The sequence below is a fragment of the Pistacia vera genome, unplaced genomic scaffold, assembly GCF_008641045.1.
Source record: "Pistacia vera cultivar Batoury unplaced genomic scaffold, PisVer_v2 Contig1395, whole genome shotgun sequence".
Taxonomy (NCBI): domain Eukaryota; kingdom Viridiplantae; phylum Streptophyta; class Magnoliopsida; order Sapindales; family Anacardiaceae; genus Pistacia; species Pistacia vera.
Window position 1 is genome coordinate 252552 of NW_022195461.1, and position 57031 is coordinate 309582.

The 57031-nt window shown below is 35.0% G+C and overlaps 2 protein-coding genes across 2 annotated transcripts; both read left to right on the forward strand.

Moving 5' to 3' along the window:
* Positions 1-17867: 17867 nt before the first annotated feature.
* On the forward strand, positions 17868-23487 carry LOC116122998 (receptor-like serine/threonine-protein kinase SD1-8). The gene is made up of 7 exons (XM_031408798.1): positions 17868-19289; positions 21674-21808; positions 21907-22094; positions 22178-22388; positions 22497-22734; positions 22825-22975; positions 23062-23487. The coding sequence occupies exons 1-7, from the start codon at positions 18017-18019 to the stop codon at positions 23371-23373; spliced, it is 2508 nt and encodes an 835-aa protein (XP_031264658.1). The 5' UTR covers positions 17868-18016; the 3' UTR covers positions 23374-23487.
* Positions 23488-25426: 1939 nt separating this feature from the next.
* On the forward strand, positions 25427-31619 carry LOC116123000 (G-type lectin S-receptor-like serine/threonine-protein kinase At4g27290). The gene is made up of 7 exons (XM_031408801.1): positions 25427-26866; positions 26986-27114; positions 27213-27370; positions 28563-28773; positions 30565-30802; positions 30898-31048; positions 31127-31619. The coding sequence occupies exons 1-7, from the start codon at positions 25591-25593 to the stop codon at positions 31427-31429; spliced, it is 2466 nt and encodes an 821-aa protein (XP_031264661.1). The 5' UTR covers positions 25427-25590; the 3' UTR covers positions 31430-31619.
* Positions 31620-57031: the final 25412 nt, after the last annotated feature.

Consider the following 57031-nt stretch of genomic DNA (forward strand, 5'->3'; position numbering starts at 1 on the left):
GGATCAAACAAATAGAATAACAATAAAACATAAGCCTTCAATTAGATTACACCAAATCCCTAGAAAACAAAATTCAACATAAAGGAAAAGAAACAGCAACACCTAGAACCATAATCATGAAGAACAAAAGGAGAAGGAGAGGAAGAGAACCTCATCCCCTCTCCAAGCTCCACCTTTCCAAGAAGCCCCAAACGTATTCTCTCAAAAATGTGTATATCAAACCTAAAACTCTGTACAAAAGGACTAAAGCTGCCTTTATATAATTTTTAGACAAAATGGCAAACTTGTAAATATTGGTAGCTGAAATTAGGGTTAGAAATATTTTTACATTCTGCAAGATTTGCGTCGTGACTCAGTTTAGTTGAGCTACGACTCTGTTTAATTGAGCCCTAGCACAGTTGAATTGCGCCATAGCACAATTCTAATGATTTCTTCTTTGAAAAAACCCTATCACGCCGTAGCTCAAATGAATTGAGTCGCGACTCAATTTGGATTTCATCGACTTTACGCCGCGGTGCAGAAAAGTGTGCTACGACTCAAAATCAATTTCGTCATCTTCACGTCGTAGCTTGGAAAAGTGTGTTGTGGCTCGAATGCAGAATTTCACTATTTTTCTGCTCGCCTTGATTTATCCGCATTCGATTGGTCCAGGATGTCCGAACACCAATACAAGTGTGAATAATCCATCTTTTTGCACCTAAACACCTAAAAACACACACAACACCCATGATTCCGAAAGATAACAAAACATGTAAGAAAACTCATCCTAAAAATGCGTTAAAACTTGAATTTCTTACAATTTCACCCCTAAATCACAAAATAAATTTGCATTTCCAACACTCAACACTTATTATCAGTAAAGTCCAGGTTCTTTTTTTATTTTCATTCTTTTTGATCTCATATACTTGTAATTTTTATCAATAAAATGATTACTCTTCAAGAATTACTAATGTTATTACATTAACTCTTTGTAATCTTGTTATTTAATCTTTACAATATTGTACAAATTATGCGATAAAAGGAATTGTATTCATTAGTGACGTGCTTAAATAAAAAAGTGCGATCACAAATGAGAAAAAAAATGTATATGTTCATTCAAAAAAATATGTACAACATGGGGAAACCCAAAGCACTACAAAAATGAAAGAAATAAAGCTTCTTCAAGGCAAGCAGATGGGACGATGATCATTTTTCCTTGTCTTCAGGATCCTTAGCTTCGGGTGCTCCGACCTCCAGATCGGTATCTCTTATTTCAAGATTCTCTTGCTCCTCATGATCACCCTCCTCGCGAGCATCCCTCTCATTTTCTTCATCTTCAAGAGGGATGAATGAAAACAGTTCTTCCTTGACTTCTATCTCCTCATTTATTAGTGCTTCAATGTCATCTCGGTAGTCTTCGAGAAGGCAAGTGAGGTGCATGTCAAGGTTATCTTCTCATATCTTTCTGATAACCCACAGTGACCACTCCCCAACTTTCTTCTCTACCTCGAGCTTAGAAAGCTGCAACTGCTCGTTCAAAGATGAGATTTGCTCATGAGCAATCTCGAGCTCTCAGTCCTTCTCTTTGGTAGTTTTCTCCGTAACATCCCATAGCCTAGCCCAAGATGTTTCGGTCTCCTTATCATGATTTATGCTCTCTTGAAGCTCTTTTTCCCTCACGCCTAGTTCTCTAGTAAGCTTTGCCACCTTCAGTTGAAGCTCCTTATTTAGATCATCTTTCTTCTGTAGCTCCTTCTTAAGAAAATTGATCATTTTCTACAGGGCTTCTTTCTCCTCCAAGCGTTTGTCCGCCAAAACTTGAACTTCCCTCGCAAACTTATTGGTCATTGTGAGGGCCTATCTCAGTTTGATGACCTTGTCCATCAACTCCTAACTTTTTTCATTGGAAGTTTAGTCTTGTTGTGGAAGATGTTCAAGGCACATGTAGCTTACAAAAGCGAACGAACACAAGTTAGTCATAGAAAAGATGATTTTCAACCAAATCTCGATAAAGATCGTAGGAAAAAGGTTCCGTATATGATTCTAAAGTTAGAGTATCATCACCAGCATATTAGAAGGCTTGGCCTTCTGATACCTCTCAAAGGTCATTTCCAACTGAAACTTGAGCATGGTAAAGAATTGAGGCTGCAGATGCTCGGGGAGCTTCCCAATAAGGTATAGAACGGAGTTGTCAAGACCCTTCACCTCAAAAGTCTCCCTACTTTTAGTGTGGCCTCAATAACCTCTTCTTGAGCAACTGTTGGCTTGTCTTTCGATTGAGGCTTCGATGGAGGGGTAGCTTTGGTAGCTACCACGGATCCACTCTTGGGATCCCTCGATGGTCGCTATTCGAGTTCCTTAGGAAAAGATTGAGATTCTTCTGCTTCTATCTTCTTCCTCTTCTTCGAAGCCATAGACTTCTTCTTGGGGGGCTCAACCCCATGTTGAGAAGCTCCAGTAGGTTGTTTCTCTTCTAGGACCTTCTCAATACCAGTTTGAGTCCTCACTATAGGGACATTGCCTAGAGTCTCCTTAACCTTGGACTCCCTAAACAATCTGGGGAATGTAATCCCTGATGTTCTTTTGATTCTTCTTGGTTGCATCGCTACATCAGAAAAAGAGCAATGCAATCAATGAACAACATAAAAGGATAAAACAAAAAAATTAAGTATTCGGTAAAGAGGAAAACTTATGAGCTGAAGGGTCAAGATATGCCTCCGCAGCAAAGAACTCATGCTTCCTAAGATTCTCATCGTTACGAGTAGCTTCACATTGCGGAATTCCTCTGGGAAGCAACCAAAAGCTTGAATACATATGTGTTCCTCTAACAGCCTCAACTTAGTCGCTTTGTTTCTTGTACAACAAAGAAGGTCGTTAGTTAGCGATCAAACAAAGAGAAAGGAAAAAGGAAGGACCTAAACAAAAAGGGAAACCTACTCGGGTTCCGAAAAGTGCAAAACCCATTGTACTCAAAGAAAAAGTATTTGGTTTCGTAATGTCCCACATTACTCAGATAACCAAATAATCCTCCTTCAATCGATGATCACTTGGAGAGATAGTACGAGTCCTTATCCTTGCACTTCTTTAGCATGTAGGCGCATGCGAGCTCCAGCACCATAGGCTCTCCCAGATTGTGCTCGCAGAATGATATGTACATTGCCATGTGATGATGTACCTATTTGGCATCATTTGGAAATGTGCGATCCCGAAGTGATCGAGTATTGACCTAATGAAAGGGTGGAGAGGAACTACGACCTTGCTCTTGAAAATCGCTTTAGAGATCGCAATTATTCCTTTGGGAGGCTCATAGGCTATAAAACCTCTTTTTCTGTATAATTTCACTGTGATTGCATACTGATTTGCAATCTTCTGAAGCCCTTCTCTAATGATCGTGGACTTATCATGCTTCGGGTTTCTAGGTCCTATAGTCGAGCTACCAGATTTGAAGGTGTCCTCTTCACCAAGCTTCCCCATTTTGGCTCTTGGTGTCCACTCACTCTGGTAACCACCTGGGTATTCTACTGGCTGTACCGTTTGTAAATGGATGATAACTAAAGGAGATTCAAACCCTGAATAATCTACCTCGAAGAACGACTCAGAAGAAGACTCAAAGGGTCCACCCATGACTGGTATGCTATCACTAACCCTAGAAACTCCTAAAAAGATCCACCAAGACTCTTTACCCTAAGTTTTCAAAGCTTTCCGGTGAATCACTCGAGCACAACCCAAAAAACACTTCTTATCTACCCTACCAGATACCCATGAACCACAGTGACTATAAAAATACTAAAAAGGTATAAAAAGTGAGTAAAAGAGAAGAAAACTTTTACCTTACAATCATCGGAGGGAGGTATTTTGAAGTAGCATTGAGTTCGCATCAATGGAATGAGAAGGCAGAGTTTTTTGGAGAAGAAAAAACGAGAGTTTTTAGAGAAAAAATTCTTAAGTTTTATGAACTTAGGGCAAATTTAGGGTTTTTGGGTGGAAAGACGACGTTTCAATTGCCTTAAATAAGAAAAATTTGGGTGAGAACAAATCTCTTACTGTTGATCCCGACCACGTGTCATCGACCCATGGAAAGAGTGACCCCCATGATTTGCTAGAAATCAATTGATGACAACTCCCATCGAGAATTGAAATCATCGACGTAATCATCTCAACCGCATTAAATGCACACCAAGGATGTTGTTTCAGCATGGCTAGCATTTAATGTTCATGGCTAACAGTTAATGTGCATAGTATCACTTTTGTCAGAGAAAGAATACTTTATTGCTATACCAACTGTCAATGCGACAAAAAAATCAGAGAAGGTCATTCAAAAGAGGTATTTGTTCAAATTGCCAAAGCGAACACCAACTCATATCATTCAAAAGCTTAGCCATGGAAAAAATCCGAGTTTTCCAGATTGTGGACAGTGACCAGAACTGAGAACACTTTCAGAGATCTTAGAATGCGATCAAGCTCGGGTCGTTTGGTCTCAATAAACGATCAGCTTCATATTGTTCCCTAGCTCTCAAGTCGCAAGCCATGATCAGCCATCAGCTCGTGGACCAAGACAAGTCTATCAGATCGTATAAAGCGACCAACTTTCAATTCTCAATGACCAACCTCTGGTCGTCTCCAACAACGTGGTTGCCCCAACTCTTAGATCGGGTGCATATCTCAAAGACTAGCCAAATCAGGTCGCAGCATAATCATGAAGTTCTCGAAATCCAATACTTTGAATCTCAAGAATTTGGGGAGCTTTTGTTATGCCTAAAATAAGGGTTGACATATGCTGAAGTCATCAATCACCAATCAGGATCTAGGGAAGCATTCCATCGTCTAGAATATGACATGTCTCCAAAGGCAAAAGGAATATAGTTGTCACAGACTCAAGAATTTGTGCTTGAGTGAATTTAGTTCACACACTTGTCCAAGCCCCAATTAATTTAAGGATATTATTTGAGTTCTCAACGAATGGGAAGGCATGAGAGATCTACACAACACCGGGCCACTTGCAAAAGTGTAATCATTACCATGAGCTAAACAGGTATAAATATGCAGCTCCCCCTTCATAAAATAGAGGTTAGACATGCACACATTCAACAAGGAAAATGGCAAAGACACACTATTAGAAAGAGATTGGCTTAACATTCTCTAAGAATACTTAGAACACCAAACACTTGTAATCTCAAATCGCAGCTCGCGACCACTTATAAGCTTTTCTAGCGATTAGAAAGTAATTTTTATATAAACGAACACAATGGATGTAGGATTCGTTTTAAGCATCTGAACCACTATAAAAATCATCTTGTCAAATTTACATTTACATCTTTGCATACTATTGTACTCACAGTACCTTATCCACTCACTACAATCAGCTCACGTGTGATTTCTTAGCACTTTACACATGTGAAGTCTTTGGTGTCAAAATCAAGCATCAATAATTCTCAATAATTTTTTTATCAATGATTATTGCCTAAAAAATAAACTAAAATGCGCTTTTTATCAATTTCCATACACTTTTTTTTTTTTTTTAAAATCATTGCAAATATACACTCAAGTTCTAAAACATAGTGAAAAAGGAAAAAAAAAAATTCATTACCTATTGTTAGATACCACAAGGGTTACTAGACCTTAGGGATGTTGTCAGAAAATCATGGAGTTTATGCATGTGGGAAACTATGATAGCCGACCTAAGCGGAACCAATCAACACAACGATCGGTCTAAAAATGGTCAAGGCCCTCCTTTTATCCCACACACACGTACACCCACACAGATTCTAACACCATCTAAAAGGGCTAGTGAATATTAAACAACNTCTTTTGTGTGACAAGAATTAAGGTTCCCTAATACTAAACCTGGAAACCTAATTCTTATTTCATATCAAATGGAGGTTTCCCTTACCTTGTGTGAAGAACCACACTTTTTTGCAAATTTCCTTCTCCTTATCTCCAATTGACTATTTATTCTAACATAATTCATAAGAAAACTTTAATAACTTGAAGTATATAGTAGTCATATAAGATAAGGAGTTGAAATTTACCTCCTAATATCCTTAATAAAGGAAGAAATATAAGACACTTGAAAGATTACAACTAAGAAGCTTGAAATTTCAATGGAGGAAATAGAATTAATGGAGAAGTATTGAAGAAGATGATGGAATAATGTAGAAATATTGAAGAAGATGATGGAAAGTGGAAGACTATATGTGTTGGCCGATTCTTTAACCAAGTAAATCAAAGATTTTATTTTTTTAAACAAAAAGCTCAATATTTATCACTTGCATGCATTTAATGACTTAAAACATCATTTCCCTTTTTACCCTTAACAATTTTCTTTTAATTACTCCTCAATCTTTCATCATCTCTATCTTGTCAAGCCAACAAAATATCATCATTCTTTTACCACTTTACCCCTAAGGCATGTGCATGGTAGTTAACTTAGTACATAAAAATGAAAAGACTATTTTACCCTTGGATGTATTGGTGGGGCTTTACAGATTGCCTTATATAAGCAAAATTTGGGCGAGAACAAATCTCTGATTGTTGATCTCAACCACGCATCATCAATCCATAGAAAGACTAACCTCCATCATAATCATCTCATCCACATTAAATGCGGCCCAAGGAATGTCATTTCAGCATGGCTAACGTAACAGTTGTCAATGCAACAAAAAACACCTGGGAAGGTCGTTCAAAAGAGGCATCTGTTTAGATTGCCAAAAGCGAACACCAACTCAGGTTGTTCAAAAGCTTAGCCATGGAAAAATCCAAGTTTTTCAGATCGTGGATAACGACCAGAATTTAGAACACTTTAAGAGATCTCAGAATACAACAAGCTTAGATCATCGGGTCTCAATGGACGATCAACCTTATATTGTTCCCTAGCTCTCAGGTCACATTTCACGGTCTACCATCGGCTTATGAATCAGGACAAGTCTCTCAGATCGCATGAAGCGACCAGTCTCAGGTCGTCTCCACCAATGTGGTCGCCCCATCTCTCAAATCGGTTGCATATCTCCAAGAACAACCAAATCAGGCCGTGACATAATCATTAAGTTCTCGAAATCCAAGACTTTGAATCTCAAGAATTGTGGACTTCTTTTATGCCTAAAATAAGGGCTGACCTATGCTGACGTCATCTTGCATCAATCAGAACCTAGGAAATCATTCCACCATCCAGAACATGACACGTCGTAACAAGCAAAAGGAATACAACTGTCACAGACCTAAATCGACTCAAGATTTTGTGCTTGAGTGAATTTGGTTCGCACACCTGTCCAAGCCCCATTTAATTTAAGGATATTCATTGAGTTCTCAATGAATGAGAAGGCATGAGGGATCTTCACTACATCAGGCCACTTGCAAAAGTGTAATCATTACCTTGAGCTAAACATGTATAAATAGGCAGCTCCCTCTCACATAATCGAGATAACATATTCAGGCATTCAAGAAAGAAAATAGCAAAGACACACTACTAGAAAGAGTCTGGCTTGACATTCTCTAAGAACACTCAGAACACCAAGCACTTGTAATGCTAGATCGCTGCTCGTGTCCTCTTGTAAGCCTATCTAGCAATCATAAAGCAATTTATAAAAATGAACATAATGGAGGTAAGATTCACTTTAAGCATCTGAACTATTATAAAAACTATCTTGTCAACTTTACATTTACGTCATTGCATGCTATTGTGTTCACAGTACCTCATCGACTCACTATAATCAGCTCACGTGTGATTTCTTAGCACTTTATATATGCGAAGTTGGTGTCAAAATCAAACATCAACATAATAAAATATTAAGTAATATTTACATGAAAAGAGTCGGTCAAACTTTTATGGCTTGTTGCAGCGTTACACTGTTGGATTTCACCAAATCGTTGGCATCATTGCATAGATTGTTACCTAATAACAATCACAATTGTATTGGCGGTGTCAATTCACTCATCCCTGACAGATTCTTTGAAGGTGGTTGTCAAGCGATCGTTGGCCGGTGACTCCTTGATTCTTGTTTTTAATATTTTTTTTAAAGTTTATTTTAAGATTTTTTGTAATTAACTCCCCCAAAAATAATTTTTGAAATTTAAAAAGGTAGAAAAATACTACTTTTGAAATCCTTCAATAAAATAGATTATGTAACAATCTACTTCTTCTATAATCACTTTTCAAATGTGTATACCAAACACATTTGGAGTAACAGCATGTAGAACAACTGATTATAGGAAAAGCTATAACAACCTCCAACTCACTCTGAATCTATTTGTAAATACTTCACACTCCTNGGGTTTAGGGTTTAGGGTGTAGAATTTTTTTGGGTTTATAGTTTAGGGTTTATGGTTTAGCATTTAGGGTTTAGAGTTTAGGGCTTTTTAGCATTTAAAGTTTAGGGTTTAGGGTTTTCTAAGGTTTAAGCTTTAGGGTTTAGGGGTTTTAGTGTGTAGGGTTTAATGGTTTTTAGGGTTTAGGGTTTAAGATTTTTTAGCAGTGTTGTTTAGGGTTTAGGGTTTTAGGGTTTTTTTTTTTTTTTTTCATTTAGGATTTAGCATTTTATAGGGTTTAGGGTTTTTTGGGTTTATGATTTTTAGGTTTTAGTGTTTATAGTTTAAGGTTTTGGGTTTAGTGTTTAGGGCTCTGTGCGATATGGCATCTTCCTGTTTAGCTTTGCAAGAAGCCTGCGTGCTCTTTTATGCCGGTTTGTGGCTTTGTGATTTATGGCATCTTCTTGTTTTTGTTTTTTGGGGAGCCTGCGTGCTCTTTTTACCCCGTTTGTGGCTTTGTGGGTTTTCCCATGTGTTTTTTTGACTGAGAATGATCAGTCATCCTCTTGGGGTATGCCCCTTGCTTTTGTACACTTTTTGTCTCTTCTATGAAATACTTACCTTTTCCAAAAACGGTTTTTTTAGGCTTTAGAGTTTAGGGTTTCATGTTTTTAGGGTTTAGAGTTTAAGGTTTTTTAGCGTTTGGTGTTTAGGGTGTAGGACTTTTTAGGGTTTATGGTTTCTTAGGGTTCAGTCTTTAGGGTTTAGCATTTAACATTTAGCGTTTAAGGTTAAGGGTTTAAGGTTTAGATTTTAGAGTTTTTTAGTGTTTAGGGTTTAGGGCTTTTAGGGTTTAAGGTTTTGGGTCTTGGGTTTTTTAGTGTTTAGGGTTTAGTGCTTTTAGGGTTTAAGGTTTTGGGTCTTGGGTTTTTTAGGGTTTAGGGTTTAAGATTTTTTAGGGTTTAGGGTTTAGCGCTTAGTGTTTAGGGTTTAAGGTTTTTTATGGTCTAAGATTTAGGGTTTAGGGTTTAGGTTTTTATATGGTGTAGGTTTTTGGGATTTTGGTTTAGGGTTTAGGGTTTGGAGTTTTTTAGAGTTAAGGGTTTGTGGTTTAGGATTTTTTAGGGTTTAAGTTTTTTTAGGGTTTAAGGCCAAGGGTGTTGGATTTTTTAGGGTTTTGGGGGTTTTAGAGTTTAGGGGTTTTTATGATCTAGGTTCAAGGTTTTTTACAATTTAGGGTTTAGAGTTTCTTCAGGTTTAGGCTTTTGCTTTTTGCATTTAGGGTTTAGAGTATAGGGTTTTTTAGGGTTTACGGTTTACCATCTTAAACACTAAAACCTAAACCTCAACCCTAAAACACCCTAAACCTTAAACACTAAAAAGCCCTAAACTCTAAACCCTAACCCTAAACACTGAACCCTAAAAAAACATAAACCTTAAAAAATCCTACACCCCAAACCTGTTAGAGTAGATGCCCTAGAGCCAATCAATTATTGTAAAATTGACTCTTTGTAATAATGTTCATTAATCAANCTCTTCCTTTTCGCTCTAATTTATACCTCTCTCACTTAAGGATGAAGCCCTAGCAAGCCAAAACGCGCCGTTTTATTTTTACATCTGATGCAGGTTTTGCCGCGGCAAAGCTTTTTCCTCGCCGCGGCGAATACCTTCAGGCAAAATTTGAGCCTGATAGAGTCTGAATCTGGAAAATTTTTAAACATATGAATTGTATCCCTTTCAATTATATTTCTGGTAGTTCAAGGATCAGCACAATCCGAGTTCTATAGCTCAAGTTATGGCAGAAATACTAAAGCACGTCCAAAAATGTTTTTTCTTTAGTTCCCAGCATACTTTTCACGACTTCAAGCCAATTTTTCACCCTTGTCCAGTCAGAATTAGGAAAAACCCAAAACATGAAAGTTATATCTCTTCTTCTTAGCTTCCCAAAGCTTCTAAATTCAGGTCATTCCAAGTTTTCAGGCTCAAGTTACACAATTTACGCTCAAAACTGTCATTTATGCTAAAAATCATCGTTTAGGCCTTTCAAGACAAATTAATAGAATTAGGTAGCAATTACGGCCCAAATTGTATGAAAATTATCCTAAATCCTATCAAAATTCAATGCAAAATCATAGTGTAAAATATGATTATATGGCATATGAGAGCTAGGCATAGATTTGAGTTTCATTATTTCACTCTGTAAGCAAAGTATTTCATCTTTGTATGCCTTATGGGCAATATCATAGAAATACTCAAAGAATAATAAAAAATAGTGGATGTAGGATTTGCTTGAAGCATCCGAACCAGCCTCTCTTATCAGTCTATTATTTATGTTTCTGCAAACATATATAATCTCAGCACTATATTCAAATCTCATGGATCCATCACGTGTAATTTCTAAGACTCTCTTAGCACTTTGCACGTGCGAGTCGTTGGTGTCCAAAATCAAGCATCAACAGTTTGGTGGCACATACAGGTCTCAAACCTGCGTCTAATTTCCCCGATGGCGTGGTCAAATCACTGATCACATGCTCAGATCGTCTTGACCTTCAACTTCAGATTGCTGATCTTTAGCTTCAAATCGTGTGGCTAGATCGCTGATCGCATGCTCAGATCGTTGATATTCAGCTTCAGATCGCTGATCTTTAGCTCTCCGATCGCATGGTCAGATCACTGATCGCACGCTCAAATCGTTTTATCTTCAGCTTCAAATCACTGATCTTAAGCTTCCTATCGCGTGGTCAAATCGCTGATCTTATGCTCGGATCACTGATCTTCAGCTTTAGATAGCTGATCTTTAGCTTCCGATCGTGTGGTCAGATCGCTGATTGCACGCTCAGGTCATTGTGATCTTCAGCGTCAGATCGTTAATCTTTAGCTTCCGATCGCGTGGTCAGATTGCTGATTGCACGCTCAGATCATCTTGATCTTCAGCTTCAGATCGCGTGGCTAGATTGTTGATCCCACGCGCAGATCGCTGATCTTTAGCTCTCCGATCGCGTGGTCAAATCGTTGATCATACGCTCAGATCGTTTTGATCTTCAACTTTAGATCGCTGATCTTTAGCTTCCTATCGCATGGTCAGATCGTTGATCGCACGCTCAGATTGTTTTGATCTTCAGATTCCAATCGCGTGGTCAGATCGCTGATCGCACACTCAGATCATTTTTATCTTTAGCTTTAGATCGTTGATCTTTAGCTTCCGATCGCGTGGTCAGATTGCTGATCGCACGCTCAGATCATTTTGATCTTCAACTTCAGCTTCAGATCGTTGATCTTTAGCTTCCAATCGCGTGGTCAGATCGCTAATCGCACACTCAGATCGCTGATCTTTAGCTTTCAATCGCGTGGTCAGATCACTAATCGCATGCTCAGATCGTCTTAATCTTCAGCTTCAGGTCGTTGATCTTTAGCTCTCCGATCGTGTGGCCAGATTATTGATCACACACTTAGATCGCTAATCTCGAGCTCTCGCATCACGTGGTCAGTTCACAGATCGCACGCATCAGAGCTCTCGCATCGCATGGTCAGATCGCAAGTTGCACGCTTAGATTGCTAATCTTGAGCTCTTAGATGGCATGACTAGATCGCACATATCAGAGCTCTCCGATCGCAATCACAGATCGCGCTTTCGAGCACTTAGATCGTTGATCTTTTGTTCTCAGATCAAGCTCCGCACTTTTTGATTGAACTCTTTTTGTTCTCAGATCAAGCTCCGCGCTTTCTAATTGAACTCATTTTGTTCTTAGATCAAGCTCTGCACTTTCTAATCGAACTCCTTTTGTTCTTAGATCAAGCTCCGCGCTTTCTAATTGAACTCTTTTTGTTCTCAAATCAAGCTCCACGCATTCTAATCGAACTCCTTCTGTTCTTAGATTAAGCTCGGTGCTTTCTGATCGAACTCCTTCTGTTCTCAGATCAAGCTCCGCGCTTTTTTATTGAACTTCTTCTGTTCTCATATCAAGGTTCACGCTTTCTGATCGAACTCCTTCTGTTCTCAAATCAAGCTTCGCGCCTATTTTCTGATTGAACTCCTGAAACTCTCAGATCGCAAATAACTCTCGAGTTCTCAGATCAAGCTCTTTTATGCTCTCTAATAAAGCTCATAAGCTCACTTGTTTGCTTAAGATCGCATGCATTAGACGTTCAGATTGCACGCCTCGGACTCTCAGGTCGAGCTCTTATCAGATCGCGATCAACTCTTAGCTCTGAGATTGCAAATAGCCTCAGGTCGTGTTCTCAACTCTCAAATTTCAATTAGTTCTCAGTTATCAGATCGTGACCATCTGCCAGCGTTAGAAAAAACGTGCAGAAAACTCAAAACAGCCCTGAAACATGCTGAAACGGTAGATTTTGGCCTCGAAAATGGCCTTGTTTACGTTTCCCTGTTGCCACGACGTAGAGCTCGAAACAAGCTTTCCATGAATATCTTACGGGCTCCAAAACTCCTCATAGATCAAAAGTTATGGCTGTTTTAAGTTGGCTTATTCATTTAAGGCCTCTAAGTCATGCGTTTGGGCTTCTGATGTTAGCTCCCTCCAGGAATTCATCTACTAGACATTTCATGTCAGTTATTAGATCTCGCTCAGCTTTGGATCGCTCCAAGCTCTCAGATCGCAGTCCTGGCTCTCAGCACCTGATCGCATCAAACATAGTTCGAGTTCTTTAGTTTGAGATTGCAGTCTATAGTGCAACAACCATTCAGATTTAAGACATGAGTTTTTGAAGTACAATTACGCACTTCAAAAACTAGGGGAGTTCTGTTGTGCCTAAAAAATCGCACTAATGTCAGCACCAACCAATCAGAGTTCAGGAAGGCTTTGTGCCGTCCAGGAGTTGTCATGTCACCCTAAGACATAAGGGATACGGCTGTCACCAACCCAGTAGATTCAAGTTTTGTCTATGAGTGGATGAGGACTACACACCTGTCCCAACTTTATCAAATAAAAAGATAAGAATTAAAGAGTGATCCCCATATGTTAGGGCAACTTACAAAAGCACTCATTACATTGACCTCAAATGTATATAAATGAGCACCTCTCTTCACGAAAATGAGAGGTTGGACATATGAAAGCTAGACATAGATTTGAGCTTCATTATTTCTCTCTGTAAACAAAGTATTTCTTCATTTTTGTATGCCTTATGGGCAATATCATAGAAATACTCAAAGAATAATAAAATAACAGTGGATATAGGATTTGCTTTAAGCATCCGAGCCACTATAACAACCTCTTTTGTCAATCTATTATTTATGTTTCTGCAAACATATATAATCTCAGCACCATATTCAAATCTCATGGATCCATCACGTGTAATTTCTAAAACTCTCTTAACACTTTGCACGTGCGAGTCGTTGGTGTCCAAAATCAAGTATCAACATATTTTACATAAAAATGGGTAATTTCTCTTATCCCACATTGATTAGTTTACATAGGATAGGATTATGCTTTTATGAGCTATATAAAGAGAGCATCCTAGTTAATTTTAAATCTCAAATAACGGGTTTTATACACAATATTGTTCACTCACTCATACTGTAGTTCAGGGAGAGTGCTTCTAACTTTGTAATTTTCTCGGTTGATACTAGTGGCTTGCTCATTGCTTACCGAGGCTAAACCTCACAAATCTATTTGTTCTCTTTTTTTTTTCTTTTTTTTTTGAAACTTTTATTTGGGTAAATAAATTCAATTACAAGTTAAATCTTTTTTTTGTTTTTTGTGCGTTTCCAAACTTTGTTCTACTTTCAATGCTTTTAAAGAACGGTGTCCGCAAATTGATAAAAACCATAAAAAGTTATTTTAAATACTTCAAAAATACACATTTGATGATTTTGATTAAAAGAAAAAGAACAGAAGGGGTTTTTTTATTTAGGTAATGCTAAAGGTGCAAAAAATTTTACAAAGATTTCGTATACAAAATTATGTAACAGAAAATGAATGTAAGAGTAAATACAAAAAAGTCAAACTTATCGTATTGACTTTTTCATTCATTTATTGTCATATCACTTTGTATAAGAAATCTTAGTAAATTGCTTAGTACCTTTAGCATTATTGTTTTTTTTATAGAAAAATATTACACCCACAACCTCTTATCACAAACTTCCTCTGATGACCCGGATATGGCAGCTCACAATTAGTTAGCTCGTAATGGCTCCCATCTGATAAATTGCAGCTGATTAATTGCGAACTGGCACGTCAAAGTTGTAAGAGAAAGTTTCTGAAAAGAGGTTGTGGGTGTGGCGTTACTCTTTTTTATATCATCAACAATTTCAAAAATATAACCCTAACCCTTATTATGTTAAATTTTGTAAATAAAAGTTCATTAAAGATGGAAATGATATTTATACCCTTAATTTTAAATCAAAATCTCATAATCGCACCAAACTTATTAGTTTTACATTCAATTATTTCTTTATTAACCTAAAAAACTTTATAATTTTTCCTTATTCACCTCTCAAATCTCATCAAAATCTTTCATCAAGTCAAAGCATCCTCAACAATGAAAACCTCAAATTAAACCCGAAATCAAACCTTAAATCAACTGCATCACATGGTCTCATCACCTAGACTTCATCCATCCATTAGAGTTTGTCAATCTTGTTAACGATTAAGACCAAGTCCAAGATGTTTCTGTTAAAGACCAAGTCCAAGAGCTATCCACTTCTATTAGAGACCAAGTCCAAGAGCTATCTACCAAACCACTAGAGAAATATTCTCCAACTGATTTTGTAATATTGCAGTTTTGATTTGGTTTTATCACTTGTTGTGTATAAATGCTTTGTAAGGATGGGCACGGGCAAGGTCGGGGCTGGGGACCCCTATCTTTGGGCCCGGCCTAGAAGCCCAAGGGGATTTGTCAAATCTAGCCCATCCCTGAATTAGGGATTTCGGGGAATCCCCAAATCCAGCCTGCGAGGATTTTGGGTATTTCGGGATCCCCAAATAAAAAAAAAAATTAAAAAAGAATCAAATGATACATAAACTAATGCTATTATAGTACTATACTTGTACTATATTAATATTGTTCCGAGACTTTATATTCAATTTTTTTAAGTCTCTTGTCAAATTATCAAAATATATGTCTCTTATGAAATGATTAGACCTGGGCATTTGGGACTAGTCCCAAAATCCGGGCCCAAAGGACTGGTCCTAGCACCGGTCATTGTAAGGCCTAGTCCTAGAAGGGCTTGGTCCCAAACCTAACCAAGCCTATGGGAGGAGGGATCGATCCCTTGATCGAGCCCTTCTCTAAGGCTCGGGCTTGGGACTAGTCCCAGCTTGGGCCCAAACCTATTTAAAAAATTTCACAAACTTTTCTTCAAATTACAAGCCATCAATCTAACTTGAAAATGTTGAACAAAAGATCATATGCAACCAAACATAAGGAACTGGCCGCGGTAGCTGCAACCAAATAAGAGGTCCTCCTGGTGGTGTTTGTGGTTAGATGCTAGTGCTTAAGCGCCAGCAAAATCTGAGCAGACCTAGACCATCGCGGCGATGCTCGGGCAGATAAAAAGGCCACAAACATTGGCTAGATTTGGCCAAGCACAACAACTTTTACATGAATAGAGTGTAAAAGCCATTTAATTTATGTACTTTACACGAATTAATTGAAGCTTTCATGACGATAAAATTACCTATCTAAAAACCATTTGATCATGTAATTACTTACTTACCATTTAATATTTGACAAACTCAATCAGATGGATGTGTAATAGCAAGATGTTTGAGGGTCTGAATAATTTCCCTATATGAACTTTCTTTTTGTTGGTTTACATTCCTTTTTGACCATTTAACCTTTCAACCTGCCATGTCAGCTACCCATAAAAATCAGCGCTGACCGAGGCGGGAACCACGACCAAAAGGAATTGGTGAGAGTCGGTTTCGGCTATAGCTCATTCGGTCAAGCATCGGGTCGGGTCGGGTGTTAGATGCCACGGATCATACCATGCCTCTTAGACCAACCCTTTTTTAATTTTGTTGTTTGTTTCATGAAATTGTTATGATTAATTTGAAAGTTACATTCTACTGAGTCTAATTAATATTTTCGTTATCTTTGTCTTTGAATTTGGTTCATAAAAGTTTTTTCTTGAAAGACAATAGAAAAAGCATGAATTGATGAACCATTTTCAACCACGATTTTGTCATGGGGAATTAAGAGTTCATTGACTGGATAAGAAGTCATTGGCTCATTGCGTATCAAGAGAATTTAATATGCCTAAACCTGCAACAAGAATCAACGTTTTTATCATCATAAATTGGTGATCAACTTTAATTAATTAATTACGGAATCTTGGAAAAACTGGAGATGTTGACGAACTGAAACGCCAAATACAAATAGAATAAGATAAACATAGGGTTGGTGTGGCAAAATATATCAAAGAAAAAAAATGTTAAAAAAAAAAAAAAAAGAAAAAAAAGTTGAATAAAGAAATGAAATGCGTCTCACGAATACGATGTAAATTATAAAAAGCAATATAAATACAATAAAAGGCAATAGACTATTTCAACAACTTTTTGAGTCATTTATGGTGTTGGGTGCATGCCTTGTGGTGGCCTTTTCACTATCTCCTTTTAGAACATGTGCTCCATGGATTTCCATATATTCATGCATGTACATCCTTGTTGTAAAGTTTACAAACCCTAACCAGCTTTGGCCTTTAATGATTGATTATCCGTTTGATAAATAAAGGTAAAAAATTATTATTCTCAAGTATATTATATGAACCACAGAGGGTTGGCCTAGTGGCAAAAAATATATGCTCCTTTCATTGATTTTCTAGGTTTAAACTATTTTGAGGTTACCTATCATATATTTGTAGCTTACCTTGGAACATTGAGCTTATAGGGTGTTCAATAGGCTTCAGGGATTAGTTGAGGTACACGCAAGTTGGTCTGGACACCCCGATTATAAGAAGGAAAAAAAGTATATTATATAAATTTAATATACACAAATTAGATCTTTAAATTTAAAAAACAATAGAAAACTGCATGCTTTTCGAAATTTAATTAGCCCTTATAAAAGTCATCATGTTTTAGGAGTTAAGGTGGATGGTTATAACCAGGTCCAGAGATGCTACTCTAGCCCACCCTCAAATTTTTTTAAAAAAAATATTAATTGGTACAATTTCTGGATTTTGACCCACCTTCGCAGAAATATTAACGTGTAATTAGTTTTTATTTTGACCTACTCTAATAGAAATTTATGGATCTGTCCCTAGCTATAATCGCACGGCATGTTGTTAATAGGTGATTGAATCATATACATTTTTAATGGAATTGTTTGAAGTGTTGGAAAAAATTAGAGCAAGACAAAACCATCTTCGTTGCATATTTAAACCAAGTCTTTGAAAGTGGCCTTTGCCAGTTTGCATTTACAAGTACATATTAAGCATCAAATTAAGTTGTCTCATTGTCATTTGTGTGGAAATTTGTTATTGTCTTATATTTGTTTTAACTAATCATCAAAGTTAATCAGGGAAAATCAAGAAATTGATGGCTAAAATAGGAAAGAAGGTTAGGTTATCTTCCTACCAGACAAATATAAAGTTATAAACACACCCCATTTTACAAGCCCAAGTTAAGCCCAACATGATTCCCTCATCCCATGTGTTTTATTTTCATAAAAGTTTGTTTTTGGTAACTTTTGTCTTTTTGAACGCTCATTCAAAGCAGAAATAAGGAAAGACCAAGACTTTAGAAAAACAGATCATCTGGCTTTATTTCTCCCCATCAAATATGCTAAAATGTCTTCACCCCCATATGCCTTGTGAGAGAAAGAGGGGTGAGTGAAGAACATGAGGAATATAATCAGCAAGCGCCACTGCTGCACCATTTATTTATTCTTTTCTCTAATCATTTTCTTCCCAACAATTGTCATCTCTGCAGACACCATAACACCAACTCAAAAACTCAAAAATGGCCAAACTCTTGTCTCTGAAGGTGGCGTCTTCGAGCTTGGATTTTTCACACCAGGCAATTCAGGCAAGTGGTATGTTGGCATATGGTACAGGAACATTCCTGATAAAGCATACGTCTGGGTTGCAAACAGAGACGCCCCGCTTTCAAATTCATCCGGAACTCTCAGCATCAGCAACAAAAGCATTGCTCTTTTTGATCAAGTCGAGACAATTGTGTGGTCATCAAATCAAACTGAGGCTGTGAACCCTGTTGCTCGACTTCTAGACTCTGGAAATTTTGTTCTAAGAGAAAACAATGGCCGTGAGATTCTGTGGCAAAGTTTTGATTACCCGACGGATACTTTGTTGCCGGGGATGAAGCTGGGGTGGGATCTGAAAACAGGTTTTGACAGGAACTTAACTTCATGGAGAAGCACAAACGATCCTTCCTCAGGGGACTATTCTTTCAAGATAGATTATCATGGATTCCCAGAAATATTTTTGTGGAAAAAACTAGAAAAAAGGTATCGGAGTGGGCCATGGAACGGGCTTAGATTCAGTGGTGTCCCAGAAATGAAACCTCTACCTAACTTGAACTTCGAATTTGTTATAGATCAAGATGAGATATATTATTCATTTGACATAACTGACAAGAATTTAAAGTCAAGATTGATGGTTGATTCATCTGGGTTGCTTCAAAGATTCACATGGGTTGAAGAGAGAAAAACATGGAATCCATATTGGTACGCACCAAAGGATCAGTGTGACAATTATCTGGAGTGCGGTCCATTTGGGATATGTGACGCAAATGCTTCACCTGTGTGCAAGTGCATGAGGGGATTTCAGCCTAAAAATCCTCAGGCATGGAGTTTGAGACTGGGATCAGATGGGTGTATCAGGAAGACAGAGTTGCAATGCATGAAGGACAAGTTTTTGCATTTGAAGAATGTGAAGTTGCCTGAAACTACCACCGCTTTTTTAGACAAGAATATAACTCTTAAGGATTGTGCGGCGTTGTGTTCGAGGAATTGTACTTGTACAGCTTATGCCAACGCCAATATAAGTCACGGCGGTAGTGGTTGTGTTATATGGACGAGTGACCTCCTCGACATGCGGCAATATGCAGAAGGTGGCCAAGATCTCTATGTTCGATTGGCTGCTTCCGATATAGGTACCTTCAAATCTTACAATCCAATTTCATTTAAATTTTTCTATAGTTTTTTCTTCTTTTCTTTTAAAATATTTCTCTGGTAGTGCTCATAATTCTTTAACATACATATTACGTAGTTGTTTTGTCAACAGCAGAGACTTCTGCTCTGATACTAGTCAGCAGAGTAGTCTTTTTAGACTCGTAATAGTCAAGTTTGGGCCACTCAATTCCAAGAAGATGCCCTCTTCCTGTGTTTTTGGCTAAATAATTTAAGGGCATATTTTCACTTTCATCCTTTAGATTTGAGGTTTGTTCTTTGCCCCGTATTGTAGGATACAAACCATTTAGTTCTTTCAGATGACTATGTCAAGCGTCGTTGATGAAATCGTGAGGGTAAATCTGTGGTATTGATAGAATGTAGATTTAAAAAACACCTTATGCTGTTAAGAAATTGAACCAACAACACTAACCTTAGTCCTCTGACTAAGACTGAAGAGTTTTTATCCCTAAACCGAAGGGATGAAAGGTAAAATCCCAAATTTTCAAAGTAAAGGCTAGATGAGTTGTTAGCCGTTCATCATAGCTGATTAGTATCACTTTATGATGAGTCATGCCACCTGGACCCTAAGGTCTGTTGCTATAGCTCCTCCACGCGGGCGGGTCCCTCATCTGAATCCACAACCGTGTAAAACAAAAAGGTAATTTGTGATCGGACGGTGTCAAGGTTGTCTGTGTCTGTGATGGCTAACTCTGATTTGACGTGTCGTTTGATAAGTGAGTGTCACGGAATCAGGACCCACAATAAACGGTTGGTCCAAAATCGTCTCTGCCGTGGGCCGACATATTTGACAGTAGATATTGGTTTGAGGCAGGCCCAATATTCCTTTTCACATTGTCGTTATCTAGATTAGTAAAGAGAGTTAAATAGCTAAAGTCGGACAACAATTCTGGGGGTCCTACTTAAATAGTTTTTAATTAATGAATGTTTAAAGTCAAGGATAGCTTTTATTTATTGGTTAACGTTCTTTTCACACAAAGCCCCAATCAATAAATAAATCCTTCTTTTCTTTCTTTTATTTTATTTTTGTGCCATGATTTTTATACTCCTTTGTTTTCAATTTTTTATTTGAAGTACATATAAACTTGATGGTTTTAAAATATATATTGATAAGAAACTTAGTAATAAATTAATTTATAAACTTTGGTTACAAATATTGGTTATTTTGCATTAATTATTGATTAATTTGTTTCTCTTTGTTAATATTTTCAATGCTATATATAAAGTGTAGAAATTTTGGCTCACATTAGGCCCATAGGCCACAATCACGGAACAATAGTCTCAGTGTTCTACTCTAATGATACAATATTAGGACCTAAATTGCATCAAAAAAAAAAATTAACACTATGATTTACACAACTTAATATAACCGTCCCAAGCAGTTCAAAACAATGATGAGAAACGGCCATTAGATTAAACAACCAAGCTGTCATGTGGCAAATCCAATTTCAAACAGGAACTTGAACCATTAAATTTATTGGTTGTTTTTGAAATCTAATGGGCCCTTTGTCTGTGAGTTAGGTATTAATGTTTCCGCATGCATCTTTGTCATCTGGAATCGAGCCAGTGCAACATTGCCAGCTAATTGTAGTAGAAACTTCAATGCAAGGAGCCCATATTTGATGACAGAAATAAATGTTTAATTTTTGAATTGAAAGTATATCCACTACCAATGTATAAACTGAATTTCAGATGTGACAAATATTATCTGTGGACATTAGAGGACTTGAAAAATTCTTGGTTTCTAAGAAAGGGTAGATAATGATGGTTGAGCTACAACCCATCTGGTTTTTCTTCTGCATTATTAGGTCTATCCACATTAATTACATATGGCATATGATTTCTGGTTTGGGTGGCAATGTTGAAACTTCATTGTTATTAGGCATGAATTATTGGGTTTAGGATTCCTTGTTACTGAAAATGACGTAGGAACCTATTTGATTGAATGATCTCCTGTAATTTATTGAACATTGACAAACTCATTTTATTCGTACAATTCTTATGCAGTATATATGAAAAGAGGGTTTGTATTTGTATTGGTTGAATGACGCATTATCACAAATTAATTTTCAAAACTTCTAATAGGAAAAGTTAAAAAGTTATTTTGTTTGAGGGAATTTCTATATTCAAACTTTGTTCTTATTGTTGTTTGGTTGTACCGTTTAATCTTTGAGCTTCTTCTCTTTAATGGAAAAAAGTTTGGCAGATTTTTGTATTATAGCTTTGTGATTGAAGCAATGCATTTAGTTTTCATAAACTAGCTCATTTCCAATGTCAAAACAAACATCACTAATACATATTTTGCGCCTAAATAATAGTGAAACTGATCACAAGCTTTGCATATCAGGTGATGGTGGGAATGCGATTTCTCTGATAATAGGATTTACAGTTGGTGGTGCCGTTTTGGTTTTAGGGGTAGTTGCCTTTTTTCTGTGGAAAAGGAAAACATTGCTTACACAAAAAGGGAAGGCACAACAGAAAGGTAACAAGAGTATGTTGCCATTTAGTAAAAATGAAAATAAAGTTGCAGTTATACATTTATTTTGATTTTATGTGCTGCTCGTGTTATATCCAAATCAGGTCCTTCAGAAAGAAGCCAAGATTTACTTTTGAATGAAGTGGTTATTTCTAGTAGGAGAGACAACTCTGGTGAAAAGACGGACGAAGTCGAATTGCCATTGTTTGATTTTGATACCATTGCAACAGCCACAGACAACTTTTCTGATGATAATAAACTTGGACAAGGTGGTTTTGGCAGTGTTTACATGGTAAATCCCCTGTCATATAATACACTTCTTGTACAAGTAAATGCTCCAAATTTATCTTATAAAAATATCTTTGAAAAAATCAGGGTACGTTAGTCGAGGGTCAAGAGATAGCAGTAAAGAGGCTCTCAAGAAACTCCGGGCAAGGCATTGAAGAATTCAAGAATGAGGTCAAATTAATTGCGAGGCTTCAGCACAGAAATCTGGTTCGACTTCTCGGTTGCTGCATTGACTTGGATGAAAAGCTGCTGATATATGAGTACATGGAACACAGAAGCCTGGATTCTATTTTATTTAGTTAGTCCTCTCAGTACTTAAATGAGCTTAAAAATAGGCTACCTTTGATTAGTGTATAAAAATCTATTTGACTTTGGTTTACTCATTTTAATTCACATTTTGTTCTAGATAAAGCAAAAAGCAATCTACTGAATTGGCAAAGGCGCTTCAACATCATTTGTGGGATTGCGCGAGGACTCCTATATCTTCATCAAGATTCCAGATTTAGGATTATCCATAGGGATCTTAAAGCAAGTAACATTCTGCTTGATAAGGACCTAAACCCAAAAATATCAGACTTCGGCATGGCTAGAATATTTGGAGGAGATCAAACAGAAGCAAATACTAAGAGAGTGGTTGGAACATAGTATGTATCATAAACTAGATTCAGTACTCATTTACAAGATAGATTCTAATTTACTCAACTTACTAATATAGTTTTATTCGTGACCTATAGTGGTTATATGTCTCCTGAATATGCAATGGATGGACTCTTCTCAGTGAAATCCGATGTTTTTAGCTTTGGAGTTTTGCTGTTAGAGATTGTAAGTGGTAAGAAGAACAGAGGATTTTATCACTCCAACAGCGAACTTAACCTTCTTGGACATGTAAGTAAATCAAATAATTCTTCTTTCAGTGACATGTCAAAATTTATAATGTAAATGAAAAATAATTAAAACTGTCATGATTACAGGTATGGAGAATGTGGAAAGAAGGAAAGGGATTAGAAATAGTAGATTCAGCAGTGGGTGATTCATATCTTGCACATGAAGTATTGAGATGTGTCCAGGTTGGGCTGTTATGTGTCCAAGAGAATGCAGAAGAAAGGCCAAAAATGTCATCTGTGCTTTTGATGTTGGGTAGTGAAACTGCACAAATTCCCCAGCCTAAAACCCCTGGTTTTTGTCTAGGAAGAAACCCTCCTGAAACCGATTCATCTTCAAGTAAGCACGATGAATCATGCACGGTAAACCAGGTCACAGTTACAATGCTAGATGCCAGGTAGTGAAAGGTATAACTTCATCCAGCAAATTGTAGACTTGAAAAACTTTTGGAGTTTTCTCTGTATATCTTCTGCTGTGAATTTTATTTTGGAAATGAGTCTTTTTGGTTTATCTCATTACAGATATCTTCATTTTTAATCTGTCTCAACAAAAATAACTATTTCACAATGTAAAATTTATTTGTCAGGAGTTTCAGAATTTTGAAATACACACATATATTTCATAAACATATCCTGCTGTCATGGTTTGTACAGAATATAGGTAGGTATAACAAAAAGATAGAAATAAAATTTGCTTACACTACACAAGAACACCATGGATAGAGGAAGATTTACATGGAAGCTAACATTACTTTCTGATTAAATATATTACTTTCTGATTAAATATCACATTTGATCCGAAAAAAGGTCTTAACTGCAAAAAACTCTCTGCCTTCAATCTGCTTTCTTGTCAGTTATCTCTCATTTTTCTTTTATGCTTCTCTTTTACTCTTCCAGTTCAGAGTTGGCAAAATATAATATTTTCTTTTGTTTTTTCCTAGTCAATGTAGCCTGCAAATAGTCAAGACAAGTTTGATCTTTAAAGCTTGAGCAAAGTCTCATAATCATAACTATATGTATGATAAATCTTCGATACGGAGTTGAGGTAAAACAAAAAGTAAAAACAACTCCCTTGCTAAATAGAATAGAGGGAAGAATCCTGAGAACAAGTGACTAAGATGTTAAGAATACTAAGAGCTAGAAGTTGGAAACAATAAGTTAGAAACCTTCTATCAGTGTACTATTATCTTTAAACGCGAAATTAGAGATCTTCATTGTAGTCAAGTTTTGGTGAGCGGCCAAATCTAGTGTATGGTTGATTTTTATTCATATTTTAGTTTATCTTGATATCATTTCCCTTTAATTTATTTGAATAAGGTACTTGATGGTGATTACTCAAAACAGATAATAAATTGTTCTACCAAATTTCTAAGTGATCACAAGATTAGGTGCTGTAAATACATCACCATGTCTTGGAATGATTAATTTATAAATATATTAATGTAAATTGATTGAGAGATTTAACATCTCTGTATCAATAATTTTCTTTAATCAAACTGCTCATTGTTTCAGTCTTAAGGACATGTAAGTATTCAAATGTATATTATGATCTTCTACCTTCTACCCTCTTAAATATTTCTGCTATAAACTAGTAATCGTCGCCTTGACAATGAAAGACTGAACTGCAAACTGCCTCAAGCATGGAAAATAGTAACTTTGATTTTGGAGTATATTGCTCTTCTCCAGAAAAACCCTTGTAAAATTAAATTTCAATTGATCTAAAAACCAAAGGAAAAAATATGTTGAGATTTAAACTCATAGGAAAAAGTGACAGTTGTATAATTTGATCACATACTTTTGATGGTGTCGGTGGAGGTGCAACTTTGTCAAAAGATCTTTGTTCATGTATTTCCAATATAGAGTTGATTTATTAATTATTTTACCCAAGTAGGATACTTTTCACTATGCTAAGAATGATGTAATCTAAAGAATTACACCAAATAAACATCAACATGCCACCGCTTACTAGTAATCCACAGTAATAAAATCATGCTTCCAGTTGTTAACTTGACAGTGAGATGTTCAACTTTTCCATCATTTTATATTAACTTTCTTTTGTTTTGGTGTAGTTAGGTGTTACTCTTATTGCTATATCACTATCAACATAGGAGTTTTATATAATTCCTGCCACTTACCATGGAGCATGATAATTTTTTTATTTTTTTATTTAAAGATGAAATATGAACGTGGATGAAAGTAATGGAAAAAAGAAGCCTTGTGCTCTTCATTTCTAAATTTTGATGTTCCTTCTTCCATCTATCTTAATGCAGTTAGTCATCGATGACGGGCTGTTTACGGCAGAAAACACTTTTTATGTAGCAGTAGCTACAAGGATGTTTCTTATTTTGTTTTTTTTTTTTTTTTTTTTTTTAATATCTGGTTCTGGTTCAAAAATCTAGTCAGTCTCTATGGAAAATCTAAGTTTATATATTTGTTTTTAGCTTCCAAGAATATGGAATGCTGGGCCCATGAAATTCAACTACTCCGCACTTAAATAAGACTTTGCTGTCCCTTAATAGTTCAATCGTGGATCTGAAGTCTTCATCATCTTTTCAAGTGGAAGAATAAAGTGCTAGAGGCCAAGTTCTATTTGCAGAAGAGGCATGGAAAAGAAAACTTATGGAAAAACTGAAGAATAGCGGTCCGTCTTTGGCGGTTTTCTGCTTCTTGATATCCTTTCTTGCAAAATACTCAATTGCAATCGACACTATAAATCCAAAACAATCCATCAATGGTAGCCAGACAATAGTTTCATCGGGGCAGAAATTTGAACTAGGCTTCTTCACTCCTGGTAATGCCAATGATCAATATCTAGGAATATGGTACAAGCATATTCCAGTTCAGACTGTTGTTTGGGTTGCCAACAGAAACAAGCCCCTCAGAAATTCTTCTGGCATTTTAACATTTCGCAAAGATGGAATGCTGGTCATTCTCAACCAAGAAGGGGACGTTATTTGGTCCTCAAGTTCATCCCGTACCACAAAAAGTCCGGTTGCGCAGCTGTTGGATACCGGAAATTTTGTTTTGAAAGATTTAGCTGATGGCAAAGTTGAAAACTATGTGTGGCAGAGCTTTGATTATCCATCTGATACTTTGTTACCAGGCATGAAGCTTGGATGGAACTTGAAAACTGGCCTGAATCGATACTTGACATCCTGGAAAAGTTCAGATGATCCTTCTTTTGGAAACTATTCTTATGGTTTGAATAGTGGTGGACTTCCTCAGTTTGTTCTAAGTAGAGGATCAACTGTGCTGTTCCGAAGTGGACCGTGGTGTGGTACACAATTCAGTGGCGCTCCAGCTCCAATTGTAAACCCAATTTTCACACCATTGTTTGTATCCAATGCTAATGAAGTATATTATGCATTTGAAGTCACGAAAAATATCAACTCAAGGTTTCTATTAAGTCACTCTGGTGTAGTTCAGCACCTTTCATGGAATGAACGACTTGGTTGGTATCAGTTGTTCACGGTTCAGGAAGACCGTTGTGACAATTATGGCTTGTGTGGTAGTTATGGTTATTGCAACATTGACAAATCTCCAAATTGTGACTGTTTGAAGGGCTTTATACCTAGATCACCACAAGACTGGAAAATGCTCGACTGGTCCAGAGGGTGTGTTCGAAAGGATCCAAATGTTTGCAGAGGAGACAGATTCTTGAAAATTACTGGATTGAAACTGCCAGATGCAATGCAATTTCGGGTGAAAGTTAATATGACTATTGAAGACTGTGAGGCGGAATGCCTGAAGAAGTGCTCTTGTGTGGCTTATGCACAACTGGGCAGTAGTGGTGCTGGCAAGGGATGTGTGATCTGGTTTGGAGACTTGATTGATATTAAACAAGTTGCTGAATATGGACAAGATCTTAACATAAGAGTTTCAGCTTCTGAAGTAGGTGAGATTAATGTACTTTTACCTCAAATGGATGAAGTAGCAATTATCTAATGTACTAAGAAAAAATGCTTCCTTAGCTCTTGAAATTGTACTAATACCATCTTTATTTTTGTTGTCAAGAGTCTAATGCGGGTACAAGTAAAAAGCAAATGAGTTTGGTTATTGTTGTGTCTATATCACTGGCATCAGTAATGATCATAGTCTCTTCAATCAGCTGGTTCCTGATTTGGAAAAAGAAACGAATTGGAGGTAAAAATATCATAATCATAGACATTATGTGATACTTTTCATGACAGTTTAGTCTCTTGTTTTCCTACTCATTGATTAGTCCATATTCTGGAAAATAGGTAACCAGACAAACAATCCAATCAGCATTAGCGTGTCTAAAGAGCAAGAGGATGATATTGATCTGCCTTTAGTGGAATTGGCCATCATTGAAGCTGCCACTAACTTCTTCTCTGATGCAAATAAAATTGGGCGAGGAGGATTTGGCCCTGTATATAAGGTAAATTTTCATTTGCACAATGGCATATGTATATATTATACTATTAGGATCCCACATTGGTAGGGAAAATGGTGGACATGTAGGTTATAAGAGCTTGGACACCCTCTTTTGACAAGCTGGTTTTCTAAGGAGGGTTCTACCCAAGCCCATAAAAGACCTATAGCCCAACCTAATTGTTTGAGTTGTTGGGGTGGGTTCTTATTAATTGGTATTAGAGCATGATTCTACACCTACGTGAAGCGAACGCTTGTCATGCTGACCTTGGGTATGGGCTGCTACCCCGAAAAAGGGCATGGAGGCCTGAGAGAAAGGGGATTTGTGTAGTCATCGAAGGGGTAAAGAAGTCGATAGAGGTAAAGGGGTAAAAAGGCCGATGGGGGTATCCTAAGCACATGAAAGACCCATGGCCAAACCCAATTGTTTGAGTTGTTAGGGTTGATTCCTATCAATTGGTGCTGACCGTGGCAGGCTAACCTTGGGTCTGGGCTGCTACCCTAAGAAAGGGCATGGAGGCCCGAGAGAAAGAGAATTTGCGTAGTTACCCAAGGGGTAAAGGGGTAAAGAGGTCAACGGGGGTAAAAAGGCCAACGGGGATGTCGGTTACGAAAGCGTGGTGTAATGTTAGGATCCCACGTTAGAAGGAAAGAAGGTGAGCATCTGGGTTATAAAGGGCTTGGGCACCCCCTCTTGGCAAACCAGTTTTTCAAAAAGAGTTTTACCTAAGTCTATAAAACACCCATAACCCAGCACAATTGTTTGAGTTGTTTGGGTGGTTCCTATCATAAACACTTAAAACTTACTTCTAAAAATGATATGACAAGCTGAAAGGAAACAATAGCACCCGACCTGACAACAAACATGTTTCAAGATTTCAAGATCTAGAGTGAGATAGCAGCTCATAAGATACAGACACGAGGAGTAAGAAATCTGCAATTATTCGAAAGTACTGATACCATACACAATTATAGGGTGCACTGTAATCTCTAAAATCTGATTTCAGTTTACCTTGAAAATTTTTCAGAGAACTTTCATTACATATAGCAGTGGGCTGGCCTGTATCTTATGAAGCTGTTAGTTTCTTACATCTTTCTCTTCCAATATTCTCTTCAAATGTAAATTCTTCCTGTTTCACTTCTAATTTTCCTATTACAGCATATTCATTTACACTCCCCAATCCTTTTATAATGTGTAGGGTGAGCTACAATCCGGACAGGAAATAGCAGTAAAGAGGCTAGCAGAGAACTCAGGTCAAGGTCTTAAAGAGTTCAAGAATGAGGTGATTTTGATCTCCAAACTCCAACATCGTAATCTGGTCAGGCTTCTAGGTTGTTGCATCCAACAAGAAGAAAGAATGTTGATCTACGAGTACATGCCAAATGGAAGTTTGGACTCCTTCATCTTTGGTTTGCATCTTAACTCTTAATAAAACTTGTTGCATTAGTTAACATCTTNAAGAAACGAATTGGAGGTAAAAATATCATAATCATAGACATTATGTGATACTTTTCATGACAGTTTAGTCTCTTGTTTTCCTACTCATTGATTAGTCCTTGTTCTGGAAAATAGGTAACCAGACAGACAATCCAATCAGCATTACCGTGTCTAAAGAGCAGGAGGATGATATTGATCTCCCTTTGGTGGAATTGGCCATCATTGAAGCTGCCACTAACTTCTTCTCTGATGCAAATAAAATTGGGCGAGGAGGATTTGGCCCAGTATATAAGGTAAATTTTCATTTACACAATGGCATATATATTATACTGTTAGGATCCCACATTGGTAGGGAAAATGGTGGACATGTAGGTTATAAGAGCTTGGGCACCCTCTCTTGACAAGCTTGTTTTCTAAGGAGAGTTCTACCCAAGTCCGTAAAAGACCCATAGCCCAACCTAATTGTTTGAGTTGTTGGGATGAGTTCCTATTAATTGGTATCAGAGCATGATTCTACACCTACGTGAAGCGAACGCGTGTCATGCTGACCTTGGGTCTGGGCTGCTACCCCGAGAAAGGGCATGGAGGCTCGAGAGGAAGGGGATTTGCGTAGTCATCTAAGGGGTAAAGAAGCCGACAGGGGTAAAGGGGTAAAAAGGCCGATGGGGGTAACCCAAGCACATGAAAGACCCATGGCTCAACCCAATTGTTTGAGTTGTTAGGGTGGATTCCTATCAATTGGTGCTGACCCGTGATAGGCTAACCTTGGGTCTGGGCTGCTACCCTAAGAAAGGGCATGGAGGCCTGAGAGAAAGAGAATTTGCATAGTTACCCAAGGGGTAAAGGGGTAAAGAGGCCAACGGAGACGTCGGTTGTGAAAGCGTGGTGTAATGTTATGATCCCATGTTGGAAGAAAAAATGGTAAGCATCTGGGTTATAAAGGGCTTGGGCACCCCCTCATGACCCAGCACAATTGTTTGAGTTGTTGGGGTGGGTTCTATCATAAACGCTTAAAACTTACTTCTAAAAATGATATGACAAGCTGAAAGGAAACAATAGCACCCTTGACCTGACAACAAACATGTTTCAAGATTTCAAGATCTAGAGTGAGATAGCAGCTCATAAGATACAGACACGAGGAGTAAGAAATCTGCAATTATTCGAAAGTACTGATACCATACACAATTATAGGGTGCACTGTAATCTCTAAAATCTGATTTCAGTTTACCTTGAAAAATTTTCAGAGAACTTTCATTACATATAGCAGTGGGCTGGCCTGTATCTTATGAAGCTGTTAGTTTGTTACATCTTTCTCTTCCAATATTCTCTTCAAATGTAAATTCTTCCTGTTTCACTTCTAATTTTCCTATTACAGCATATTCATTTACACTCCCCAATCCTTTTATAATGTGTAGGGTGAGCTACAATCCGGACAGGAAATAGCAGTAAAGAGGCTAGCAGAGAACTCAGGTCAAGGTCTTAAAGAGTTCAAGAATGAGGTGATTTTGATCTCCAAACTCCAACATCGCAATCTGGTCAGGCTTCTAGGTTGTTGCATCCAACAAGAAGAAAGAATGTTGATCTACGAGTACATGCCAAATGGAAGTTTGGTCTTCTTTATCTTTGGTTTGCTTCTTAACTCTTAATAAAACTTTTTGCATTAGTTAACATCTTTTTTTTTTTTTTTTTTTTGCATTTACTTCCAGAAGAAGGGATCTATATTGAATTAAGTTCTTAATCCAATGTTTTTGTTACTGAGGTAGATGAAACAAGGCGCCATTTACTGAATTGGCAAAAGAGATTTGACATTGTTGTGGGGATAGCTCGAGGCCTCCTTTATCTTCATAGAGATTCAAGGCTTAGAATAATACACAGAGACCTCAAAGCCAGTAATGTTCTACTAGACCAGGAGATGAATCCCAAAATTTCAGACTTTGGAATGGCAAGAATGTTTGGGGCAGATCAAACTGAAGCAAACACAACTAGGGTAGTGGGAACCTAGTAAGTATACATAAGAAAATATGCTAGTTGCTTTCAATATTTATAACTTTCAATTCGGCTCCTCAAACATCCCTTTGATGATATAATGGATGCAGTGGTTACATGCCTCCAGAGTATGCAATAGATGGACACTTTTCGTTAAAATCTGATGTCTTCAGCTTCGGCGTGATACTATTGGAGATAGTGAGTGGTAAAAAGAACCGGGGTTTTTTCCATACTGACCACAAACTCAACCTTCTGGGGCATGTGAGTAACAATTTTTTAATTTTGTTAAGTTGTCAAAATATTATTTTGGCTTTGATATATAAATTGAACTGGTTTTAGGCATGGAAATTATGGAATGAAGGCAGGGCCTTGGAGCTGGTGGATGAAGTGGTACAAAATGAAGTTCCTGATTCGGAAGGATTAAGATGTATACAAGTGGGGCTTTTATGTGTCCAACAGCGGCCAGAAGAGAGGCCGATAATGCCATCAGTGCTATTGATGTTAGATAGTGACACTGTGTCGTTGTCTCAACCAGGAAGACCTGGATTTTATGCAGAAAGGTCTCTCTCAGAGACAGATTCATCATCACTTGGAAAACTGATTTCCAATGAGATAACTGTTACATTTATAGAAGGTCGTTGATTATGGTCTAAATTTTGCTACCTTCTTGTAATTTGAGTTGTAACTTTTTGGACGTCTTCTCATGTAACTCGCTGATTTTGGAGGAACGATGTCTATTTTTCTCACTTTGTTTCACCTGGATGGGCAGTGACCACTATCAGTAAACAGATTTAAGAGAATCCCAAACAAAGTCTAATTCATTAATCCCTCACATTCAACGCTATATATTTGGATCAATGGAGTGCTTTCCTTCGCCCTCTGATAATTTCGCAGTAAAAATCTAGTATGAAATTAAATTTTTATACTAATCACAGCACAAAGGATCCTCTCAAGAATCACAAAATAAAAAGAAAAAATAAATAATAAATAATATTTTTTATATGAGTTTTGTAATCTTTCATCAAAAGCAATTAGGTTAAATAATATTATTTTATGACAGGATTTGCCTTTTAAACAAACTCTACATTTTGGGAATGAGAAAAAAAAAAAATTCAAAAACCCTACCCTAAGGTTTGGGAAAGTCAATTGCCTAAGGTAACTTTGACGATCTAATCAAGTTTCCCCCAGTAGTTTCCAAAATGCATCAAATTGCCCCTAATTGAGTTACGACATTAATAGATTTGTTAACGGTTAATACTGCCGACACCTCTAAAACTCTTGAAAGTACCCCTAGACTCCAAAAACACTAGAAATTACAGTTTACACCCCTTTTCGTCTATTTTGGCGATTTAATTTAATGAAATAAGATCAAAATCGTCATTTTATGTGAAATATATACATTAAAAATAGAAAATTTAAAACCTAAAATATTTTTTTATAAATAATATGAAATGTTAAAAGTAAAAAAAAAAAAAAAAAAATCTCCAAAGCCTATGGATTTGGGTTCAAATCCAGCGACTTTGATTTGGTTGGGACTAGAGATGACGGTGAGCCGTGCCACGCCATGCAGTGTCTAAAAATTCAAGACCCGTCATGCCATGGGCCGTGTCGTGCCAAGGCCTGCAGAAATTTGTGCTTTGTCGTATCGTGTCTACTTGCCAAATTTGAAGGCCCACGGCATGGCACGGTCCACTATATAGCATGCCGTGTCATGGGCCTAGCACATGGACCAGCCCACGTGCTTTGTGGGTCGGCCTACAATTTTTTTTTTATTTTTTTAGCAGGCCTTATATTTTAAAATTTATATTTACACTCAACTTATCTTTGTAATTTCATGAAAAAATATTTGTAAATTGTTTAATTGAATTATAAATAAATGAATTAAGGATTAACATTTTTTAATTAATAATTAATGAGAAAATCATTTCTAATATTACATTTGATTTTTTTTATTATGGATGGTGGAGAGTAATTTCAATGACTTATAGAATTCGAAATTTATCTTTTTCAATCATTATTTGACCAAATTAACATCCTTTCCATAGCAACATTTAAGTCACATCCTAGTTTGCGTCAAATATATTTTATTTAATTAGGTTGAATTAATAAGGTAAAACTTTGCCCTCTAATTAATTATTTTATGGTCAAATTGAATTTACCGCCACATTATATGGTAAGCCTCATATATTAATTAGGTCTTGATAAGAGTAAATTGACTAGTAACTATATGATATTATTTTCTTATTTTTACATTTTCAGTTTTGGCTTATGTAATGGCACATTATAATTTTGGAGCAATTATAAGTAACCATGTATTCATGAACTTAGTAGTTAATATACGGTCAAATTAAGTATATAAATATGATCTAAATCACATAATTGGACTTATATACAATTAAAGGTAATAAAATTGGACTTAATGATTAAGAATGGACACATTATTTGAAATTAGCGTCAAAACGTAAATTCTATTGGGAACTAAAACTATACAAATTTATCTAACTATAATATGAAAATTAAATAATTTTTTTCTTATATATTTAAATTCAAAATTTCGTGTGTAGAAGGTGGTAATTAATACTATAAAAACAAATTTTATAGTTTCCAATGCAAAAAAAATTTATCTAAGTTTTATTTTCTGAGTGTTTGATTAATACTATAATATTAATAAAAAAGGATTTTTAAAGTTGATTCTGACAACTTTCCTCTGGCCAATTGAATTTGTCTTATTGTAATTTGTTTTGGCATTTTCTTGAGGAAAGGGACATTGATAGATTTTCTTGGATACTTGTGGCCTACATAATATTGTAACTGCCTCTTTCATTTCTAAAGAATATTTTTTTCAGTTTACTGTTATTTATTTATTTATTTTTCTGCTTTGCTTCCTTTTTCTTTTTTATTTTAATTGAATAATATTTTTCCATTTACTTAATTCTAAAATTATTCTCTTAAAAATTATTTCATAAAATGAAAGTAATATAAAAATTGCATTAAACTTTTTTTAGCAGGTCGTGTCGTATCAGTCCTCATGCCTTTTTTAAGGCCCATAGCACGACCTACATGATCATGGGTCTTGTCATGTCGTTTTTTATTTTTTATTTTTTTTACACCATGCCTTTTCGTGGTGTGTCTTTCCAACATGGCCCACCGTTGACTCCAGTTGGGAAGATCTCGATCGATAGATGGCATCGTAGCGGATTTGAAGCATTAGATCCACCACGATTCAATAATTTTCGCCATGATCGACACAAGATCATGGCAAATCTTGTAGATTGCATAACAATCTCCATTTTCTTGTCATGATCTGGCCAAGATTGTGTTTGTCAACCATTTTACTGGGTGATAATAATTAAAAGAATTTATATTTTTCATTATTTTTTTTGTTATTTTTGTATTTTATTTGTATTATTTTATGGTTTTTTTAATTTTAAAAAAAAATTATAGTTTAAAATGTTTTAGCACCTGATTTTTTTTCTTCAAAATTTGATGTATTTTCCATAATTTTTTATTTCAATTTTTTGTTTTTTATTTTGTTTTTAACCTTTTCATATTTTTAAGTCCAATTTAATTTTCAGATTATTTCTTAATATTTCATATTCTTTTTCAATTTTAATATTATTTTAATTTATTAAGATTTTGTAAGTTCTTTTTTCTATTTTTTTAAATAATCTTAAATAATTTTGTATAAAGTTTTAAAGTGTTTAGAAAAGCTTTAGGGGCATTGAAGACATTTAAAAGGTCAAAGATAGTCAATGCCCAAAAAAAAAAAATTGCAAATGAATATTTTCAAGGGTAATTTTAACATTTTAAAGGTCAGACACAATCATTGTTTGAATTATCAGCCAAAATAGATACCTGACATGCACATGGGGTGTAGACTGCAATTTTTGGAGTTTGTAGGGGTGTCAAATTTAACCCTTAACAGATTTATTAAAGCCATAACTCATTTGGAGCCAATTTGATGCATTTCGACCAAAGGGAACTTGATTAAAATCCTCAAAATTATTGACTTTCCCATACTTTAGGGTGGATTTTTTATTTTTCTCTTTTGAAAATTAATATCATGAAAGTTACTTGTATATGGAATATTTTATAGTTAATGAAGAATCTCCTGTCTCGTCCCATGATATGATGCAACAATGCTTCTTTTTTATCTCAAAAGATGGTGGTTCTTCCTAACAAACACTTGCAGTTATCCTCTTCTTTTCATCTTATTTCCACCATTACCATTCGTATTCATCTCTTCCAACTTTAACCAAAACCCTTAACATAATTCCCAATCCCTATCATTTTCTGAAACATCGCTCTTGTAATCAAACATTCAAACTCCTTACCTCAATAACCTCCTCAACTCACTCTCTTTGTTGGTTTTTAAACAAACTCACACACATGCTACACAACAAAATTAGAATTTGCAGAAAAACAAATACATTTGTGTCACGCACCCTGGGTATCCCTATCCCGCCGGATCCGAGCGCTCCAGGAGACCCAAGATTTCGAGAGGAGGGTGAATATTTTGAAACCATTTCATAAAAACAAATCTGTTTATAGACGTAAATGAAAAGTATTACAACTAAATGTTTCAAATGAAAGTTCTGATAGCAAAAGAACATAAAATAAATGTTCTGAAAACAGGAGTTATAGAATCCAAATACAGAAAACATAGTATCATAGTGCATTATAATGTTAAAAAATATGCTGATGATCATGTGTCAATGGCCAACCTAGAGTGTAAAGTGTGCTCCACATGAACCTGGTCTACAATCCTGGGGGGTGGGGGAGAGAAAAACATAAAACAGTGAGTTAGGGAGCCCAGTGAGTGAATAATACATTTTATATGAAAATTAATTTTCATTTTGAAAACATGCATGTAAAAATTCGATCCCATGTCATACAAGACCATAACCACTTACAAGATAAGAAAAAATCACCATATGATATTTTCAGATGCTATGGAACCACATACCAATACCAATATCCACGTAAGTCATACCTCTCACGTGTGGTTCCCAAATACAGACAAGTAGCTACAACACCCACAGTCTACTCTTGGGATAGTATTATCCACAATCTACCCTTGGGATGGTATAATCATTATTAGATAACCATACTCGACCCACAGTCTACCCTCGGGGCGTCATGATATGGTATCAAATATAATCCTGTCCACGGTCTACCCTTGGGGCGTCAAAATCCCACACTGGATAATACCCGCTTGGTGTAATCCTGCTTGAAGCTCGTCAAACATCCGTTTTGTTCCAGTAAGATATCACAATCGTTCGGTAGAACGGTCTGTTTCAATGCGTACATGAGGATAATATAAAATGCCAACCGATGTCTGGAGGGGGACGATACTATAAAAGGTGGTCTCCAATCCAATGGATAAAACACATCATCACACATTGCATCCAAATGTCCAACACATCATGAATTATGCATGTTTGTATGCAGATACATATAAGTTATAATATCACAAAATGCTTGTTCTCATTTGAAACGGCATGCAAAACCATATGTGCGATGCTTGGAACATCATAATCAATAAACATGTAAAATCACCATTTACCCCTATATTTTTTATTCATTTCAATATAGTCCCAAAATTTTTTCTATTACTCAACCCCCTAAAACTTTGGACTCTTTGTAAACCCCTATACTTTTAAATACAATAAAACCCTTGTATAATCTAAATCCTTATAGTTAAACCCCAACCTGTGCCTTAATATTTGTAGAAATGACAATTCCCAACCCCCCCCCCGGGGAATCCATGCCTTCGCTTAGTATTCTCCCCAGCAATATCAATCAAACCCAGCACCCAAAAAAAGATAACTGGGCCTCATCAATATTAACAGGCCAGCCCACCAAATATAAATAAAACCCAATTACTTGACATATTTAAACTGGCCTTATTGTTAATAGGCCAACCCACCAGTTCAAAATCAAGCCCAAGTTGAAACAATGTAATCTGGGCCTTAGCCCACCAAAGCAAATCAAGCCCACCAATTAATTACAAAATTCAATACTCCAAACACATGACTTGGGCAATATCTAGAGTCCAATTACAATAGGCCCAAAGAGTAAAACAACTTCAACTCCTTAATAAGCCAGCCCACCAATTAATGAAAGCCAACAGCCCAAACAATACTGGGCCTTAAGAATAATAATAAGCCGGCCAACTACAACAATTAAATCCCAACCTAATTTAATATATCTTTTCACAAAATAAAAGCCAACCCATATACCGTTACTCACAACTTCTTGTATTAGGGCCGAAATCCATATCTTTTTATAAGGCCTTCTATACTTCAATTTCATCATACCAACCACGCTAATTACATATGGGCTTTAAACCTATGCCTACATAACATGCAACATCTCCACTCAATCCCTTAGTAAAACCCAATAAAATTTCAAGGCGCAAATAGTATATTCATCCATTCCTGCAACTATAACCCAGCTACAATTCTTTCAAAACAATGCAGCCGAAAGCTTGCAAACACGTAGCTCCACAGCACCCAATTCCAACATCCCACATATTAATAAAACCTCACATGCATAACTCAACACTCCATCCAAATAATCATCTGTAAATTTCCAATTTAATTTCAAGTGGAGCCAAAAAGTTTATATATATAAAATCTCAGCCACCTTTACCTGCATAATTTGGCCAAAAATATAGTCCAGAACCATGCAATTCCAGCCTCCAATTCATGTTTTAATCAACGAAAAATACAACCCATAAATACATATAAAACCAGCCAACACTACATGTATAATTTCGGCCGACATAAAATTCATAAACACATGGAATCCAAGCCATCATTGCATGCATCATATAAAACAATAAGGTAACAAACATAACCAAAGTAATCCCATTCAAACATGAATTTGATTTTTTTTTGCAAGATAAAAAGTAGTCCACTCACTTTTTACACGATAACCGGCCATCAAACTCATGCCCATTATTACCCAAATTTTTTAGCGGACAACACCTCACGAGGCTTAACAAAACATTCAAATTTCATTCAGCATTTAGCTAGATGTAACCCATTTTTAAGCTTCCAATCAAGTCCACTTATTTACTAAGCGCACGACCTTCCAATTCAACCTACACCATTTAGTTCAAACCAAAAGTAACACTCCCAATTATAAACAAATAAACCAGCCCAATAGACCAATCAAGTTAACCAATCCATAACATCAATCAAACTCATTACACAATACCCATAATATCTTTGTTCATCAACACCACATGCATAAAAAAGAAATCATTTAAACATATTAATAACACAAACCACGCCACTCGATTTTCAAAAATTTCTATGATGGTGCACTGCCATAAGTAAGCCGAATATACAACCCGTAACTTGTAATTCACATATCAACCAAGGAAAAAGGTAAAGAAAATACGCCCAACATACCTTAACACCAAGAACACTTGCATGTCTATACATAACTCAAAATCCTCATAAACCAAACACATCATATTATTAAAAGAAGGTATGCATCAACATCCGAATTCGTCCAAATAGAATATAAAGTCTTGGAAAAACATGCAATTTATGCAATACTATTCCACTCACCTCCCATTTTGCTAAATTTTCTAAGGATCTTCCTCTTCTCTTCCCATTGAGCCAACACAGACAAATTAGACTTTAGAAATCCAAAAATTGAAGAAATGACAAAGTGAATTAAACATAAATCCACACGCATGTCTTACACATGGTGAGAAATTGAACTATTTCTCCTTTAAAAGCTCTTGGCCGACATCTTCCTCCTCTTTCCCTTTTTTTTCCCCGTTTTCTTCTTCTTCTTTCTTTCTCCTCTCCTTTCTTCTTTCACGGTTCTTCTCTCTTCTTCTGCATTTGGGTGAACAGCCTTATTTTATATAAAGCAATTTTCTGAAATTATGAAGCTGCCTCGAAATTCTCTTTCGCCACATCAGCTTTTCTTACAAAAAGCCCCATTTTCTTCCCTTTGTTCTGCAAACCCATGAGCTCTCATTTCTTTCGTTTTCACCACCAATAAAAATTTAAAAAACTTACATTTTACCCCCCAAAAATTAACAAAATAAACTTTAATAAAATCCCATAAAATACGGGGTATTACAGTTTGTATTCGAAATACCACTGATATAGAATACACACTCTTGAACACTTAATACAATTCTAATTCTCCCTTTTTATAAACATGTAAAGGGATAACTCTAACCAACTTTCATAACTGAATAAAACTAAAAAAGATAACTGATTAAGGTAACTTAAATAACTTATTAAGATAAAGCCACAAAACTAAATATTGATTTATTTTAGCTTAGCAGTTGTAAGTCAATTGAAAAAGAACCGCTTGTCTGAAACAAATTTGAAAGCAGTTCGCACAACACACAGCCCATGACGCACGCTGCAGCTACCCCTTTTATTGCCGCAACGAACTCCCATCGTTGCAACAACCACTTTTATCGCTGCAGTGGTCGGTCTTTTCCTTCACATTTTTGGAGCAGCATTAGACATCTCAACAACACTCCTTGCCTTAATGTTACAAACATCCAATCCTTCTCTTAAAACTTCAAGTCTTGCTTTTGATAAAGCCTTTGTGAACACATCTGTTACTTGATTCTTTGTTGTGCAATACTCCAAATACATATCTTCTTCCTTTCGAATTTCTCGAAGGAAGTATAACTTGATCTTGAAATGCTTGGTCTTCCCATGAAAAACTGGATTGCTAGAGATTGAAATAACAACTTTATTATCTACCAAATCTTTGTACTTTCCTTTTGTTCCATGTATAAATTAGAGAGCAGCTTCCTAAGCCAAGGTGCTTGATTTGCGGCTGAAGTTGCTGCTACAAACTCAGCCTCTACAGTGCTTTGAGTCATTGTTTCTTGCTTCCTTGAGCACTATGAAAATACACCATATCCAAAACTGAAACAGTAACATGTAATGCTTCTCATGTCATCAACACTACCTGCCCAATCACTATCAGAGTAACCAAATAATATGAAATCTAAGAACCTCGAAAACATAACTCCATAATCAATAGTTCCCTTCACATATCTCACCACTCTTTTAGCCGCTTGAAAATGTTATTCACTTGCACAATGCAAATACCTTGAGAGAACACTCACAACATATATAATATATGGTCTTGTAGCTATGAGATACATTAAACAACCTATTAAACTCCGATACAAACCTTCATCAATCTTGCCACTCCTATCATCTTTGTTAAACTTCTCTTTTTGATTCATTGGAGTCGTCACCTCTTTGCACTTCTCCATATGGAACTTCTTAAGAATTTTTTTAGCATACTTGGTTTGACATATAAATACTTCACTTTTTCCTTGTTTCACCTCCATACCAAAGAAATAAGTCATCAACCCAAGATCCCTCATCTCAAACTCCTTTAACATTTGAGATTTAAAGTCATCAACCAAATCCTCACAATTGCCAATCACAAGAAGATCATCTACATACACTGATACCACAATCAACTTTGTTCCTACCTTTTTTACATACAAGGTGGCCTCACTTAGGCTCTTAACAAAGCCTAACTTCAACAAATGATCATTAATTCGATTGTACTAGGCCTTTGGTGCTTGCTTAAGGTCATACAAAGCTTTCTTAAGCAAATACACTTTGTCTTCATGCCCTTTGACGATAAATCCTTCTAGCTGCTCAACATAAATGTCCTCCTCCAAGAAATCATTAAGAAAAGCGGACTTTACATCTAGTTGGTATATCTTCCAACTCTTTTGTGTTGCCATAGCCAATAACAACCTTATTGTTTCCAACCTTGCAACTAGAGCAAATGTTTCAAAGAAACCAACCCCGAAAATCTGAGCAATCCCTTTCACTACAAGCCTTGCCTTCAACTTGTTTATAGAACCATCAGGACATAGTCCTAATGGTTTTAAAAACCCATTTCACACCAATTATTTTTTTGTTAAAGGCCTTTTTACCAACGCCCGCGTCTAATTCCTTTCAATCATTCTAAATCTCCTCCTACGTTGCTACCATCCATTTCTGATCCTTTGTAGCATCCTTGAACGATCAAGTTCCATGATAGCCACATTAGATTGTTGATAGATTTATGAAAGAAGTCTTATTCCTCTAACTGGTTGTTCATCAACATTGTCATCTGAATTAATAATCACTTCACAATGTTGCTCCTTTGTTTGATCCCAATTCCATTGTTTATTTTCCATGAAAGTCACATCTCTACTTACAAGAATTTTCCCATTTTGTCGTTGGAAAATTTTGTAAGCTTTTGTAGAATTGTTGTAGCCAACAAAAATACCACTTTCAGCCCTTCTATCAAGCTTCTCTCTTGACCTATGGAACATGATAAAAACATAAACAACCAAAAATTTTCAGGTTAGATAAACCCAAACCAGGCCTCAAAAGGAGTTTTATGTTCTAAAGCCTTTGTTGGTAGCTTGTTTAACCAAAACACTGCTGTGTTTATTGCCTTTGTCCAAAAACTTTTAGGCAATCCATTTTTCATGCAACATAACTTGGTCATTGTTAGAGCAGGTGCCCTAGAGCCAATTAATTATTGTAGAATTGACTCTTTGTAATAATGTTCATTAATCAATAAAAGACATTTTATTCTATATTGTGTAAATCATATTGATATGTATTGATATATGTTTTTAGAATGGTAAAATCGTGACGAGGGTATCAAGTGTTTCAAATCTTGATAGTGAGAACCTTATAATCACATGTGGTGGCCTTTCTAAAAATGCCCGTAGACCCAGTATTATTCTGACCAAGGAAACAGATAATACGGTAAGACTATCATAGTGTTGAATGACCCTGTCAAAAGGCAGTGATTTATCTCACTTGTCAATGTTGTTTGCTGACAGCCTAGTGCAACACATGGGTGCTTGCTATAGGCAAATTCACTGAACTGACCCACTAGAGGATTCCATATAGATGGTAACCCTAGTGTCTATGGAACAAATCCTCTAACGAATGGTGGTGTATGTTATTCTTAGACTTAAGATCACCGGAGCACCTTGTGCACCGGTTAGTGTAGTTTGACACTAGCCTAATGTAGTTCTATACAGAGCTATCAATATTGTAGTGATTGGCTACATTAAGGAGTGTATCAAAACTATGGTGGATTGACAAATGATTCATCACTCTCGGGTACGAGAGAAGTTATCTTACTATACAATTCAGTATATGACAATGATACTAAAGTTGTGGCCATAGTGAGATTGAGTTATTGCCCAATCTAATTTATTATTCTAGTTATTGGTCTAGTAACTAAATACAAAGACATCGCGAATAATTGAGGTTGATACTATTTATGTACCTTAGCCTCGATAAGATAATAGATGATGAAAGAATTTGATTGCACGATAACCATATCGTTGATAGATAGCTGTTTCGCTGAATCTGAATCTATTGGGTGGCCATGATGCCTTGCTAAGGGCCAATCTTGGTCTATGTGTAGAGAGACGATTGATTCGTGTCAATCGCGATACTACTCACTGTCGGTATGATGAGGAGCCTATGGGTCACATACTTAGGAGACAGTTTAAGGATGGTAAACTATGGAAGGGTATATTTGTCTTTTTGACAAAAGGGCATAGTGGTAATTTTGATGTGTAATTAAATTTATTGAGGCTGTTGCCTATGTCCAATTTTATTATTTGAGTAATTTAGAAAAATTACAAATTTAATTATTGAAGTTAATATGAATATTTAACTAAATAATTAAATAGGAAATTATATGCAATTCCACCTAAGTTTGGGTTGTAGCTAAACTTTGGGGGTGGAATGGATAGTTTGTTTTTCCATATAAAGAAAACAAAAAGCACGTTTTGATATAATTCCATCATTTGGCCGTGAGTGACATTTTGAGAGAAAAAGTTTTCTCTCTCTCTCTTCACGCTTCCTTCCTAAATATCCTCCTTAAAGCTAAAGATTGATTCTAGCAAAATCAATCTTTGGTCTCTGTAATACTATATTTGTGTGAACAACGTAAGTTCGATCATAATCTTAGATTAGCAATAAAATCGCGTTCAGAAATATTGACAGAGCCTCTAAACGTTGGTATAATCTAATCATTGCTTGGACCTGTGTTATTTTAATTTAAGCACACACACACACACACACACACACACACACACACAGAGATATATATATATATATATATATATATCCAAGCAATGATTAGATTATACCAACGTTTAAAGGCTCTGTCAATATTTCTGAACGCGATTTTGTTACTAATCTAAGAATATATATATATATATATCAGACCTTGATCTTAGCGAAATCAAAGTAATTGATGGGCAATAATTTTTGTTTTTTGGCTGCCTTTGCTCATCGATTTACTTATAATCATCTGCATCACTGATCTATTTTTCCTCTCACTCACTCCATTTTGTTGTAGAGCGTACATAAGGTGTGATTATTTGGTGTTCAATCCCTACTCCCTCATAGAATTGATTAAACTGCTTTAAGGTATACTATATTCCATTATTTGACCTCAAAATATGAATCCTACAACCACTTTGATTTTCAACAAGCACCTTAAATCTCCAAAACACATCAACCACATCAAATTTAAATTTCAAGAAATAAATTCAATACATTCTTGACATATCATCAATAAACAAAATGTAGTACTTACTCCCATTATGAGATAGAGTACTAAGTGACCCTCCAACATCTGAATGAATAAGTTGCAACTTCTTTGAGGCTCTCCAGAATGCTTGAGAAAATGTTAATCGGTTTTGTTGCCAAATTGACAAGCTTTACAACCTGAAAGGTTACTTTCTAAAGGAGGTAGACCATTTGCCAAATTATTCTTTTGCATAAGTAAAAGTGTATTATGATGAAAATGACCTAACCTTTTGCGCCAAAGAATTGAATTAATAGTTGACACCTAAAATGCAACCTGCTCCTTCTCCATAAGATCTAACGAAAAGCATTGACCTTTTATTTTAATGCTAAACACTTCCTTACCCTCAATATCCTTTATCACACACCTTCTATTCTCAAATACAACTTTAAAATTCTTTTCAAGAAGTTGCCTCTACACTCAACAAATTCTGAGCAATATTTGGTACAAACAACACATCATGAATAAATTTTGTACCTGATACTCCTTTAATAGCCCAGTTCCTTTGCCCTTTACATCAACGAGTTCTCCATTACCAACTCTAACTTTGGAGATGAATGACTTGTCCAACTTTTAAAAAAGTTTTGGATCATTTGTCATGTGGTTTGAACTTTGAACAACCACTATCAACAAGCCAAACATAAATAGAACAATTAGTGGCATAACCGGGTGCAACGAACAATTGCTTTTCATATTCCTCTTGCTCAAACACAGCCTTTGCTTCATTTTTTGGCTGAACATTTTTATCCTTGCAAAATCTCTCTATATGGCCTAACTTATTGCACTTCTTGCATCTAATATTAGGCCTATTCCAACATCTTTCCTTAGAGTGATTTTTCCTCCCACAATGAGGCCATGGAGGAAATCTACCATAAATTCTTGCTTTGCTGCTACTAGCACCACTTCCTTTATTCTTCCCCCATGGCCTTTTCTTTTTGTCTTTCATATCTCCACTAATCTGTAATCACTACAAAAAATGTATTATATAGTGACAAAATTAATTTTATCAAATGTTATTTTGTCACGAGAAATATATGTATTATGACAAAATAAAGAAACATCACATTAAGTATGACAAAGAAAATATACAGTGATTAAAAAAAATATTTCCATAATATTTTATCACAATAAAGAAACCCATAAGAAATATAGTGAAGAAAAACATTTTTATCATAATATTTCGTCACAAGTTTTTGCCGCCAAATTTTGCCACTTAGGTAAATTGTTTATTACGACAAACATACTCTGTCATAAAACATTTTAATCACTAGATTTAGTTATACATACTATAACTGTAGATTATTTTGTCACAAAATAATTTATTTATTATTACAAAAAAAAAGTCATAATATATGTTGAAATAGAGGTATTAATGACAAAATGTTTGAGTCAAAGTTTAAGCATCGAGATAAATTGTTTATCGTGACAAACATATTTGTCATTAAAAACTTTAGTCTCTATATTTAGTAACACATGCCATAATTACAAACTAATTTGTCACAAAAGAATTATTTATAAAAAAAAAATCATTTATAAATGTTAAAATTGGGGTATTAGTGACAAAATATTTGAGTCAAATTAAATGTGATATTTTGTAACCAAAATTTGCTAAAAAAACATAATTAATATGCGTATAACTATTTGTCATTCCTCTCAGGTTTTTAGCAATAACATATATGTCATTAAACAAAAAAAAAAAAAAAATCTCATCAATAATTTTAGCATATATGTCACTAAAAAGAAAAAAAAAACTCATTAACGCGTAGGATTGGGTACGAGATCAGTGGCTAGGAAATTTTGTTGGGATCGGGGGATGATTAGGGGCGGATCGGGTTTTGCTATATCTAACTAGATCAAAGAAATATGTTCTAAAATAAATTACCAACAAATTAGCGATGAAAAATAAATATGTTTATAAAATCGTAGCAACATATTTCAATCCGTTGCAAATATTTGTCCCCAAGTTTCAATTCTTGATCTGTTGTTAAATTATTGCTTTTATTATTTTTTTTTTAAACTCCAAAAGGCCAAAAAATTGAAAAAAATACAAAATCATTAATAATTTTATAAAAGTAAATATTATGTACCATTTTCGGTTTTAATGATAAAAGAATACAAATCAAATTCAAACTAAATACAAATTACACAATAAAATTCATAAATTGCTAATGCATGCTGAACGCAACCAAAAATTAAATTATTTTACTTACAACTTGTATTAGCAGCAAGCAAAAGTCGATCCACAAAGACTAGTTAATCAGATTATCTAACTTAAGATCATAGCAAATTAAGGGGTTTACTTCGGAAATTATTTAACACAAGAATAATTACTAAGAGCAAGAATTAAGTAACAAAAATTGAATTAAAGACGATTTCAATTCAAGGAGAATTAGGATTCAATTGCAGTTTTCAGCTTTGACTTTGCACCAATCTTTGGAGGCCTAAACTAAATCGAAATTTGACTAACCAAATTTTTCTCCTAAATGTGATAATTATCATGCCAGTAATTAAGTTTTTCTATTAATTATGATATTACATTTCTTTTTTGTGTTTTGTTTAAATATAGAAATCTGTCAGCTTGTGAGTCCTTCTCACCGAATCAATGGCGATTCCACTTAAGATGGAAAATGGGCCATAGACGCATGCGTGGCCCCATTAGTTTTATTTTCAAATAATAGTTGTATATATTTTATTATTACATTCATTTTTAAATTGCAATAATAAACCTTCAATAAAACTTTTAATCATTTTTCCTTTTATTATTTGATAAAGGTACTGGCACATTGGAGCTAAAAAGCCAAATCCCAAGTAAAATTTGAAAATTCTTTTATTAAAATCCGTGTATATTTATTCTAATTTTTATCAGAGATATCATTAATTTAGGTAAACAAACAAAAGCTTCAATTTGTTCAACTTAGAGACATTAAATATTAACTTTGTTCAATGTAGGTACATTTACTATTAATTACAGATAATTTAATAGGAAGCGAGGACAAATCGGTAATTGTATAAGTTATAAGAAAAATAAAAAAATAAAGTCTAATAAAATAACTTTATCCAATAAAACACTGACTGTACCTAAAAAATATAAACAATAAAAAAAAAAAACTATTAAAAAAAAAAAAAGTCATTGGCCTTCCCTTAGGGCTTAGGCCAGTGGCGTAACCGATAGGGATAGTCTCACTTGGACTCACACTTGCCCTGGATAGACTGTGGCCTTGATTTGGCCTTGTCAAATCCTCGTTAGTGATGACATATTGACATTGGCATGAGGAAAAAACTAACGTCTTATCTTTCTTTTTTTTCATTTTATGTTTTTAATTTTAAAAATAAAATTGGTTGTCCTTTATTTGTGTAAAAACTTTTGTTAGCTTTTTATTAATCTTTAAAACACATTTTCCTCTTTTTTATTTAAATTATTTCATTATTTATGGTTTATTTAAAAATATATCTTAATTCAATAAAAATACAATAATGATCCATAATTTAAGCTTTAAAGGATTCTAATGGTATAATATCATAATTCTCTAATGAGTGATATTTATAATCATGCCTAGCAATACTTAATCCTAATACTACTCCAACTTCTAATAATAACTCTAGACTAATAAAACTTGACTAAATTAATTAATATTAGAAAAAGACCCTACAACTAGTATTTGCCAATGAATAACATAATATTTAAATCATATAAGCGATTGTCTCATCCTTTTTGGAACACTTTCATTCTTTTGGGTTGGCACGTACCAAAATATAAACAAATATACAGATATACTCACAGGATTGTGTCATAATAATATGCAATTCGAGCTACCCTGAGGTGGGTGTTTGATATGTGGTTTAGTTATTACTCTACTTAATTTAATGTGTCATTTCTAATTTATTGCAGCAAAGACTTCAATTGAATGATTGATTTAAACTTTTAATTTTATGAGGCGAGTGAAAATATATATTCATGCAAATGATGAATATATATTAGCTTGAAATTATAACAAAAAATCAATTACAATATTTATAGTTATGAAAAACAATAATATATGTTTTATTTATTAAAGATAGACATTTTTTTTTTTTATAAGCATAAGTAATTGATTAATTAAAAAGATATATATAAAAAAAAAAAAAAGCTTAACTGAAAAGTTTGGGTTGTTAAATCAATCCAATACAATAAGCACATATAAACTAAGTGAAAAACACATCTATAATATAAACGTGAAAAGAGAGTATACAATCATAACAAGAGAGTATACAATCATAACAAAATAAAATTATGATCATCTATATCTTGTTTGCTCCGTAAGTGGAGATGTCTTTTTATTTTATTTGCTATATATGCATTTTGTTCTTAGCCCACCACTAAGTAGTTATTATTAAAAAATAAATAACAAGCTCATCTAGTCATGAGTTTGATTAACTCAATGAACATTTTATATTTTAATCAAGAGAATTATATTTTCTTTTATTTTGAGGGGGTCATATAAAAATCTATAAAAATTATGAAGGGTCAAATAATACAACTGGTAGAACATTTCAATAATATATATATAGAGTAAAACCTTTTTATAGTGATACTTTATATATAAATAAACTCTACATAGTCATAAAAAATTATATTCCTAATTTGGAATAGTTATAAATAAGAATAAACTCCACATTATAATAAGTTATAACGTTTTTAATTCATGTCTTAAGGAAAGTTGTCTCCACATATTAATAATTATATATATATTACAAAAAAAATATTGTTATGTTACATTAAATGTTGAAGATGAAATAAAAATATTTATCTAAAATTGTTTGGAACAATGATTTATTCTTTAGAGTTGTTATTATATCTTTTAACTTGCAGGTACATTACTCACTGGCATTGACTTTTTTTGTTGAAGCTAAAATATTTCTAGCTTCTCAAGCATGTTTAGAGTTTTTTAGCACGAAACTTTTTGTATTTTCATACTATTATCCTCATTATTATTTCCTTTCTCTTCTTGTCAAATTGTAGCAACGATTTTTTCTTCAAATAAAGCATACATGACTTGTTGCTTATTTGAATGATTGAGGAAAACATTAATATCCATTCGATTAGTATAGTGAAACTGCCGAATCTGATCACTCAATTCTACAATGACTATTTGATTCTCCTCATCCACTTAATTTGTAATTTACAATTCATCGACATCGGGGATCTTAATTTTACAATACTTAAAATAATTGGTAATTGTCTGTGGCTTTACATCAATTGACCATGCAGCAACTGTATTTACAATTCCATCAATGACACTTATCTTTGTTGGTTGCAAGACACGATCTTCTATCCGTTTCAAAATTACACAATTAAAGCAATGAATTGAAGCCCTAATACTATTGAAAAATAAATTGAAATCCTAATATTGTAATATTAAAACATGAATTATAAAATAAGAAATTTTTGTAACTACACCTCTATTAAGTTATAACCTCCTCATAGTAATAAAATTAGTTAGTCCCACCATTATGACTATAGAGAGGTTTTACTATATATATTAATCCTTATCCTATATAATTGACTTATTTTCAATAACTATTCTTAGTATTTTGTAAGAGATGAAATTGTTAGAGTGGGAAAAATTTAGGAGCCAATTTAGGAGACGGCAATTTTATTTTTCAATTCCCTCCTAAAGGTGTAAATATTAAAATCGTTCCTATTTTAAATATCTTTCCTGCTTCAAGTCAATTATATACATACAATTAAAACTCTAAAATATTTTTAAGTATCTTTCTTATTTTGTATGTCTTTCCTACTTCAAATCAATTATATATATAAAATTAAAAATCAAATTCTATTTTTAAATATATTTCCTACTTTAAATCAAGTATATATATACTTAATGAATAACCTAATTACCTCCATTCTGCTTCCTTAAACTAACCCTTCATCTTCTTTCGTATTTTTTTTTTTTTATTTCAACATTGTTGCCAATTTTTCTTCGTTATATGAACAATCATGACACCTATTTGTAAGAAGAAAACTACTTTATCATCAAACATTCATCCTAAACAAATTGAGTTGAACTCAAAAAAATTATCTCCAAGAATATCAAGAGGTCGAACTAAAAAAGAATATGTCCAAGAATATCAAGCGGCCTCTCACTACTCACATCAGTTGAGATTGAGGATTTGACCCTTACATCAAATGAACTTATAAGATCTGAATCATTAAATACTAGAGGTAGATTGTTTGTTTTTTTGTTTTTTTAATTCTAATAGTTCATTTTTCTTATTATTTGTGTAGCAATTTATGTGAAGTTTAAAATTAAATCATTAATTTTATAAAATCTAGGATCAAATGAAACTCCAAAGTCCATTGATTCAGGCCAATCATTTGTCTACGCCAGATAAATTGACAACAACAAATACTGAAGGTGTATTTTTATTTATATTTATTTTTCAATATATACCCAATCCGAAATTTTAGGGCCTAAAGAGTAGGGCCTGTTTGGATCCGGTTTTTCTTCTACACCTCTGTCAACAAACAACTTAGACATGTTGAACTATTCATAATTGTTAGTGTTCTTGTTCGAATCTTCGTTTGAGGTGTCACCATTGGTGGAGGTGGTCGTTTGAACTTCTTCAAGGACGCGGTAAGCGTAGAAGTGTTTGTCATTGAAGTCTTGCTTTAGAGTCCCAAATTTCCCGACGCCGATTGTGCCGTGTAAAATGACGATTGTCAAGAAGAGATAGAGGAAGGTGACTTTACTTTGGTGAATCTCTCTTTGGATCTGGCGGACTCGCTAAGTCTTCATGCACCCAACATCTTGACTCGCTCGAGTTGAATCGGTCAGAGCAGAACAGACAGAAGGTTCAGAAAGGTAAAAGAGAGTTTCAATAGCTAAACACTAAATAAGGGTTAAGTCATTGAAAAGCTTAACGAAGAGGGTAGCATTGTAATTAATGGAGAATTTAAGGGCAATGAAAATTAAGGAAAATCGGTGGAGTTGGAAGAGAAGAAGAAAGGAAGATTCACAAAGAGTTATGAAGAAAAAAATTTGTCCCGACAATTTTTTATAATTTGGTAATTATTTAACTAAATTTTATTATTTGTTTGGCCCGTTTCAAGTAGTCACGTTGAAGGATTTGTGTGATGTGTGAGAGAGGTGTATGTGTGTCATCAGTCCTGATGTTAAAATTTGGGACCAGATTTCCTAAGAGATCATGTTGAGCTGGCATCATTAAAGACATGGTAGATCCAACTGGCATTTATTATACAATAATTGCTTTTATGTTTTAAAAGGTGAATAAATAATTAATAATAAGTTAAGTATAATATTGTATTTATAAATATAACACTGTTACAAGATTTGACCTAACATATTTAAGGAAATTTGTTAATTGCTTGATTGATTGTATTTTACAATATATTTGCCAAGGTTTGGAAATCCCAAAATGGTTTAAGATCAATTTCCTATAAATTTTTGTCACTACGTTTTTCACGTTTTGGACAAAAATATTTTTACTACTATTAAAAACATTTGATAAATATGTTTTATCACGATTTTAATTTTCGCATAAATTTTTTTTTTTCACTTGAATATTTTTATCATTATTGAGATAACAAAAAATATTTGTCACGTTTATATTATTTTGACAATAAAAATTTTGTCATGTAAAAATATTTGTATAAAAAATTATTTGTCATGCTATTAAATTTTTTACAAAATTATTTCCGTCACTATACAATTTTTGACAAATAATATTGTCATATAAACAAACATGTGACAAAATAAATATTGTCATAATAAAGTCAATGACAAATAAATTTTTGTCACTCTCAAAATTATGAGCAAATAATTTAGTCATTATTCACAATTTTGATAAAATCAATTTTGTCATAATATATTATTTTATCACCATAAAGTTTATCATTTGGTCTTTAAATGTAAATCAATTGTGACAAAATATTACTCATAGTTATAAAGATTGCCTTCTACTGTTACAAATAATTTATTACAATAAACTAGTTTAAAGTGACAAATTATTATTATCATAATAAATAATTAGGCTATGATGACTAAACGCTTTTTCGTTACCATACACTTAAGAGTACGAGCTTAATGCGACCAACCTGATGACCAATACAATTTCTCACATTAGTGAAATGGTCACAATTTTGATATTTATAGTGACAAATTATTTTGTTGCGAGAAGCCTAAATTCTTGTAATGAATTTTGCTTGCAAAGCACCTTATATAGAACCTTCTTCTCTAATTTGTCTTTGTTGTTCTTGAGCTTGTAAAGCATTCAATAACTCAGACAAAGTAATTATTGACATATCTTTTGTCTCCTCCAATGTTGAGATTACGGACTCATGCTTCTCAGTCAACATCACTAGGATTTTCTCTACAATCCTTCTATCTGGCAACTCTTCTCCAAGAAGTCTAATGCGATTCACTATCACTTGCAACCTATCAGAATACTCTTTCATAGTTTCGGACTCCTTCATTGTTTGGAGTTTGATGCGTGCTTTCATAAACATGCATATTTAGCAAGTGCATTAATCGCAAAAAGTAATACAATGATGAATCGAGTATCATTCCCACGAGGATTGAGTGCTACATACCGATTTTCCTAATTTTAAAACTAATTAAAGAACACAAAAATTTGGATTTGCAGGAGCTACTAAAAACTAAATTAGAACAAAACAAAAGAGACAACTAAATTTAACACAATAAAAGCAACTCAACAACGAAATTCAATTCAAGAAGAGAGGTCAGGGTTTTGATTTCACTAAGTTACTCCAATTCAACCTAATAATCCTATTATCTTCAAGTTCACATGCATAGATTATAAATCAGACTCCCTAGGTTGTAGAATATCCCTCCTCATGCTATAATTTACTACTTATCCCTATTAAACTTCCGAACCCAACAAATTGAAATTCAATAGTTCAAAGTCCCTTAAGCATGTGGAATCCTATAGAGATTATATAGATCACGTTTGTCTATCTCTAGATTTTGCTCAATATATGGTGTTTACCTCAAGAAGCTAACACATGAATCACTTCTCAGTCTCATCATGCTCAACATTCATTTGATTCAAAAACACAACAATCAAATGCATTAAGGACAAAGATAAACACTTAATCCATGCAATATAATCCAAAAACAACAAGATATTATAGATTAAATCATTATAAACAAAGATCCATCAAAACCCTAACCCAAAAACGCGTTAGTTCATGTTCAAAATGGAAATAAACATCAAATACATAACAAAATCAGAGTTCCACACCATAAAACAAGAAAGGGAAAATAAACTTCTCTAATTTGGAGACCCAAAATTTCCAATCTTCTTCTCCTCTCCCTATTTCCCAAAATGTCGACCTCTCCCTCAAAATAAGCTAACTTTTTCTTAAATAGTTGCCAAAATCCCTAGGACCTAATACCTTAAAAGAAAAACGCAGCATTTTAACAAAAACTTAAAATTGCAATTTTCGCCGCGACAAAGAAAAAATCTCGTTGCAGCATCGACGTGAGTTTTATTGACCTACGATTCCAAAGGCTAGCTTGCCGTGGCGAAGAGAAAACCTTGCCATGGTGAACGTCTGATTTTTTTTGCTAAATTCACAGAACTACCCTTCGCTTGCTTCTTCACTTGAATCTTTGATCTTCTTGATCTCCAATAGGAACAAACTCTGAGGGTGCTTCCAATTAGCATCATAATTCCCCTGATCTTCTAAATTTCGCTCGATTTTGGGTCTAGAAACTCATTTTTGCAGTGTTTTGCTCCAATCGCACGTTTTGGCTTGAAACATAAAATATATAGAATTAAGTAACAAATCAAGCACAAAACTCGTAAGAAGTATCCGAAATCCTACAAAAATCTTATAGAAAATAGTATAATCCTAGGATTATCAAATACCCCCAAACTTAAGGTATGCTCGTCCTCGAGCATCAGAAAAAAAGTGAAACAAACGAAAAACAACATAAAACTGAAATAGCAAAGGAAAATTAAAATTAAACACAAAAGAAATGCCTAGAATTGATTGCAAATGCAAGTCTAAAAAATTGTTGATACATTATTACAAGAAAAATGCTAGCGACTCCAAAAAGTCATAAATTGAGTTGACTATCTTTCTCTATCGGTCCCCTAAGTAGTAGTGTTAGTAAACGGTTCCGTATACGCAGCGGAAAACAAAACAAATTAATGTAGAGATCGTTTACATGAGCCAAGATCAAGGGTAAATTTTACAATTCATATTAAATAAAATCTGCGAAAAATAAATCTAAGTTAAAAAACATACGCACATTTGGAGGCTCCACCATGATTATCTTTGAACGTTTGCTACCGATCCAAGTGTGGATCGAACACGTAGTCCACACGAAGACAATCTCAAAAGAACTAAGGAGGGATTTTCTAGATCCTCCTTAGCCTTAAGAATCAAGAAGACAAATCAAATGAATTGATTTTGGGCAAAAATTGGAATCTGCGTGGGAGTGGGAGTGTAAAATGGGGTGTGTGTGTTGTTTTTCAAGGAAAAAAAAACTAATGAAAAACACACACTTTCTTTTTCTTTTATAGTAAAAACAATTTGCCCTAATCCCATATGAATAGTGGTGCCCAAACCAAACGCCCCATGTTCAAACACTCCCAATTGATTTATTTTATTTCCATCTTATCTCAATAAATCAATTAATATATATAAAATATTTAACATTAACAATAATGAAATATATTAAATATGTGCATTAAACGTAATTTCACTTATTTAATTTTCTAACAATTAAATAAAGGCTACAACCTCAACAAATTTATGCACTGTGAAATTACAAAATACCCTTTCGCCTTAAAAGATGAAAACGCCTTCTTTCTTCTTGGATCTTAAATTATATTCTATGTGTGTGACCATAGGATCCTCATCAATATTGGCAGTGTATAGTATCGCGATTAACACCAATTAACGTCTCACTAGTACACAGACCAAGATTGGCCCCTAGCAAGGCATCATGGCCACCCGATAGATTCGGATTCAACAAAGTAGTACCTGTCAATGATATGGTACGTGTAATTTGATCCTTTCATCATACGTTATCTCGAGAGAGCGAAGCATAGAAATAGTGTCAACCTTCGGTTACTTCGATATATTTATTCAGTTTCTGGACCAATGACCCGTTTATAAACTGGATAGAGCAACAACACTCAACCCATTGTGGCCACAGTTTTAGTGTCATTGCCATTTACTGAATTGCACGTGAGATAACTTTCTCCCATACCCGGGAGTGATGAATCTTGTCAATCTACCATAGTCTTGATACAATCGATGGCAGCCAATCACCCACCGTATTGATAGCTTGAAAAGAATTGCGTTAGGCGTAGTGTCAAACTACACTAATCGGTGCACAAGGCGCTCTGGTGATCTCAAGTCTAAGGATCAATGCACCACCATTCATTAGAGGATTTGTCCATAGACATGGGGTTACCATCCATATGGAATCCTTGGTGGGTCAGTTTAGTGAACTTGTGCGGTGTAAACGCTACAACAAGCAACCAGTGTTGCACCAGGTTGTCACCAAACAACCTTGACAAGTGAGATCAGTCACTGCCCTTCGACAGGGTCGTTCAACACTATGATAGCCTTACGATTATCTGTGCCCTTACTTCAGAATAATACTGGGGCTACAGACGTTTCTAGAATGGCCACCATATGTGCTCATAGGGTTTTCACTATCAAGATTTGAAACACTTGATACGCTCGCGGTTCTACCATTCTAAGGACATATATCAATACATATTGTAATAAAATGATTTACGCCATATAGAATAAATGCCTTTTATGATTAATGAACATGTTACAAAGAGTCAATTCCACAATAATTGATTGGCTCTAGGGAACCTACTCCAACAATCTCCCACTTGCACTATAGCCAACATTCATGCACACAACATTGAATGACCCAAGTGCCTGCACCATAGCCAGTCATTCATGCACTCAACATTGAATGACCCAAGTGCCCATCATGCTTCTGCTATAACAAAAACTTCAATAGTGGGTTAGTAGGTGTTCTAAAAATCTGCACGTTCCCTTTCTTTTGATCTTTCAGATCAGATTGAATCAACTAAGTAAGTGTTTGGATTACTGGTGAGACTGTGATTTCTTAGCCACAACAATGGCTCCATGTTATCGCAGTACAACTATTAGGTGGCAATGCTTGAAATCAAATCAAGTTCAGTAATGAACTTCTCGTCTAAACCGCCTACATGGCTGCATTAAATAATGCGATATAAACATCAAATGTAGAATCCACTACAGTACACCAATTTGAGCTCTTGCAGCTCACTGCAGTTATATGAGACAAAATGTGTAATCCCAAATTGCGAACTATAATCATCCTTTTCGTTTGGAAATGACACACTGTATTCTCTTACAGTGAGCTCATCTTTCCTCCGTAATCCAAGAATATATATTCTAAGCCTTTTTCAAGTACTTAAGAATGTTATTGACACTCACCCAATGTCATTCACTTGGATTTAGTTGATATTCTACTAGTGCTGAATGCACATAAGACTCAATCTAAGTACATAACATATTGCTCACTTGAGCCTGATTGATATCCACTACAGTGCTGAATGCACATTAGATATCAATCTTAGCATACAAGATGGATCCACTTGCAAAGCATGTGGGATCTTGTTCATTCTATCTCTCTCATGTGTGGTTAAAGGACATATCCTTACAGAGATAGACAACATATGCCATCAGAAAAATCCCTTCTTGGATTTTTTCTATACTGAATGCGTTCATGTACCTTGTCTATGTACTCTGACTTAGTTGAGCAACTTACACGATCTATCACGATAGATCATTATTCCAAGGATGTAGGCTGTTTCCCTAGTCTTTCTGGAGAAGCACTGGATAACCAAGTCTTTACTGACTACAAGTTCAGTATATCATTCCCAATCAGAAGTATGTCATCGAACAAATACTAGGAATGCTACTGCACTCCCACTCACTTTTGTAAACACAGGGCTCATCTTCGTTCTTGATAAAAACAAATTCTTTTACAGCTTCATCAAAACGAATGTTCCAGCTCCTTGAAGCTTGCTTGAGTCCATAAATGGATCTCTGCTACTTGCATACCTTTTAGCTCGACTATCAAGAACGAAACCATCAGGTTGTGTCATATACACATCCTCCTCAAGGTTTCTGTTCAGGAAATCAGTTTTGACTCATTTGCCAAATTCATAGTCATGATATGTAGCAATTGCAAGCATCATCCGGATGGATTTAATCATGGCAACCAGCGAAAGGTTCTTTATAGTCATGCCATGAATTTGTTTGAAACCTTTGGCAACCAGTCGTGCTTTATAAGTATGCACGTTGCATCCATGTCAGTCTTCTCTTGAAGACATTTACACCTATGTGTTTTACCCTTTTAGGTGGTTCACCAGAGACACAACTTGGTCTGGTACATGGAGTCCATCTTAGATTTCATGGCATCAAGCCATTAATGGAATCTGGATCTGATATAGCATCTTCGTAGGTTCTGGTCCATCGTCTTGGTAGACCAGTACATCACCATGTTGAGTCACGAGATAATCTGTAAAACCTCCCTAGCGGGTATTTTACAGTATCCT

Bases quoted from the DNA above. Each gene is read 5' to 3' on its own strand.
- LOC116122998 (XM_031408798.1), top strand. From the start codon at position 18,017: ATGAGGAATATAATCAGCAAGCGCCACTGCTGCACCATTTATTTATTC. The intron at 21,809-21,906 runs GTAACAAGAGTA...TATCCAAATCAG, and splicing joins AGGGAAGGCACAACAGAAAG to GTCCTTCAGAAAGAAGCCAA. The intron at 22,389-22,496 runs GTTAGTCCTCTC...ATTTTGTTCTAG, and splicing joins CCTGGATTCTATTTTATTTA to ATAAAGCAAAAAGCAATCTA.
- LOC116123000 (XM_031408801.1), top strand. From the start codon at position 25,591: ATGGAAAAACTGAAGAATAGCGGTCCGTCTTTGGCGGTTTTCTGCTTC. The intron at 26,867-26,985 runs GTGAGATTAATG...TTTGTTGTCAAG, and splicing joins AGTTTCAGCTTCTGAAGTAG to AGTCTAATGCGGGTACAAGT. The intron at 30,803-30,897 runs GTAAGTATACAT...TAATGGATGCAG, and splicing joins ACTAGGGTAGTGGGAACCTA to TGGTTACATGCCTCCAGAGT.